The sequence below is a fragment of the Triticum aestivum genome, chromosome 7B, assembly GCF_018294505.1.
Source record: "Triticum aestivum cultivar Chinese Spring chromosome 7B, IWGSC CS RefSeq v2.1, whole genome shotgun sequence".
In the NCBI taxonomy this organism is placed as follows: domain Eukaryota; kingdom Viridiplantae; phylum Streptophyta; class Magnoliopsida; order Poales; family Poaceae; genus Triticum; species Triticum aestivum.
In genome coordinates this window covers 326,735,702-326,807,790 of record NC_057813.1, presented here as the reverse complement: position 1 = coordinate 326,807,790, position 72,089 = coordinate 326,735,702, and the positions used below count along the sequence as shown (strand labels likewise).

The 72,089-nt window shown below is 44.9% G+C and overlaps 2 protein-coding genes and 1 long non-coding RNA gene across 10 annotated transcripts; 2 read left to right on the top strand and 1 right to left on the bottom strand.

The window, feature by feature from the left end:
* The first annotated feature begins 26,735 nt into the window (after positions 1-26,735).
* Positions 26,736-29,529, top strand: LOC543014 (AP2-like ethylene-responsive transcription factor AIL1). The gene is made up of 8 exons (XM_044575340.1): positions 26,736-27,144; positions 27,248-27,330; positions 27,964-27,972; positions 28,057-28,151; positions 28,239-28,312; positions 28,389-28,439; positions 28,627-28,709; positions 28,830-29,529. Exons 1-8 carry the CDS (start codon positions 26,876-26,878, stop codon positions 29,225-29,227), a joined length of 1,062 nt encoding a protein of 353 aa, XP_044431275.1. The 5' UTR covers positions 26,736-26,875; the 3' UTR covers positions 29,228-29,529.
* Positions 29,530-40,184: 10,655 nt separating this feature from the next.
* LOC123157832 (uncharacterized) lies at positions 40,185-57,495 on the top strand. 7 transcript variants are annotated; one of them, XR_006479091.1, is made up of 3 exons: positions 40,185-41,189; positions 42,539-42,621; positions 57,377-57,495. XR_006479091.1 is itself a non-coding variant. In XM_044576021.1 (3 exons), the coding sequence occupies exons 1-3, from the start codon at positions 40,684-40,686 to the stop codon at positions 43,352-43,354; spliced, it is 345 nt and encodes a 114-aa protein (XP_044431956.1). In that variant the 5' UTR covers positions 40,185-40,683; the 3' UTR covers positions 43,355-45,147. The 7 variants fall into 7 exon arrangements, 2 of the variants coding, with proteins under 2 accessions (XP_044431956.1, XP_044431958.1); XR_006479090.1 differs by lacking the exon at positions 57,377-57,495 and adding an exon at positions 43,264-45,155; XR_006479089.1 differs by lacking the exon at positions 57,377-57,495 and having other exon boundaries at positions 40,185-40,854; positions 41,029-41,189; positions 42,539-42,743.
* On the bottom strand, positions 40,826-43,690 carry LOC123157833 (uncharacterized). Of its 2 annotated transcripts, none has more exons than XR_006479093.1 (5): positions 43,470-43,690; positions 43,234-43,338; positions 42,097-42,209; positions 41,688-41,851; positions 40,826-40,960 (listed from the first exon to the last, which is right to left on the bottom strand). It is a non-coding gene; the product is annotated as an uncharacterized lncRNA (long non-coding RNA). The 2 variants fall into 2 exon arrangements; XR_006479092.1 differs by having other exon boundaries at positions 41,688-41,803; positions 43,470-43,628.
* Positions 57,496-72,089: the final 14,594 nt, after the last annotated feature.

Here is a 72,089-nt window from a genome sequence, read left to right as displayed (position 1 = left end):
TGCTTGACTTGATTGCTATGATTGCTTGCTAAGTTGCATCACCCATGCTCCACTCTTACTCGCTTTCTTGGGTTGATGACATAGATGTTGATGCCTCTCACTTGATTTGTCATGATCATTGCCTCTTGTCTCCATTAGTTGGATCTCTCATATCACCTTGTATTGAGTGTCAACTTGCTATGCTTATTGATCTTGGAGACTTGGACACTTTACTTGTGATGCATGCTTGTTTACATGAGCCTATTGTATTTGGTTGTTCTTGCATTATATGCCTCCATACTATGAAATGCTCCCTTGTACTTTCTTATGATGAGCATGATGCATACACTTGTTGGGTATCTTACCACTCGAATGATAGGTTTTGCATTTCCGCTAACCTCATTTGTTTTTCCGAGTGTTTGTCATGTTCTTTCATTTTGAAGGATTCACAAGGCATTACCGTCATGAGACATATTGGTTATGTGAAGGCATACATGATGTGCAACTCCAACATCTTCGAGAACATTCATAAGGTGAACTCCTTCTCTTTGAGCCATCCTCAAATACGCATACTGGATGGGTCACTCTTTCAATGTTGTTTCCTTCTTGTTGTCTACATGATACATCTCGTGGACGGAGGAGCGACATTGGAGATTGGCTACATGGACCTTCACATTGAGGAGCGCTCGCACTTATTGGATGCATCTTCGGAACTCCACTCATGCCTCGCCATCGAGCTTTGGTACACCAACACCTCCATATTTGTTGATTGTGCTCATACATGTCATGCTCGATGGACATATCATACTCACCACAAGTTTGCACCCCATGCATGGATTGACTCACATTATGCTTGTCTTGTTGCATCTATTTCCATGTCATCCATGATATATGAGCTTGTGCACTTCCTTAGCAAATTTGTTGTGATCTACCTTGATGGCATATTCATACATCATGATAATATTGTCCACCATCAATTGCATGATAACATACACATATTGAGCATCCATTGCCATATTCATGCTATTGATAAACCGTCTCACTATGACATCATTTTGCACTTTGGTTGCATTGATCATATTTACAACACATTTGTGTGCACAATTATTGCATTTCCTCCCATGAATGCTTTGCATCTCATTATAGATCATCTTGATAAGCTTCATGCGCTTTGTCACGACCAATCTTGCCGCACGGACTCATTCTTGCATGATGGACACTTTGTGTGCGCTAACCATTTTATTTTTGAGTGTTGCTTGTGTTTGCTCCTTTTGCATGTCTATCACTTCGGCGACACCTTGGACTACTTGGATTGCGCCATGTCTTCAACTTCGTCCAACTACAAGTCCGTCTACGACAACCATTTCCATGGTGATGAGGATCACGATCCGAGGTCGGATCTTTCCCAAGGGGGGGGGAGATGATGCAGAGCATCCCACGTTCATCCCCATGTACACTCGGACTACTCTCCAAACCCCAAGTGGACATATGATGAGACATACACCATTGGACACAAGGTGAACTCGCTCCTTTCCGAACCTTCACTTTCTACATGTGAGACATGGGTACTACCTCCAACGTGTGTCATATGCATGATCGGGTACTTAGAGGAAAGCCACGGAGCCACCACACCAATGGAAGAGCTAGCGAGGACGACAAGTACAAGGATCAAGAGTAGGAGCTGCCCGAAGCTACAGCCACCGGACGACCGACCCAGCCCGGACGTCCGGCCCCTGAAGGTCACGCCAGCCCAAGGAAACCAGGCCAATGCACGCTACAGCCGCCGGACGTCCGACCAGGACTGGACGTCCGACGACTCCCAGGCCCCCGGACGATCGAACCCCTCTGGACGTCAGGTACTTCTCCACCCGAGCCAAATTTACGGAAGTCCGAAGACTCCCAGACGTCCGGACCTTCCCGAGCCTCCATACGACCGGAACCCACCGGACGTCCGACGCTTGTCTGCGCACAGTGTATTGGACCGAGTCCATGTATCCCCCACTTACCCCTTCATGGACCATGACTATATATACTCCTCCACCTCCTCCTAGTTAGGGTTAGCTTTGTGATAGCTCGTTTGAGATAGAGCATAGCTCATCCGTACCGGATCTACTCCACGTGAGGGACCGTGCCTCTTCGGAGAAGATCCATTCGGATTCAAGACCCCTTTACAGGAAGATCCCTCGTGGATTCAAGACCTCCTCTCGGAGATGAGCTACCGCCACTTGTATCGTCCATTGTTGACTTTTTATCTCGTGCTACTCGTGCTTCGATGATCTAGACCTTGTGTGATTGATATCTTATCGGTTGAGTGTTTCTCTTGTTTTCCCCCGTGATTCTCTTCGTTTTCTTCCGCTTGTTCTTCGTGTCTCCCCGTAGGATCCACTCCAAACGTGAAAGATCAGCACCTAGGGTTCCGCCCTACATCATTGGTTTAGTGGGCCTGATGAAAGAACGGTATGAGGTAAATATCACTCCCTCTTGCATAAGTTTTCTTTCCTTATAACTGGCTTAGAATATCAACTCTAGTAGCCCCCAAGTACTGGTTCATAAAAATGATGTGAACCGGGACTTGTAGTAGAATAATATTGAATTTTTGCTTGCATAGCCCCCAAGGGCCGGTTTATACCTTTAGGATGAACTGGTACCGTTCCTGTCATGAAGGTTCGATGTGCATTAGCCCCCAAGTGCCAAGTATATAACTTGTTGTATGCTTGGGACTTAAAATGTCAATTCTTAAAAAGCAATCCGCATTAGCCCCCCAAATGCCAAGTGTATAACTTGTTATGTGCTTGGGACTTCAAAGATGCACTACCAACTCATTAACTATCTCTTGCATGTTGATCTAAACAAGAAGGAATCTCAAATCGCCGACCTTCAAGAAAATATTAAGTCCCAGCAAGCAGAAACCTACAAGACTAAGTAAGAGCTGGCCGGCGCTTTAACAGCCATGGAACAACTGAAGGATGGCTTTAAAGGTGAACATGGAGCCTGGGAAACTGAAAGAGCAACTTTGCTAAAGCAGGCAGAAGATGCTGAAGCAGCCCTTAATCCGGTGAGAGAGGAATTGACTAGCTTAAAGTAGCTAATAAATGCTATGACCTCTGTTGTCTTTGGTAAATAACCTCTTTGTACGCTTTAAACAAATAACAACCATGAAAACGGCCGGTTTAATAATACTTTGACCATTGCAGGTAGCTGTGTAACTCATCTTTGCTCGGACATGCACAAAAAACTGAAGGCTGCCTATACATCGATAGAGAAGTTATATACCGGCGTTCAATGGGTCATCTACACAGCTTCATATAATAAACCGCCCCCAACTTTAATCAAGGAAACATTGGCAAAATTATCCATGACGCCTGCCCAGCTTGAGGAATTGAAGAAATTTGATGCAAGGGCCGGTGCTCTGTCTGCACTGACTCGGGACAAGGCCTGGATATCTGATCTTGATCCGGAAGACATTGGAAACGGCTATCCCAGCCAAAAAGAGGATGGGTCAGTTTTTGACAATGACGACCTCAAGGCTTTGACGAAGGAAATGCGTCCACTTGCAAGTAAACTGGCTAAAGAGACTGATTTGTCTTTCCACCGGTCGATTTATGACGCAGACAACAAACGGGTTAATGCCTCTATATATGATGTGTAAAATCTTATCCCACCAATCCGTAAGCATACCTATGCCCCTGATGTTGAACCATCCGATCTTATCAGCGTTGAAGTTGTCTTCCGAGCTTTAACTGGGATTGACTGGGCAACCATTGACTTCAAGCCATTGGGTGGAGAGGCGGAGGGTGAATCGGCGCAGGATGATCCACAACCTTCAAGTCAGCCTGAGGAAGAATCATAATCTGGAGGCCGGTTTAGCTTCTGCATACCGAGATATCGGTGATAAACAATTATTCTTTTGGGCGTCTGCTACCTTGTAATAGCCTAGTTTAAACACTTGGTCTGCTATGCCATCGTGCATAGTCACTTTGCCTGATACTGTTAATCTGTCATGATATGCATTGTCTGCTTATGATCCTTAGCAGCTTTATGCAATCCTGTTTCTGCATATAATAAATTTAAAAATGTCCTGGCGGTTTACCGCCCGACGGGTCATAACACCCAATTTGTAGCCAGGGTTTATAACCAAGGCTGTATTCATCAAGAGTAATTAAATATGAAATACATCATACCTGTGACATTGAATCACATTGTTGATTTATCAACTTTATTGTAGTAAGGGTGATAACCCAAATCTTGAGTGCGGATAACTCCCACCATGCTGTGCTGGTTTACAATGAAGTCATACCGGGTTATAATAAACACCGGATGATCAAACTGGCGACTTATAGCCAAAGCCAGATCGGGTTAACAAACATCGGTTTAGAATTGATCGTGTACTGACAACTTATAGTTGAAAGCCAAGCGGGTCAATTGACACCGGTCATCATGTATGTTTGTACTTGGCAACTCAAAAGCCAGACCGGGTTAGTAAGTACCGGATTGAATATAAATCTCATCGAAATAAACATCGAAAAGGAAAATTTGCGAAGAAAATATGCAACAAAGGTGAGGCTTTTCATGGGCTGCCAGGCCACCGAGTTAAACCATTTTACAAAGCCTTTTAAGATGGACCTCACATTAACCAATCGTTGTTTTAACTTTGACAAGTTCAAGGTCTTTATAAGATTGACTTGTCAAATGTTCGGCGCGTCATACCAGAATTACCTGGGCGGAGTGACTTACTTGATGAAGGCAGGTTAACCCGGGGTTTTAGGTGAATACACCTAGCTTCCAAGCCTGGCTTTTATAGCCTATTGCAAGGTGTAGATTCTTTGTTCTTGTAGAAGCAAAAATCCCCCAAGCAATATTTTGAGTTGTGCTCACTGGGCGCCTATGTTTGAGTTGTGCTTTGCAATAAACTCTCTTTGGCTCCTTATGATGTTGGGTATTAAGCCCCCAAGCTTATGATTGAGCTATGCTCTCTTTTTTTCCTTTTTTTGTAGCTTTATAAGCCGGATCAATGGACAATCAGAACTCCGCTTTATAAGCAGAAGCCCCCATGTAACCAAGAAATACTTTTAAGAAGAACGGCAGAGGCCCCGCTTTAGCAAGGATGTCGGTTTATTATATTGATCATAATATATACATTGTCAAAAATATGTACATAATAGGAGCCTATGGCTCAGGTATAGTAAGGCCGAAGATGAGCAATATTCCACGGCTGGCGGGTCTCCTCCTCCGACTTGCGTGAGTCTTTGTGCTCTCGAACATTGATAAGGTAGTATGACCCGTTGTTCAGATTCTTGTTGACCACAAAGGGTCCTTCCCAAGGTGGGGATAACTTGTGCATATCTGTCTGATCCTGGATAAGCCGGAGCACTAAGTCGCCTTCTTGAAAAGCTCTGGTTTTAACCCAGCGGCTGTGACAATGCCGCATGTCTTGCTGATAAATCGCCCAACGAGCTGCCGCTATGTCCCATTTCTCATCTAACAGGTCCAATGCATCTTGGCGTGCTCTTTCGTTGTCCACTTCAACATAAGCTGCCACTCGGGGCGAGTCATGGCGAATATCACTTGGGAGAACTGCTTCTGCTCCATAAACCATGAAGAAGGGTGTATAACCCGTAGATCTATTGGGGTGGTATTAATGCTCCATAATACGGAAGGCAATTCTTCCATCCAACAACCCGGCGTCCTCTGCAAAGGGACCATAAGCCTGGGCTTGATGCCCTTCAGGATTTCTTGATTAGCTCTCTCAGCTTGACCATTAGACTAGGGGTGAGCCACCGACGACACATCAAGCCGGATGTGCTCACGTTGACAGAACTCTTCCATGGCGCCCTTGGAGAGATTCGTGCCATTATCTGTTATATCTATTTAGAGAGATGACAGGAATTGGTCAATCACATGGTTAGTCATAAAATCCTACATAAAACTTGTAGATCGCTGAATATGATATGTTTGATTCCTTGCAATAGTTTTGCGATATAGAGATGATAATATGTGGGAGGTACTAGTAGATGGTTGTGTTTAGTAAGGATGTTGGTGTTAAGGTTTGTGATTCCCGAAGCATGCACGTATGGTCTACTAACTATGTAACCAAATTGGCGCGCATTGTATTTTGATTGTTTATCTTTGCGTGAGGGTCGGGGGCACGCCATGGTTAACTCCTACCAACCTCCCCCCTAGGAGCATGCGCGTAGTACTTTGTTTCAAGGGCTAATAAATTTTTGCAATAAGTATGTGAGTTCTTTATGACTAATGTTGAGTTCATGGATTATACGCACTCTCACCCTTCCATCATTGCTAGCCTCTTCGGTACCGTGCATTGCCCTTTCTCACCTCGAGAGTTGGTGCAAACTTCGCCGGTGCATCCAAACCCCGTGATACGATACACTCTATCACACATAAACCTCCTTATATCTTCCTCAAAACAGCCACCATACCTACCTATCTTGGCATTTCCATAGCCATTCTGAGATATATCGCCATGCAACTTCCATCATCATCATATACATGACTTGAGCATTCATTGTCATATTGCCTTGCATGATCGTAAGATAGCTAGCATGATGTTTTTATGGCTTGTCCGTTTTTTGATGTCATTGCTATGCTAGATCATTGCACATCCCGGTACACCGCTGGAGGCATTCATATAGAGTCATATCTTTGTTCTAGTATCAAGTTGTAATATTGGGTTGTAAGTAAACAAAAGTGTGATGATCATCATTATAGAGCATTGCCCCATAAAAAAAGAGGCCAAAGAAGCCTAAATAAAAAAAGGGGGCCAAGAAGCCTACCCAAAAAAAGAAAAAAAGAAAAGAAAAGGGGCAATGTTACTATCCTTTTACCACACTTGTGCTTCAAAGTAGCATCATGTTCTTTATATAGAGAGTCTCCTATGTTGTCACTTTCATATACTAGTGGGAATTTTCATTATAGAACTTGGCTTGTATATTCCAACAATGGGCTTCCTCAAATGCCCTAGGTCTTCATGAGCAAGCAAGTTGGATGCACACCCACTTAGTTTTTAGTTTGAGCTTTCATACACTTATAGCTCTAGTGCATCCGTTGCATGGCAATCCCTACTCTTCACATTGCCATCAATTGATGGGCATCTCCATAGCCCTTTTGATTAGCCGCGTTGATGTGAGACTTTCTCCCTTTTTGTCTTCTCCACATAACCTCCAGCATCATATTCTATTCCACCCATAGTGTTATATCCATGGCTCACGATCATGTATTGCGTGGAAGTTGAAAAAGTTTGAGAATACTAAAGTATGAAACAATTGCTTGGCTGACACCGGGATAGGCATGAGGGGTACCTTGTGTTAAGAAAAGGGAGCATACCAGACTATATGATTTTGTAGGGATAACATTCTGAAGCATTGATATTTTGAAAGACATGATTGTTTGTTGGGATGCCCTAAGTATTATTGTTTTTATGTCAAATGATAGACTATTGCTTTGAATCACTTATGTCTTAATATTCATGCCATGATTAGATACATGATCAAGATTATTCTAGGTAGCATTCCACATCAAAAATTATCTTTTTATCATTTACCTACTCGAGGACGAGCAGGAATTAAGCTTGGGGATGATGATACGTCTCCGTCGTATCTATAATTTTTGATCGTTTCATGCCAATATTATTCAACTTTCATATACTTTTGGCAACTTTTTATACTATTTTTTGCGACTAACATATTGATCCAGTGCCCAGTGCCAGTTCATGTCTGTTGCATGTTTTATGTTTCGCAGAAACCCCATATCAAACGGAGCCCAAACGGGATAAAAACAGACGGTGAATTATTTTGGAATATTTGTGATTTTTGGGAAGTAAAATCAACGTGAGACGGTGCCTGTCGTGGAATTAACACATCAGATGTCCTTAGTGTGAGGACTTAGTCGCGAGGCCAACACATCTATGTGGTAGCTTGAGAGGGGTTGAGCGGAATTGAGAGACACAACACAAGACAAGGGTTTAGACAGCTTCGGGCCCCGAGAAACATCATCCGGTAACAACCCTACATGCTGTTTGAGGCTAGATCTCATTATCATCACGAGGGAGTCGTCGTAAACCGGCTCTCCTCTCTTTGTGTCTAGCCCTAGAGATTGTTTCTTGCCTCTCCCTCTTTGGGGAGCCCTGCCCCTCCTTATATAAGTTAAAGGGGCGGGTTACATGTAGAGTCCAACTCGGACTAAGACTTAAACTATTTTGACTTCCTTTCCTGGGCTTCTTAACGTCTGCCGGTTTAACATTGTCTGTCGGGTTTAACATTGTCTGCCGGTTTAACATTGTCTGCCGGGTTATGATTAACTTAACACCTATCGGTGCTACCATCTGTCTTAACTCTATCGGTTTAACACTCACCGGTTTACCGTCTGTCTTAGCCATCTGTCTTAACTGTCTGCCGGTTTACCATCCGCCGGTTTACCAAGTCTCGGCCGGGTTACGACTCCGGCCGGGTCATACCACGGGGTATATCCCTGACATTAGCCCCCAGTTTAATTTGGATTTATCCATGTTAAACTGATCCTGAGCATCCTTAAGTCTTTGTCATTTCCTTCTTCTAGAAAATCCGGTTTAATAGACCATCTTCACAATCAACTTGTTGATATTGGTTTCTCATAGAAAATATATTGTGAAGAATAACTCCTTTGATTCAGCTCCCAATGCTTAAAAACAATATTGGTCCTTGAAATACTCATCTGATCTTCAACCGGTTTAAGAATGTAAAACTTGGCCGGTTTAAGAATGTAAAACTTGTCGGTTTACAAATATTGATGGCACCGGATCATAACTGTTTGTTGACATCAGCTTTTGAAAATATACCTATTATATACCCATCACTTGTAGCCCTCAAATCTTAAGAAGGTAACGTAGTAACAGCTTAAGATTTGCTTCAATATGAATGTCACAAGCTTGAAGAAATCCAGTTTGTTCATCTTCAATCACTAGTCAGAACTGAGTATTCCGCATATGTAGCCCCCAAGTGTCGGGTTTTCATGCTTGCAACAACCTGGGACTTGTAGTTTCCTCATGCTCATAAAAAATTCAACCAGTGTAGCCCCCAAGGGCCGGGTCATTATGCAATAATGAGCATGGACTTTGTAAATATAATCATGTAAATATTGAACAACAACGGTGTAGCCCCCAAGGGCCGGCTCAGTAAGATAATATTGAGCTGGGACTTGATATATACTTCAATAAAAATAACATCATACGATGTAACCCCCATCATGGGGCTTGAATCCATGTCCACAAGGTTAGGAGCCTTGTGCTTTACCAACTGAGCAGTGGATAATGTAATGGATAAAAACCTTTGCACCTTAAATTGTTGACAGAAGCAATTGGCAGCCCCCAAGGGCCGGCTCATTACGATGTGATGAGTCGGGTCTTCAATAAAGGTGAGCAAAATAATGACTTTGCATTAGCCCCCAAGTGTCATGGTGCATGTTTGCAGCGACATGAGACTTGCATATTTGATGTAATCTCAACTGAAATAATGTAGCCCCCAAGTGACGGGTTGTAAGCCTGCAGCAACTCGGGACTATTCCTTCAATTGTAGAATAAATCATATCTATTGATAATATGATAGCCATTGCGCTAAAGCGACTTTGAAAACCTTAATCATAATATTGGTTATTGATAACCATAATATAAATCCAGCCATGTTGGCTATTTGAATAATATACCCAATGATTATAAGCGCATAATTCCAATGGCGGAATCCAAATATATACTGGCGACTTATAGTCCAAAGCCAGGTCGGGTTAATAAACACCGGATTATAAGTGATTATGGGCTAACAGCTTGATAACTGGAAGCCACACCGGGTTAAGAAACACCGGGTTGATGTAATGACATATAGTCTGGCCGGGTCAGTAAACACCGGGTTAATTTAAAACTTGATCAAAAAACTTTGCAAAAAGCAAAAGCAAATAAAACTTGTAGTCGAGGCTTTTCGAGGGCTGCCAGGCCCAAATTCGAGGCTTTTCGTGGGCTGCCAGGCCGCTGAGTTAAACCATTTGACAAAGCCTTTTAAGATGGGCCTCCAACTAACCAATCGTCATTTTAACTTTGACAAGTTCAGGGTCTCTATGAGAGTAACTTGTCAAACACTCGGCGGGTCATGCCAGGATTACCTGGATAGGAGTGGCTTACTTGATGAAGGCAAGTTAACCCGGGGTTTTAGGTGAATACACCAGGCTTCCAAGTCGTGGGTCAATACCCAATTACAAGGGTCCTTTCTAACTCTTTGTTACTTTACACAAAGAGCCCCCAAGTAACTTTGTGAGCTGTGCTCATTGGGTGCCTATGTTTGAGCTGTGCGTAGCAACAAGACTCTCTTTGGCCCCTTGGGTGTGAAGCTCCCAAGCTTTGTTGTGGCGTGATAGCCGGATTAATGGACAGAACTCCGCTTTGTCAGCTGAAGCCCCCATGTAACCAATAATATGATAAGCCAATAAGGCGGGATACCCATGTTTGAACCGCGCGTTAGGGCAACAGGTCCTCTTCGGCAACCTTTAACTTTTTGCAAAAGATAAATTCTTCTTGAACCGGTATTTTGAACCAGATATCAAAAGCTTCAAAGCTTTGTGGGAGATAGCTTTCCCTTGAGCCGAATTTTAAACCGGAATCCTTCTTCTTAAGCCGGAAATTTTCTGACGGCTTTTAAACTCGAACTTGCGAGAGATTAATCCTTTTTGAACCGAAAATTCTTAAACCGGATTTGAGAGCTTCGGAGCTGTGGGGGAACAGATTTCCCTTTAAACGGAATTTACACCGGCATTCTTCATTTTGAACCGGAAGATTCTTCAGATGACTTTTAAATTTTCGCCAATAAGGCAGTAGCCTCCGGGACCGGGTTATCTTTCCCTCCAACGTCCTAGAGTTCTTGACTTCACTGAAAACTGGCAAGTCTTGCTGAATCATATCATCATAGCCCCTGAGTCTTAAGATGACTCAAGGAGTTTTCTTGAGATTCTCCGTACTTGACCATAGAAGAAGGTATATATATCATCGGTGTTGATAGCATGATGTGAATCTGAAGGTTGAGGTGACTGCAGCGGGTTATAAATGATCCCGTATGAGCTGTGTCAGCAACTCGGCCAATGGTTCCTCCCAACTGGGTATTTGAAGTTAACCAAACTGTAGTGACAACGATTGGTGCACATGTCCATTGAACCATCCAACGCAGACAGCAGCTGATGATAACTTGCCTCCATTTTTTGGAAGAAAATCCGGGCTACCCAAGCAGTGACTGGCTTTTTTACTCAATAAAATAGCTCATGCGGACAGGTGAGTCAATCGTGGACATAGTTCTGGCGAGTCGATGTAGATCGAGCTGCACGGGTGGCAACTTGTGCACACCCAATCAATAGAAAGTAAGTGCGGACGCCAGTGCATGACGACGCTAATGCATGCTCCATAAGCACACCATGGCACCACCCTTATAATTAATCACGGTCCTACACAAAATATATGACAGACCAAAGTAATTGCTTTTCGACAAAAATTATATGTGCCAAAAATATACTTAAATGGATATCACCTGGCTTTTTTTGTCGGATGAACACCGATGTTGGTGCCATATAATACTGAATAGTATATGAACGTTGAATTCCGCTGATGTGATGTAACATAACATCCACGTGACCCTCTGTTTTTTTTGACAGCCCGACACTTTCCTTTGTTTTCTTCTTCTCTTGTTGTTGCCAACAGGGGCGTGGAAACAGCAAGGCGAGGGAGGCCGGCTCGCAGGGCTCGGGCGAACAAGGTAGGTGAGGCTGATTTTCCTCTGAGCGGCGGCTCACGGCATGATCCAGGCGGTTTAAAAGCAGGGGCATGACTCGGGACAGACGGCCGCTCGACGCATGCTGAAGTGACTCAGGCCAACGTGACCCGGTGGCGAGTTGTGGCAAGCAGTACGTGGCTCGGAGGCACGTCTTGGGTGCAGAGATGACCCGACCTCCTCGAGGCGCGTCCTAGGAGGGTCGATGAGGCGCACCCGCTGCCCCGGCGGGTTGAAGTGGCAGCCTACACTGACGGTGACTCGGGGCCGGCTTGTGGTCGGAGCGGCGTGCGCGGGAGATTGCAGCGGCAACTCGCCAGCAATGGCTACAGCCGGGTCGGGCGTACGCACGGGTATACTCTGTACGTTAGTTCAGTGGAAACTAGAAAGTGGAACCAACACGCCACAGCAGGAGAGCACATCACGTGAACTGGCGGTAGACCTCGGACGGTGACGGCTGACGAGGCGAGGCAGACCCGCCGACAGTTTGGACCGTCCATTGGGACGGCGGCTCATAAGTGCAGGGGTAAAAACCCGCGCGAGGTCATAGTTATTCAGCAAGGCCGATTCGAGATGGCTTGGCATGATAGGCGATTCAATCAGTGGTGAAATTCAGCAGCAGTGACGGGTCGACTTGGAGGCGGCCGGCGGACTGAGGCCGTGCATGCGACCACAGCGGCAGAGCTGCTGCTTGGCCGGGTTAGGAGTATGGTGGCAGCCCACGCCGTGGCGAAGTGGAGGGACGAGCCGGTGGCAGCCGGAGCCGGTTCAAGGCGAGGCCAGCTTGGCGTGAGAGCTTGAGATCGATGGCGTCGTGCGCCAGCCGACAAGCTCGTCAGGGATGCGGACGAGTAGAAGGCAGAGGAGGCAGTCGTGGCGCCAATAGGGGGCGTAGGACTCTGGCAGGCGAAGGAAGGCGGTGAAGTGGCAGATCAGGCGAGGTCGGAGAGGCCTGGGGGTCGAGGTCATCGCTGGTGGGGTCACTGGAGTGGCCCGATCCGGCGAGGAGGTGGGAGGAGGCCGAGCGTGAGCAGGGGATCTCGGGCGCGGGGATGAGGTGGATTGAGGAAGGCAAGGGCCCTACTGCGGATGAGCTCCGACTCGAGGATCTGCAGCTCGATATAATCCGGCGGGTTATGGCGGCTCCAGGCCGGAATGGCATGGCCGTGCCAGAGACCCGCGCGAGAGGCTCACTCGAGGCACGCCTGCAGCAGCGGCGGCTCAACGCGAAGTGGAGGGGGTCGCGGTCCAGCAGCTCGGCGACGGCTGCACCAGCCAACCGTAGGGGCAAACGACCGCCGGAGCAACGGCGGCTCGAACAACCGCCAGATTGTAGGGTTGCGGCGGTTGGCCATGTAGTAAGCCGGTGGAGGAGACCCAACGGGGCGAGCCACAGCGACCTGTTGATCCGTGGGTGAAGACGGCGGCTCTCGGCCAGGTCGCCAGAAGCGGCAAGCACGACGGAGCTAACGGGTTGGAGGCGAGAAAAGACCCGGCGGCGGTTTGAGCAAGCGTGGCGGCCGAGTACGAAACAAGCGGAGGCTCCGGGTCAGTACTTGACGCGCCGGTGGGCCCGCTGCAGCAAGACGACCCCGTGAGCTACAACCCGGCGGGGAAGTAGAGGCTTGACCTGACTACGACTTGGCAAACTTGATGGTTGTAATCCACAGCGCAGCTGGAGACATGGCAGAGGCGGCGATTTCAGATGACGGTGGTTCAACGTGTCGCAAATTGGTAGCCGCTTGGGGACCCGGCGAGGCGAGCTGGCAGGCCGGAGCTGGTAAACCGGAGCGGCAGAGGAGTCAAGTCCGTGACCTTCCCGTCGTTGACTCCTCCTGTGATCCAGATCTGGTCATTGGATAACCCCCGTCCGGTTAGTGGTGATTGGATAACCAGCAGGCGATCTGGCAGCGGCGATTCATGGTAACAAAGCTGGTTCGAACCGGCGGCAGAGATCAGCAGATGCGGCCACGACCGAGATGGCCGTGAAGCAGGGTCGGTCTAAAACGGCCCGAAACAGGATCGAGCAGAAGGCGGTCTGCAGGCGACTCCCAACTCCCGGCGGCTCATAGCGGGGCTCGGCGGTGGCGGGTCGACACCGGTCGGGGCGTATGTAGCTGCATGTGCACAGGCGTGGGTGGCTCGGAGCAAGGTGCTGGTGGAGGCGAGCAGATCGCGGCTACTGAAGCACATGGGCACACAAGCGAGCTACTGAAGCGGGTCGTTGCTCCCACGAGTTACGTCACTTTCCTCCAGATCGCGGCTGACTTTGACTAATCCATGGCCGAGTCGGATCTTCTTTGTTTAATCAATCGCGAGCTTCTCGATCCGTAGAAAAGATCCCTCCAAGATCTCCTCACCACCGTGTGCAGGCCCCATGGTGGGCGCCAACTGTCGTGGAATTAACACATCAGATGTCCTTAGTGTGAGGACTTAGTCGCGAGGCCAACACATCTGTGTGGTAGCTTGAGAGGGGTTGAGCGAAATCGAGAGACGCAACACAAGACAAGGGTTTAGACAGCTTCGGGCCCTGGGAAACATCATCCGGTAACAACCCTACATGTTGTTTGAGGCTAGATCTCATTATCATCATGAGGGAGTCATCGTAAACCGGCTCTCCTCTCTTTGTATCTAGCCCTAGAGATTGTTTCTTGCCTCTCCCTCTTTGGGGAGCCCTACCCCTCCTTATATAAGTTAAAGGGGTGGGTTACATGTAGAGTCCATCTCGGACTAAGACTTAAACTATTTTGACTTCCTTTCCTGGGCTTCTTAACGTCTGCCGGTTTAACATTGTCTATCGGTTTAACATTGTCTGTCGGGTTTAACTTTGTCTGCCGGTTTAACATTGTCTGCCGGGTTATGATTAACTTAACACCTGCCTGTGCTACCATCTGTCTTAACTCTGCCGGTTTAACACTCGCCGGTTTACCATCTGTCTTAGCCATCTGTCTTAACTGTCTGCCGGTTTACCATCCGCCAGTTTACCAAGTCCCGGCCGGGTTACGACTCCGACCGGGTCATACCGCGAGGTATATCCCCAACAGTGCCCGAGGTGGCCACGAGATAGGGGCCCACGCCCACTCCAGGTGGGCATGCCCCCCACCCTCGTGGGCCCCTCCTAAGGTGGTTGATGCCCTTCTTTGGCCGCAAGAAAGCTAATTTTTGGAAAAAGATTTGGGAGAAGGTTTCAATCCAATCGGAGTTACGGATCTCCGGATATAAAAGAAACGGTGCCAGGGCAGAATCCCAGAACGCAGAAACAGAGAGAGACAGAGAGATAGATCCAATCTCGGAGGGGCTCTCGCCCCTCCCGCGCCATGGGATCCAAGGACCAGAGGGGAAACCCTTCTCCCATCTAGGGAGGAGGTCAAGGAAAAAAAGAAGAAGGGGGGCTCTCTCCCTGTTGCTTCCGGTGGCGCCAGAGCGCTGCCGGGGGCCATCATCATCACTGTGATCTTCACCAACACCTCCATCATCTTCACCAACATCTCCATCACCTTCCCCCTTCTATCTACAGCGGTCCACTCTCCCGCAACCCGCTGTACCCTCTACTTGAACATGGTGCTTTATGCTTCATATTATTATCCAATGATGTGTTGCCATCCTATGATGTCTGAGTAGATTTTCGTTGTCCTATCGGTGATTCATGAATTGCTATGATTGGTTTGAGTTGCATGTTTTATTATTGGTATTGTCCTATGGTGCTCTCCGTGTCGCGCAAGCATGAGGGATCCCGCTGTAGGGTTTGCAATATGTTCATGATTTGCTTATGGTGGGTGGCATGAGTGACAGAAGCACATACACGAGTAAGTAGGTTGTTTGCGTATGGGATAAAGGGGACTTGATACTTTAATGCTATGGTTGGGTTTTACCTTAATGATCTTTAGTAGTTGCGGATGCTTGCTAGAGTTCCAATCATAAGTGCATATGATCCAAGAAGAGAAAGTATGTTAGCTTATGCCTCTCCCTCAAATAAAATTGCAATAGTGATTACCGGTCTAGTAAAGTAGTCAGTTGCCTAGGGACAATTCCGCAACTCCTACCACCACTTTTCCACACTCGTTATATTTACTTTATTGCTTCTTTATCTAAACAGCCCCTACTTTTTATTTACGTGTTCTTTATTATCTTGCAAACCTATCCTTCAACACCTACAAAGTACTTCTAGTTTCATACTTGTTCTAGGTAAAGCGAACACTAAGCATGCATAAAGTCGTATCAGTGGCAGATAGGACTTTAAAGGGTATTTGTTCTACCTTTAGCTCCTCGTCGGGTTCAACACTCTTACTTATCGAAAGAGGCTACAATTATCCCCTACACTTGTGGGTTATCACTTTGTTGACATTTTTTGTTGTACATGTTATGCTCTATCATTTCATGCCTTTTGATGCCCTATATATGTCCTATAGCATATGTTTTAATTGCCATGAACATGCCTATATGTTGTTCCAGTTTTCTGTTAACTTCATGATGCCTTGTTGTGAGCTTGTTATTGATTGATCCATGCCTCTTTTGGAGATGCTCCAATTACATGTTTTGAAGCATGTTATGAGCACTTTGTTCACATGCCATGGTTTTTAATTTTGGTTATAATATGCTTTTGTTCCATGCTTGCAAACATGCTATCATAATATTGTTGTTTTCCACTTGCTGAAATTGTTTCAACATTCAATATTGTCTTGTTGGTTCCTACTAATCCATGAGCCATATGTATATGATGCCATCATGTTATTTTCTCTTTGTTATGTGTAATTTGATGCCATGCCCTTGGTTGCTATGTATAGTTGTTGTAGCATCTTTGTTTCATGCCTACAATATGCCATCATATTAACTCTGCTCATGTATATGCTCATGTGTTAAAAAGTTGCTTTTTTGCATTGGTCATATTTGTTTAATCTTGATGCCTATGAACCTGAACCTTAATGATATTTGAAGTTTGTTATCTGTACATGAAGTGCATGTCAAGTTTGTGCTCTCATGATTCCTGTAGCATGTTGTTTTGATGATTGCAAAGTGCCTAATTGCTGTTTTGGGCAGATTGTTGTTATATTTTGTTTAGAGTGTATGTGTTGCACTGTTACTCCGTTTTGAGCATGCTCGATATGAAACTTGCTTAGAATTGCATGTAGTTTAATATTATAATGTTGCATCCATGCTTTGAGTGTGTTTGCTTGATGTTTGTATGTATTTTGCATCAATGCCATGTATAACTTGTTTTGCTCATATCTTCTAGGTTGTAGCTCCAAATTAAATGAACTTTATATGTAACTTGACTAGAATCTCGTGTAGAGCATCTTGGTGCACCTTAACTTTCTGTTTAACAACTTGAACATAAGGTTTATTCATATCTGGATCAATTTCGAAATTAGCATATGGGGACTTAACGGAATTGTTATATGTTGTTTCCAACCTCATTTAAACTTGCTTTGATGTGTTGTTCTTGTATGCATTATATCTTGCCATGAGTAGCATCATGTAGCCTTGTCGTGCATCATACTTGGTTGAGCATCATGTGATGTTTATGTGTTGTGTGTTTACCATATTGTTTGCTTCTTTCCGGTTGTGCTTCTTCTCGATAGTTCCTGTTTCATTGCGATCGTGACGATTCGTTCGACTACGCTTGGTTCATCTTAGTCCGTTTGTCTTCTTTATGGACTCGTTCTTCTTCCTAGCGGGATTTCAGGCAAGATGACCGTTACCCTGGATCTCACTACTATCATTGCTATGCTAGTCGTCTTGATGCTATTGCTATGTCGCGCTTCCTACCACTTGTTTATCAAGCCTCCCAAATTGCCATGTCAGCCTCTAACCTTTTTCACCCTTCCTAGCAAACCGTTGTTTGGCGATGTTATCGCTTTGCTCAGCCCCTCTTATAGTGTCTCTAGTTGCAGGTGAAGTTGAAGATTGCTCCATGTTGGAACATGTTTATGTTGGGATATCACAATATCTCTTATTTAATTAACGCATCTACATACTTGGGAAAGGGTGGAAGGCTCGGCCTTATGCCTGGTGTTTTGTTCCACTCTTGCCGCCCTAGTTTCTGTCATACCGCTATTATGTTCCTTGATTTTGCGTCCCTAACACGATGAGGGTATGGGACCCTCTTGACAGTTCGCTTTGAATAAAACTCTTCCAGCAAGGCCCAACATTGGTTTTACCATTTGCCTAATAACAACTAAGACTTAAATAGGGTATTTTCTCCGAACCCCTAGTATTTTTAATCAACCCCCGGGCCAGTGCTCCTCTGAGTGTTGGTCCAACCTGTCAATTGCCGGTGGCCGCCAGGGGCAACTCTGTGATTGGCCTACCGGAAGTTTGGACAACCCGGTGTGCCCTGAGAACGAGATACGTGCGGCTCCTATCAGGATTTGTCGGCACATTCGGACGGTCTTGCTGGTTTTGTTTTACCATTGTCGAAATGTCTTGTGCACTGGGATCCCGAGTCTGATCGGATGTCCCGCGATGGAGGATTGTCTCCGCGGATCGTGAGCTTATAATGGGCTAAGTTGGGACACCCCTGCAGGGTTTAAACTTTTGAGAGCCATGTCCACGATTATGTGGCAGATGGGAATTTGTTAATATCCGGTTGTAGAGAACTTGACACCAGACTCGAATTAAAATACCCAACCGCATGTGTAATCATGATGGGCTCTTTTCGAGTGGGTTGAGAAGAGAACACAGTGGTGTTATGTTTGAATGTAAGTAGTTCAGGATGACTTCTTGATCATTACTAGTTTGCGACCATTTGCGTAGCTTCTCATCTTATTATTGTACTCGTAAGTTAGCCACCATACATTGCTTAATCGCCGCTGCAACCTCACCACTTATCCTTTCCATGCTCATTAAGCTTTGCTAATCCTGATACCCATGGTAATGGGATTGCTGAGTCCTCGTGGCTCACGGATTACTACAACAACAATTGCAGGTACCGGTAATGCGATGATCATGACGCGAGAGCGATGTTTACTTGTTTTGGAGTTCTTCTTCTGCTTCTTCATTCAGGGGATAGGTTCCTGGTCGGCAGCCTGGGCTAGCAGGGTGGATGTCGTTTGAGCTTCTGTTTGTGTTTCATCCGTAGTCGGATGTTGCTCTTGTGTATGATGTTGTTGTATTCATGCGGCATTGTATGCCTTTTGTATGTATCCCCAACTATTATGTAATGGTATGATGTAATGATATCCACCTTGCAAAAGCGTCTCCAATATGCGCTTCTATCCTTGGTGGGACCATCGAGTTCCTTTAGGATAGGGTCGCATATTGGGCGTGACAGTGTTGTCATCCAAGATTTATTATTATTGCTCGCTAGCTGATTATGCCATTGATATGAGTAAAGTGAGACATGAATGTTATTATGGATATGGTTAGTTCATAATCTTTGCTGAAAACTTGAATGCTGGCTTTACATATTTGCAACAACAAGATCAAACAGATTTTGTAAAGTTTTTTCTTTATCACTTTAAGTTTGTCAACTGAATTGCTTGAGGACAAGCAATGGGTTAAGCTTGGGGGAGTTGATATGTCTCCATCATATCTACTTTTCCAAACTCTTTTGCCCTTGTTTTGGACTATAATTTGCATGATTTGAATGGAACTAACCTGGACTGATGCTGTTTTCACCAGAATTGCCATGGTGTTATTTTTTGTAGAAATAAAAGTTCTCGGAATGACCTGAAACTTCACGAAGATTATTTTTGGAAAAAATAAAAAATATTGGTGAAAGAATCAACCAGAGGTGACCCACACCCTGTCCACAAGGGTGAAGGGCACGCTCACCCCCCTAGGGCGCGCCCTCTAGTCTTGTGGGTACCACGAAGCTCCACCAACCTCAACTCCAACTCCATATATTCATGTTCGGGGAGAAAAATATCAGAGAGAAGGATTCATCGCGTTTTATGATACGAAGCCGCCACCACCTCCTGCTCTTCCTCGGGAGGGCAGATCTGGAGTCCGTTCGGGCTCCAAAGAGGGGAAATCGTCGCCATCGTCATCATCAACCATCCTCCATCACCAATTTCATGATGCTCACCGCCGTGCGTGAGTAATCCCATCGTAGGCTTGCTGGACGATGATGGGTTGGATGAGATTTACCATGTAATCGAGTTAGTTTTGTTAGGGTTTGATCCCTAGTACCCATTATGTTCTAAGATTGATTTGCTATGACTTTGCTATGCTTAATTCTTGTCATAGGGCTCGAGTGCCATGATTTCAGATCTAAACCCTTTATGTTCTCATGAATATATTTCTGTTCTTGATACGATCTTGCAAGTTATAGTCACCTACTATGTGTTATGATCCGGCAACCCCAGAGTGACAATAATAAGGACACTTCCTGGTGATGACCGTAGTTTGAGGAGTTCATGTATTTACTAAGTATTAATGCTTTGGTCCGGTACTCTATTAAAAGGAGGCCTTAATATCCCTTAGTTTCCAATAGGACCCCGCTGCCATGGGAGGGTAGGACAAAAGATGTCATGCAAGTTCTTTTCCATAAGCACGTATGACTATATTCGGAATACATGCCTACATTATATTGATGAATTGGAGCTAGTTCTGTGTCACCCTAGGTTATAACTGTTTCATGATGAATGACATCCGACATAATTATCCATCATTGATCCATTGCCTACGAGCTTTTCACTTATTAATCTTTGCTAAGTTACTTTTTCGTTGCCACTGTTACGATTGCTACAAAACTGCTACTGTTACTTTTGCCACTGTTACTGTTAGTTCCATACTACTTTGCTACTAAATATTTTGCTGCAGATATTAAGTCTTTCAAGTGTGGTTGAATTGACAACTTAGCTGCTAATACTTGAGAATATTCTTTGGCTCCCCTTGTGTCGAATCAATAAATTTGGGTTGAATACTCTACCCTCGAAAACTATTGCGATCCCCTATACTTGTGGATTATCATGGCTCGGAGGTGCAGCGAAAACAGCGGATACGGCGGCTTGCAGAGGCAGTGCGAGCCGGGGTGGATCGGCAGCGGCGGTTCGACGCCGGCCGTGGTGGAAACAGCTCAACACATGGCAGAGCGATTCGACGCGGCTACAGTGCAGAGGCAACGATGACTTGAAGGTGAAACCGAAGCACGTCCATGGCAGGAGCGAGACACGGCGGCTCTATGGTAGCCGTTCGAGGCGGAGGTGGCGGCTCAGCAAGCGGCTCGCGGTGGGTCGAGGCCACGACGGCAGCTTAATAGCTTGGGGGCGAGGCAACCGCGGTGACAGAGGAGGTAGAGAGGCAGACCCTGGCGGAGGCGCAACGAGGCAGGGGTGGCTCAGAGGGGAAAACGCGGCGGAGACCAGTGACTCAGCGGAGACGACGACTCGAGGCCCACTCCAGCGGTGGCGACTTGGAGACGATATGAGTCCGGCGAGGTCGACGAGGTCTGAGATGAAGCGGCTGAGGCGGCCGGTGGATTGAGTCGAAATGAGGCCGGAGACATGTAGCTAGTATCTGCTTTCGGGTCGTCGTTGACTTTGGCGAAAACAACTTAAGCCGTCGTCATGATCTTATTTCTTCCTCTTCTGTTTGACTGTTGGACCCACATGTATCTTATCCGTAAATGGCTGTAGACCAGACGTGGAGAAAGCAACGATATTTTGATCCCATTGAATGGATCTAGAGCAGGTAACCTGACCACTTAGCAGGCGGCTTCTGAACGGAGTACTAATTGGAGTAGCACTTGTTGACAGCAATGGATCGACTTGTAGCAGACTTTGGTCTTCACACCCGAAAGTAACAACGATAGACTTCTGCTTCACCCTGCGATTTGATCCTCTCATGAAAAAGAGCTGGCATGGATGTGAAGTATAGCAGGAATTGGATCTGGTTGTTAAATCCCAACATCTGACATATCCTGCAGTACGTTTGCTGCATTAAAAAACTTATATCGATCTCGGTGATTTATGGTGGCGCACGAACACAACCCTAATTTCTCTTGAACCTTAAATCTTACAGACCTTAAATCTGGACCGATGACCTTGAAGCTGATGTAAACCCTTCCAAGTCGGCTCTTCTTCATTCAGAAAATTGTGTACTTCTCGATCCTTGGGAGAGATCCCTCCAAGAACTCAAGACCACCATGCGTAGGCCCCACGGTGGGTGCCAACTGTCGTGGTTTTGTCACGGCAGATGTTCTAGTGTGAGGACTTAGTCATGAGGCCAATGCAACTAGGTAGTAGCTTGAATGGGGTTGATCGGAATCGAGAGACGCGAGTTTACCCAGGTTCGTGCCCTCTCTATGGAGGTAAAAGCCTACATCCTGCTTGATTGATATTGATGATGATAACAATCTCGATTACAAGGGCGGAATTTCGCTACCTCTCTTGAGAGAGCGTCTACTTTGATCTTGTCTAAGACTTGTCTGTCTAAGCCCTAACTAACCTTGTAAAACCTGACCTCTTGGGGTGCCCTGTCCCTACTTAAATAAGTTGAAGGGGGCGGGTTACATGTAGAGTCCTTGTAGGATTAGGACTTAGCCTATTTCGGGCTTCTTATCGCGGGCTTCTACGAAAAAGGGTTCCCCCCGCTTTGTATTACAAAGCAACCACCGATACATCTAATGATAGGTGAGGGGTCGCAGCACAAACAAGCCCAAAGAAAAACAGAGAAGAAAGAAAGAGAAACTAATGCCAACAACGGCAGATCAACGAACGAAGACGACCGGCGACCGCTGCACCCTCGAGAGAAGTACCACCACGCTCCCAGCACTCCGAAGCGCCGCGTACCAAGCAACACCTTCAAGAAGGAGACGACGACGACGCGGTTGCCCGGACTAGTCCTAGGGTTTCCCCCAGTACGCGGGGGGCAGTGGGGGGAGCGTGTACCTGACGCCCTTCAGGAGGGTCCGACGGCACCCACAGGCGTCGCCGTGTCGGGGCCGGACAAGCCGCCAAAGATTTCTCCCAACCCAAACCCCCACCACCATCCCAAACGAATCATAGTGCACCGCCCATCACGCCGCCCACCAACATGTGCCACCACAGTCACCAAATCAACTTCGCCGTCTCCCTGAGGTCACCAACACAAGACCTGGAGGACGGGAGAAGAGCTAGAGGCCTCGGGGGCATCCGCAACATCGCTGACGTGAGGGGACAACCACCACCGCCGTCGCGGAGCCGACCGGACGCACGGACAAGGGGCCTGCCAAGCGCCAAGGCCCGGCCGGACCCAAAAGATCCGGACAGCCCCTGTCGTCACGCTGCAGCTCGCCGGCCGATGAAGCCGCCACCGCCCGCAGACCACCACCTCCTCGCCACCAACCAGGGAGCAGCGTCGCCGCGCACCGAGCCACCGGCCCGCCCAAGCCCAAATGGAGCCCGAAAGGGCCCAGATCTGGGCCGCTCAGGCGTCGCCGACCACCAGCACCGCCACGCCGTCCCGCGACCAACGGTTGCGCCGCTGCACCGAGAACCCCGAGGCCCGCCACCGAGCCGCACCGCTGCTGGCCGAGATACACCGCCGCCCTCAGGAGGCCCCCACGCCTCCCCAAGCGCGCGGGGGGAAAGAACGGCCCGCCGGCGCCGGCGCTGCGCGGGCAGGGCCCGGCGGACCTCGCCGGTGGCGGCAGGGAAGAAGGACGGGGAGTGGGGCCGGAGGAGAGGCGGATCCCAGGGTCCGCCCGACGCCCCCGGGGGGGCGCGCGAGCGGGCAGGGAGGCGGAAGAGGATGGGAGGAGGGGGAGGGGGAAGGAGAGGCGCGATGCGCGCGGCGGGAGGGGAAGGTGGTCGGCGGCGGCGGGAGGGAGCGGGAGGAGGAACCCTAGTCGCCACTAGCGGGAGGGACTCAACAGCCCTCTTTTCGCAGTTCGAGTTGCCATTCTAACATAATTTGTTTCAAGGGAAGGATTGGGGTGGGGCATCGCGGGCTTCTTAACACTTGGGTTTCTTCCCATGGGTTTCTTAACGCATGGGTTTCTTATCTCCAGGCGGATTATCTTCATGGCTAAGTAGATGTCGGGTTAGGATCTGTCTGCTGGGTTACAACTGTCTGCCGTGTTAGGATCTGGCTGCCGGATTACAATTGTCTGCCGCGTTAGGATCTGGCTATCGGGTTACAACTGTCTGTCAGGTTAGATATTGTCTGCCGGATTATAACTGTCTGTCGGGTTACACACTGTCTGACGGGTTAAGTCCAGAGATGACTTAACAGGGCTGCTTAAGTCCAGAGATGGCTTAACGTCATGAGTCGGGTTTAACCGCGGGTAACTCCCCCAATAGTAGGTGACGACGAGTTGGCTCCAGCGACCGATAGGACCAGGGTAACCGCCTGGTTACGGGGGTTCGTGCAAGTTCGGGCTTTATGCAAGCCTGCCCGAACACTTTTGTTCGGTACGTGCTGCTTCCCGCTCCGAACGACTAGTTTGGACCGGAGTCCACAGGTCATGAATGTTCGCGCGTTATCGACGTCCAAAAAAAAATTCTCCCGATGCAACGCACGGGCATTTTTGCTATTATACCAAAGTCTCAACTAAATCCAAATGTCTTCATCTATCAATACTTAATATAAAAAACTAAAATATTGATGAATGTAAGACATATGTCGGGCAATATTAATATTTTTATCTTCGGGAGTATATATCTTTCCCTAATAATAATAAAGCACAGATTGACTCCATGGATTCACCGTCATAATACGCTTCCTTTTGTGCTTTTATGCTTTCAGTTTAAATTTAAAACATATTCGAGGTAGTACTAAAATTTGGTACTATTCATGTGGCCCGCCACGCACGACGCGATGAAAATCGAACGAAGCCTGCCTGACAGAAAGCCGCACGCAGCTTGGGCTGTGGCCCAACTAATCTAGCCAACATAAAGGGCCTGGCAAAAATATTAGATGCTACTTGGAATTGAACTCACGACCTCATCTTCGCCTAGCTATTGTCGGCACCAACTGAGTTGGCTCGGTGCTTTGCTAAGAAGAAAAGTTTGTTTCATGTATTATTAATCCCATCTCGCGTCCTTAAATTCAATCCTATTAATTTATATAGGCCTTTCAATGTCCTGGTTATCAAGGAGTTGTCTCGGAATCAATAAGCAAAGGCTGATAAAAGGAACCAAAGGAAGCAAGTCATACATGCATGCACGTTGGGCCTTGAAGGAGATTAACAGAAACAAGAAAGTGTAAATCCAGTCTCCGGCAGGCTAGCTTGCAGATGTGCAAATGGGGGTGGGGGGGGGGGGATAGCGGCTTCTGCCCGATCCTGTCGAGCTGCTCGACCAGGACGGCAAGGAGTCAGCAGACGGGGAAGCGGAGGCGCTAGGCGTCGGGGCGGCGTGCTCGATCTTGTAGAGGACGCGACGACGACAGGGGTGAAAGAAGAAAAGAAGAACGGGGGAGAGGGAAATAGGAAGGAGGAGAAGGCGGGGGTGACGCGTCGATCCGTAGCGCACCGATCTAAACGGAAGGGGGCGTGAGGGTCGGACGGGAGGTGCTTGGGCGCTGGTTGCGCTGCTCGGCTGTAGAGAAGCAGAGCAAGGAAGAAGCTCATAGGTTGTTACTATGTTCATTTTCTTCCTAGAGAATAGGGTAGAGCTTTGAAACGTGGCCTCACTACAATGATGAGGCGTACACGCGGCCGGCCGGCCATGGCTACAACGAGGCGTATGGGATCTCTCGCCAGGCGGCGGTTTACTCGAGATAATAGAGAAAATAGTACTTTTTCTGTTCAAAGTGGAAGGAGAGAGAAAACATAGAAAATAAATCTGTCACAGGAAGCTTGAAATTGATGAACAGATGAGATGTGTGCGCGTCGTTCTGGTCCCTCGACGTCTGCGTCTCTTTTAAAGAAAGAGTCTATCTGATGTCTACCTGAAATGCTTGTTGGATCAAGTTCAAATTATGTAAAAAACAAGAAAGAGCATGAAATATAACCTTGCAAACCAAACAACCAATCTTGTCTAAAAAATAACATAGCAAAAAACGGCTTGCATTCGAATATTTAAAAACCCTCCCAAAAAAGAATATTTTAAAAAAATCTATATAAGAAATTCCCATTCAATGCACCACTACTCTTTCATCTGATGATAGTGCGAAGCTCAAGGAGGCGTCGTCGAAGTACATGAATGCGGCTTCATAATAAAAATTTAATTGTGAATGCCAAAAACCTTACCATCATCGACGAGAGGTCGATGTTGCAAACATTAAAAGTGCCAAAATGAATAAATGACTCACTAGAAAAGTGCGATGATTTTTTTCATAAATAAAAGAAAATCTATATTTAAAAGTCCCCCTTTATTTGTACACCATTAGCCACCACGGACGATATGCATTTTTTTATACCTCAACATGCGATGGGTATTTGGTGGACACCTCAGTTTTCTTCCCGGTTGCAATGCACGGGCATATGTGCTATCATGAATAAAAGAAAATCTATATTTAAAAGAGACCGTAAAATTGGTGTTGATCCCTGATGGCTAATGGTGTACAAATAAAGGGGACTTGAATTGGGTTGAAGTTGGATTAAATCCGTCATGCAGCGATGGTGGGCTAGCAAAAGCAAAATTCATAACAATGTAGAGGAGGTGATGCTTCTAAATTCATAACACTGCAGTTCCTAAACTTATTTTAGCAGTTTTTGATCATTAGTGGTATCCGGACCACGTGAATGTTTGGGCTACACCTTCCAGGTTGCTATCATAGAATTGTGGCGATCTCATCATGGTTAAATTCTTACTCCAAATAAGGAGTTGTCAACCATTATCCGAAAACATAGGTGTATATACTGTAAACCGATGAGGCATTGTAGGAGACGAGGAGCGGCTCATAATTTCCACAATCCACATGCCCGAAAAGAAAAATATTGATTAATTTCGGTGATAAACATTATGTTTTTTTTCCGTTGTAACGTACGAGCATTTTTGCTAATCTACTAAATGTGTATGCCGCGCAACGCACTGGCTTCGTAAACATGGACCGATGAGAAGCCGGATGATTATTTAGCCTAGACTAGAGGCAGCGAAGCGAATCGGGCGGAAACACAACGACGCAGTCACGCACCGGCTCTTTCCTCCACCCCTCGTAGGGCTAGCTAGCTAGGGTTTCTCCGCCCAAATCGTGTAATAATAACCCACTTGAAGATTCGCGCGAACGCTGCGGCGATGGCCACCACCGTCCAACCCCACTCCCCGGACCCAACAGCCATCACCACCACCCCTGCCCCTCCCCCTCCTCCTTCTCCACCTCGCCAGGAGAACCCGACCGCCGCGGGGGAAGGCGTAGAGATCGCGGCGCTCGATGAGCAGCCTGCCGCCGTCGCCGTCGCCGTCGCCGACAAGGGGAAGACGGCCCCCGGCGGCGGGAAGCTGGTGGCAGAGGCCATGCGCAAGTGTGCGGCGCCCCGGTCGTCGTGCTACCACGGCGTGACGAGGTGGGCAAGATAGGCAGGACGTTGTTACTGTTCATTGGTAGGGCTGGCTGTCCCTGTGTGTTGTTGACTCGATTGTTTGTGTTCGTGTGTATGCTGGGGACAGGCTCAAGTGGAGCGGCAAGTACGAGGCACACCTCTGGGACAACACCAGCCAGGTTGAGGGGCGCAAGCGCAAGGGCAAGCATGGTGCGTAGTTTTGCTGTCCACACTCTAGCCTGCTCATTCAATGATTTTCAGAGCCCAACGAAACTATCTATGGTTTAACTTGGAAATGCTGAGAGGGCACTGATCAGTTATCACTTGCACTCGAATGGAAACACTGGGATGGTTGCAGGATGCACATACTGTGTCTTCTAATTTACAAATCATAATATGTGGCACCATAGTTCGAGTTACTAAAAGCGGACTAGGTCGTAATGCTAATATAGGATGATTGCTGCTCTGGATTAATGAATGTTTGTATGGGAATGCAGGAACAACATCTCTGTTGGATCAGTAAATTGTTTATTGATATTCCTTCTTACTATGACACCTTGAAACCCTTGGTTGATGTAGGATGATAAATTTTGTGCAAGCGTAACAGAGTACACCTTTTTTCTTTCATAATAATAAGAGGAGAAGGGTATTATCAAATGTCTCTATTAAGCTTTTCTCTTCTTTCTGTAGGGATTAGGCATTTGAGAATTCTAGTGCTTTTTGTTATAAAATGAAACATTCAATTGTGCACTTAGTATCTTCACTCTCCCTAACTGATTATTTTTCTTTGGATGTTCTGCATGGGATCGGTTTCTACCTTTGGCTGTCATTGTGGTTCTTCAGTGTACTTGGGTAACTTATACTGCCTGCCATCATAGAGTGAGTTTTGATTGAACATAAAAACAGATCAATTTAATCTTCATTTTGGCATTACAGGAAGCTATGTTACTGAAGAGAATGCTGCAAGGGCACATGACCTTGCAGCCCTGAAATATTGGGGCATAACTCAACCCACCAAACTAAACTTCAATGTATGAAGTGTTTGTTATTTTGTGTATTTTGAGGAACTGGCATCTTGTTATACAGGAAAATGGAATTAACTTCTAATTGTTCTCCAGATTTCTGATTATGCAAAAGAAATTGAGATCATGAAGAGCATGAATCAAGATGAATTTGTGGCCTACATAAGGAGGTCTGTTATGTAGTTGAATATTGCAGGTTTAAAACCTATGTTCTAGTTTTTCAAACTGTTCTTATGATTATTTCAGGCAGAGTAGTTGTTTCTCAAGAGGAACATCGTCATACAGGGGTGTAACAAGGTGCTATTCTGTACTTTCAGGAATATATATAAAGAATTATCTAGTCTGGTGAAATAAATTTGTAGGATTTTGATCCATCTTGTTTCCTTTTGCAACTGAAAATTTTCTGCTGTATTAATGCTTAAGAATTCTTCATGTTCGGTTCTACAGCAAATTTTAACTTTATCCATTCACTTGGACTAAACAGACGAAAGGATGGTAAATGGCAAGCACGTATTGGTAGGATTGGTGAGAGTAGGGACACTAAAGACATCTATCTTGGGACCTTTGGTGAGTACAGATTTTAGTAACTGATGGCATTAACCTTGTGTTGAAAACTATTTTGAGTGAGAGAATCACTGTGAGTTGAAACTTATTGCGAATGAATAAGGAATTGTGCTTGTTTGGCAGAAACTGAAGTGGAGGCAGCTGAAGCGTATGACCTAGCAGCAATTCAGCTCCGTGGTGTGCATGCTGTGACCAACTTTGATATCAGCAACTACTCCGAAGAAGGTTTGAAGAAACTAGAAGGCTCATCCGAGGTAGTGAACCTGGAGGACCAATCAGAAGTCACTAAGTTAGCTGTGACCAACTTGGATATTAGCAAACACTGCGAAGATGGTTTAAAGAAACTAGATGGCGCCTCCCAGGTAGTGAACCTGGAGAGCCAATCAGAAGTCACCAAGTTATCTGTGACTAACTTTGATATTAGCAACTGCTGTGAAGATGGTTTGAAGAAACTAGAAGGCTCATCCGAGGTAGCGAACCTGGAGGACCAATCAGAAGTCACAAAGTTAGCCGGACAATAGATATTAGAATAGCAACATGTAAATTATTTATTTCTTCCTTTTTATCTATTCTCTGATTGTCAATCTATCCACCTTTTTCCTTTCTTGATTGATGATGAGAGTGTCTTTTCTTCGTCCACCTTTCCTGAAACTTTTTTTTCCCAAGGAATTTCCCTTCGCTGGTTGCCAACTCTATTATTTACCAGCTCCAGAGTAGGATCGTGTGATGCTGTACTCTGTATTCTCATGTACACTGATTACAAACCATTGATATTATTTGTAGACATTACATCACAAAGGAAGTTCATTCTTCTATTTTTGTATATTTGTTTTCATCCTCCTAACTCCAGTTTTGAATGCTGGTTTGTTCCACTGTCATCATTAACAGAATACTCCGATATAGTGCATGATAGAAAAATTCACTCTTTGCGCTTCAAATGGGACAACAGATATTACATCCTGACGGTGGTTCTGAATAACAGGACAGGTTTGATGTTGCTCCCAGATTTACCAATATTCGATTACATCGCCAAGAATCTGTCCTAGAAACAATTCACCATTTACAACAATCTATTTCATACAGGAGCATTAGATGCTACACATAGTTGTTAAGAATTCGTTTAATCTTCAGAGAACGAAGTTGACACTCTTCAGAGAACGAAATTGACACGGGTTGCATCGGTACAGACTCTAAGCTCTCAGAATTACTGGGCTATGGTGGTTCATCGAGGCTTTGGATGACGTTGGTGGGCCCAGTTGTAAGTTCTCGATTGGCATCGATGGCCCGCTATAGTCGGTTCATCGAGGCTTTGGATGAACCGACTATGGTGGTTCATTGAGGCTTTGGATGAACCGGCTATGGTGGTTCATCGAGGCTTTGGATGCCGCTGGTTCATCAAGGCTTTGGATGACGCTGGGCTCTCCATGAAGGGGTCGGAGAGGCTGGCGAAGCAGCGGCGGCGACGTAATCCACGACGAACGACGGCAACAGGAGTTGAGGAAGGAGGACGATGGCGACGGCTTCGGGGCGAATCTGGCCGATTCGTTGCATGAGGAAGTAGATCTCATGGTTGTAGAGCTCCTGGACATGGTGGTTACTCTCGAGGAGGCTGGTGGCTGCGTCGGCGAGAGGTTGTGCACTGGACGCCGACGGCGGCTACACAGGTGCGTGCGTGCGTTGTTTGTTTTTTTAGCAAAAGGTCGCCTACAAATTTAGGTCGCTCATGTCTTGCTCCATGGCTAGCCTTGCTAGTTGTGCCTGCTTCTGGCCGTGCAAGTATGTGATCGTGGTTAGCCGTGTGTCAGGATCCAGAGCCTGATCGGTGCAATTTAACTCTCAAACAACGAATTTAGAGACAGAACAGAGAGCTTCGAGCTAGGGTTCTTGAGGAGAATTGGGGAAATTTAGGTACAGCACGCCACTGGCGGCTAGGGTTTACACCCAATTCACAAAGTCATGCCCTCTCACACGCAGGGTGGCTGGCTTTATAGCCATTACAAGTTGGAAAAAGATGAAAGAAAAGGAAAACAGAGCACATGCTTTTGTCGGAGCCGCTACAGCTAAGCACTATCATTATCAGCCCTTGGATGGAAGATCGACGAAGGAGAGCTGCCCACTTGATTGAACCGTTATCTTTGCTCCAGAGCCACACGATGAAAGATCTACGGCTGCGGTGACTTCCGGCACGCGAGAACAGGGGAATGATAAGAACAGAGCTTGACAATACCCCCCAACTGAGACTGAGCTTGTCCTCAAGCTCTGAAAGATGGAAAAACCTTCTGGATGAACGCAGAGTCTTCCCAAGTAGCTTCCTCCACGGGCATATTGGTCCACTTGACTAACCACCTGACGACAGGAATACTGATGTTTCCTTGTTTTCTTGGAACAAGTGTTCTTTCCAGCATTGCTTCAGGATCCACTTTGATAATGCCATCAGGGCCAACCAGTGGTAGCATAGGGGAAGGGATGACTGCTGGCCCAATGTGTTTCTTCAGTTGGCTGACATGAAATGTGTCATGCAGCTGGCAGCCCTCTGGTAACAGTAATTTGTAGGCATGGTTTCCAACTTTCTCCATTACTCTGAATGGGCCATAAAATTTAGAATGCAGCTTCATGTGCCTATGCAAACTGAGAGAAGTGTGCCTGTAGGGTTGCAACTTCAAATAGACCCATGTCCCCCACTACAAATTCTCTTTCCTCCCTCTTCTTATCAGCAAAGAATTTCATTCTAGACTGTGCTTTAAGCAGATTTTGCTTGATTACTTCCAGTGCCAATTCTCTGTTATGTAACAGATCCCCATTATCAACACAAATGGCATCTGGCAGAGCTGATTCAACAATCATAGGGGGAGGAAAACCATATAGAGCTTGAAAGTGTGTCATTTTTAATGATGTGTGGAAGGAAGTGTTGTACCACCACTCAGCAAGTGCCAACCACCCATGCCACTTCCTTGGTTGCTGGAAACACATACATCTCAAGTACTTCTCCAAACACTGATTAACTCTCTCTGTTTGACCATCAGTTTGAGGGTGGTAACTGGTGCTCAAGTGTAACTTGATCTTTAATGACTTGAACAGTTGCTGCCACAGATGACTAGTAAAAATTCTGTCTCTGTCAGTGACAATCACTAATGGCATCCCAAGTAACCCGAACACATTATCAGAAAATGCTCTTGCAACAAATTGCACTGTAATGGGATGTTTCATAGCAACAAAATGAGAATATTTGGTGAATCTGTCAACCACTACCAAAATTAAGTTCTTGTGTTCAGATGTAGGTAACCCCTCCACAAAATCCGTGCTTACATGTGCCCAAGCAAAATCAGGCACAGGAAGTGGCTCCAGCAATCCAGGGTAAGGAGTGTGCTCAGCTTTGTTCAACTGGCAAACAGGACACTGCTTGACAAACTGCACTTCATCTTGCTTTAAACCCTGCCAGTGAAATATTAATTTCACTCTCTGATAAGTAGCTCTTTCCCCAGAATGGCCACCCAACTCTGAACTATGGAATGTTTGGAGGATTTCCTGTCTTAGGTTAGTAGCAGATCCCACCACAATCTTGTTATGAAATCTCAAAATGCCATTCTTGAATGAATAAGCAGTGCTATTAGATTTATCCACAATACACTCAACTATGAGCTCTTTGATCTTACTATCCTGATGATAGCTTCCTATGACTTCCTTGACCCAAACAGGATAAGCAGCGGTTGCAGTTAATGCATGCACCATGTGTTTTACTCTGGATAATGCATCAGCCACCTTGTTCTCCTTCCCCTTTTTTGTACTCAATTGTAAAGTTATATCCCAGTAACTTCAATAGCAGTTTATGCTGAATGCCCTCTATAATTTTCTGTTCCTGAATATACTTCAGACTTTCTTGATCAGTTCTGATCACTAAAGAAGTAGCTAAGAAATAATGCTTCCACTTTTTAACAGCTTCAATTATGGCCAAGGCTTCCTTGTCATAAGTGCTCATTGCAGCTGCTTTGGGGCCAATGCTCTTACTGAAATAAGATATAGGTTTTCCCTCTTGCATCAGCACAGCTCCCAATCCATACCCACATGCATCAGTTTCCAAAATGAAAGGTTTGGAGAAATCAGGCAATGCTAGCACAGGGGTGTTGGTAAGCTTGTTTCTCAATGTCACAAATGCTTCTTGTTGTTCCTCTTTCCAGGAAAAACCCTCCTTCTTTAAGCAATCAAATAGTGGTCTACAAATTACTCCATATCCTTGGGTAAATCTTCTGTAATATCCACTTAGCCCCAAAAAGCTTCTTAGTTCAGTTACAGTAGTAGGAGCTGGTCAATATCTAATGGATTGTATCTTAGATGGGTCAGTAGAGACTCCCTCTGCATTAATAACATGACCCAAATATTCAATCTCCTGCTGTCCAAAAGAGCACTTTTCCATTTTTGCATATAGTTTGTTTGTTTGCAATATATCAAACACCTGCTTTAAGTGGTCCTTGTGCTCTTCCAGAGAGAAATTGAACACCAAGATATCATGAAAGAAAACCACAACAAACTTGAGATGGCCAAACAACAAGTTCATCAATGCCTGGAATGATGGAGGGCCATTAGTTAGTCCAAAGGACATAACTAGAAATTCAAACAGTCCCATGTGGGTAGTGAATGCAGTTTTTGGTATATCCTCTTCTACCATCCTGATTTGGTGATATCCATTTCTGAGATCAATTTTGGAGAAAATTTTTGCTCCTTTGAGTTGATCCAAGAGGTCCTCAATCACAGGAATGGGATATTTATTTTTTATAGTTATAGCATCCAATTTTCTGTAATTAGTGCATAACCTCTAAGAACCATCTTTTTTCTTGACCAGTAGCACAGGAGAAGAGAAAGGGCTTGTGCTAGGTCTGATGATCCCATTTTCAGCAGCTCCTTAATGATTTTCTCCAAAATTTCCTTCTGATGGTGAGGAATTCTGTAAGGTCTTTGGTTAACCACCTTTGCTCCTTCAACTAAGGGAATTATGTGATCACAAGGCCTACTTGTGGCAGTTCAGTTGGCTCTTGAAACAGCTGTTCATACTGGTCCAACAGTGGCTGCAATTCTGTAGGAATTCCTGGACTAGTTGCTATGAATTTAGTACCAGAAGTTGTGAACAAGAAAAATCCACAGACAGCTTGTTCCAACAGTTTTTCAGTATTGTCCTTGTCCTTAGGTACAGGAGCCAGGGGAACAGTCTCATCCACAAATGTGATAAACTGGCCAGAGCTATCAGAAATTTTCATTTCCATTTTAATAAAGTCCATTTGTATTGGACTATATTTCCTGAGCCAATCAACTCCCAAAATCATGTCATACCCCTTCAGTTTCAATACTTTGAAGTTGTCAGTAAAATGATGGCCTTGTATTTCATAAGGGCAATTTGTTACTTGAAATTCAGTCCATAGTACTCCCCCACTAGCAACCACCACCTTTATTTTGGATGTAGGGCTTGCAGTGACAGGTAACTTGCTTGCCATTTCAGGAGAAATGAAAGTAGAAGTGCTACCACTATCTACCAGTGCTGTGGCAACAGTGTTTCCTACTTTTATAGTCAATATAAAAGTATTTTTGGTTGATCCTATGCCCATAGCAGCATGCATAGATACTCTCAACACTGTTTCATTAGATAATTGCTCCTGTGTTTCCAAATCAGGGTCATCAAAGTCTGTGACAAAGATTATTTCAGGGTTTTCAACTTCCTGGGCTTGTAATGCCTGGATCTGAGCTCTCTGGCTCATTTTGCAGACCTGCCTGTGACCTGGCACCCATGGCTCTCTACACTTGTAGCACACTTGGTTTTTCTTTGCCTGCTGAATAACAGTGTTTTTGTTTGGTGCGGTAGTAGGTACATGGGTTTTGGACTGGTCAAATATTACTTGTCTTCTAGGTTGAGGAATATATGGTTTGGTTTGCACTGCTGTAGTTGGTATTTGAGCCTTTTCTATCCTCCTAGCATACCACACTGTAGTTTGCATATCCTTAGGACTTAAGCACTCCACATGGCTCTTAATATACGGGTTAAGCCCAGCCACAAAACTAGCAACATAATAATCATCAGGGATCCCAGGGTTTTCCCTTCTCATGATATTCATTAGTTGCTCAAACTGCTCCACATATGCAGTAATTGTAGTAGATTGTTGTGCTGTATGGAAGGAACTGACTATATCACAAACAGAATCCACAGAAAATCCACAGAAATGTAAGAGCAAAATTTGTGCCATGGAACATTGCTAGGAGCATATCCTGTTCCTCTCCACCACTGCACAGCAGGCCCTTTGAGGTAAGAAACGGCCATTTCAGTTCTGTGTTCAATAGGTGTTCTTGCTGCTGCAAAATACTGCTCTAAATTTTGAATCCAAGATTCTGGGTCTTGTCCTTCAAACTCAGAGATATTTAATTTTGCTGGCTTCACTGTTAGCACATTCCTTCTTCCATCAACATGGGTATTGGGTCCTCTTCTATATTGTGGATCCATGACCTCTTCTTCCTGTCTTTCCTCTAGTTGAACCCCCATGTGTGATGCTATTTCTTTACCTTGACCAAAATTTGGATGTCTGTAAGGTACTTTCAGAGTCCCATCCAAATTGAGTTCTTTTCCTGTGCTATCTCGCAGAGTAGCACTTCCAACTGGCAAAGGGGCTCCTTTCTATGGCATTGTTACTGACGGAGGAGTTGGAGCTTGCAGCTGTTTGGGTCTTCCAGGAGCTATTTGGGGAGAGTGATTGTGGTTGTACCTCACTTGGACACTGCCCTGGCCTTCCTCTCTTTCATCTGCAGGAACTGCTTCCTGATCCAACAGTAACCGCCTGAAATTTTCCTGGATTTTGTCAAAATTCTTTTGCATCGTGGCAAAATTTCCGTTCACTGTCGCCTGGAACTGCTGAAACTCTTTGCGATCTTCTTCTCTGCCGTGCTGCAGCGTCTTGATGTCCAACTCCAGTGACTCAAGCTGCAACTCAGCAGTTGAGCCCGACTCGTCCGGACATGTCATCTTGTCTGCTTCAGCAAGTCTCACCAGTGGTTGGGAGGGAGGGAATTCCTCGTCGCCGCCGCCTACGCCGCCGCCTGCGCCCGCCTCCGATGGTACACGGTAAGATCGCAGGAGCTGGAGTTTTACCACCAGAGAATTACTCTCCGTCAACCAGGCTGCAATTCCGACTGCACCCGAACTCTGCCACTCCGGCCGCCTCCTGAATACACCGCCGCCTGACTCGAATGCGAAGAGGGATTTTACGGTCGACGACCAACCCCAACACTGCTCAAATCAAAATCGCCTCCGAGGAAAGACTGGCTCTCATACCAATTGTCAGGATCCAGAGCCTGATCGGTGCAATTTAACTCTGAAACAACGAATTTAGAGACAGAACAGAGAGCTTCGAGCTAGGGTTGTTGTGGAGAATTGGGGAAATTTAGGTACAGCACGCCACTGGCGGCTAGGGTTTACACCCAATTCACAAAGTCATGCCCTCTCACACGCAGGCTGGTTGGCTTTATAGCCATTACAAGTTGGAAAAAGGTGAAAGAAAAGGAAAACAGAGCACATGCTCTTGTCGAAGCCGCTACAGCAAAGCACTATCATTATCAGCCCTTGGATGGCAGATCGACGAAGGAGAGCTTCCCACTTGATTGAACCGTTATCTTTGCTCCAGAGCCACACGATGAAAGATCTACGATTGCGGTGACTTCTGGCACGCTGGAATAGGGGAATGATAAGAACAGAGCCTGACGCCATACGCTGCTACTGCCGGCCGTGCACGGTGCACTGCAACTGCTTGTTCGAGAGATGGAACAGCAGGACATCGTGCTCTGCCTCCTGATGCTCTCGCGCGACACCACCGATGACCCAGGCTGAGGCGCAGCTCGATGCACTGGAAGGGGTGGAAAGGAGAGCTCAGGTGAGTGGCTGGTGGAGTAGTGGCGACGGTGGGCAGCGCTCGCCGCTAGGATGGGAGAGGGAGACGTCACGGTCATCGCTGGGAGCCTCGGTTAAAAACAAGACCGGACCTTACGTGTTACCGGGCCAAAATTCAGAGCTCCGACCGCCCATTTTTTCTACCGGGCCTGGACCATATGGTCCTGGTCCTTAACGGACCATGAGGGGGCAAGAAAGCCCGCTCGGCACGTCCAGCCCGACCCATCACATCGCCATCTCTGCCTCCTTGATTTTGAAACTCGTAGAATTCGAATGGAGAGACAGCGGAATGGATTTGGCCAACCTCCTCACGTTGGGGAGTTCAACAAATGGTTCTAATGGTGGGCTGGAATAAATTTTCAAACCTTGCATCTCTCTTGGCCAATTAATTTCTTCTGTTGGCGAACTGATTGGGATTCATGGGAAATTACCAAAGCTTGCATTATTCAGAGTGCTTTTCATTTGTTGCTTTAGGAGGATGTATTCAGTTGTTTCATATTGTCTTGGATACTCAAAATGGAACTAAAATTTTATTGATTTGACTCAGATAGCTCGGAAGGTGGATTAGCTGGTGGAGGAACCAAGAAGAAGCTATAGGCCGCAAGAACTTCATGCGGACCATGATCTCCTTCATGTTGGCAAGGTCAGCTGTGGCGCCTTCGATAGGCCGTGGAACCACAAGCCATATCAGGTTATTTTCACTACTTTCTGTTACTCAAAATTTGTGTTACCTAATGCAAAACTGATCGAAGAGGCGTTGGAGTACTAGGTTTGTATTGGTTCTTCCACACCTCATGTTTGACGACTGGTGCACACATATAAAAGATGAATAATAGGAAATTGTTGTTTGATATTTATCAAACAAGGCTGTCACTAGCTACAACTATTTTTATTGATTTCGTCATATTGCGTTCTAATATACTTTTTGTTAATTGTGTGAAGATGGATCACACACTCAGTTGTTAGGATAGGGTGTTGTGAATGATTCCTAAAAAGAGGTGCAGATGATTGAATTTTGGTCGCTCCTTCTTAGGCTTTGAAGGCCCATCTCCTCCTATTGGAGTTCATGTGCAATAGTTTATATACTAGTGGATCCGTTGTGCCAAATGGCGCAGAGACCCGTTGAATCCATGTACATATTGAAAAGAAACCCATAATTCAGATAATTTAGTTATGTGCAAGCCCATATGATAACAAAATGAACACCCTTTAATTAAAAAAAAAGAATGAGAGTTCTCAGGTGCTCCCGCTGGCAAGGGTCGGGTTCCACCGCGCCTCCATGATCCAAGGACCATAGGAGACGAGGCGGACCGACGGCGGCACCGGCGAGAGGCAGAGAAACCCTAGATGAGAGTTCTCAGGTGCTCCATAAATTTTAACGTTTACAGACCACAAGATGACCTGCATGATTATGAAACATAAATATGTTTGATTTTTTTTGATAATTTTTTTTTATATTTGTGTATAAACTTTTAAAATAATCAAATGATCATGACGGTAACAAAGTCCTGCTGATAAAAAGATCGCACCCACGCAGGTGAATGGGAGACGCCCGATAAAAGATAATGGGTTTTTTATAGAAGAAAAAAGAGTGGATTCTTTTAAATTTAAAATGATAAAAAAAAGGTTTGGGTCCAGCCGTCCAAGTCCAGGTAGGAATCCATTCCAACCACCTCGACAAACTTTAAAGGAAAAAAGAATCGGACACTAAGAAAAGTCAGTCATCCTCCTCACATCTCCCCTGTTCGAGTTAATTGCACGTTGGTACTACACTTGCTCACCTACTCATGAATCAGTGCCACCTACTCGTGCATGTCGCAGTTCAGTACCAATTCAAGTCCTAAGTGATGCAAAACGGTCTAAGCTGCGTATAAAGACGTATTGACGACGTATCTGACCGCTGGGACCCGCGTGCCAGGAGCCAACTTGGCATATTTTTTTGCAGAAAACACCTTTGTTTTTAATTAAATCACTCCCAGCCGCCTCACCTGTGCCCCACCGCCTCTACCTTGCCGGGCTTGCTCGCCGGAGCCCCGTTGCCGGGCGCCGGAGCCCAGTCGCTGGCTCGTCGGAGCAGCGGCTGGCTCGCCAGAGCACGGTGCCCCTCTCCCATCCCCTTCATTTCCTCTCCTGTTCGCTGGCTCGCCGGGGCGGTGGTGGTCGGCGACGCTGGTAGGTTTGCACAGATGGGTGATGGTGGCGGTGTGGGCGACGAGGGCTGAGGGCGGCGTGGCCGCCGGTGGCCAAACGGGAACAGCCGCTGGAGTCAAACCCCGCTGCCCGTGTGGTTCGTCCACGAATCCCAGATCCGATATTCCGATCGAGCTAGAAGATGCAGCTTCGCATGGGCTGCAGGACGGCCCAACCGCGGCCCAGGACCGCACACATATATTCCTAAAAAAGGATAATTCTTATCAGCTTTTTTTGTAATTATATGTTAGTACTATTTAGTGACAAGCACCACACTAGAACCCACGCACGGCAATATTTTATGTGGGTTAGTATTATTTAGTGCCAAGCATGAACTTTTTTCTAAAATTTATGTGGATTAAAAAAAGAATGTAAGAATATGTGTCTTCACTCAGGACCACATGCATGCACAATTATTATGCATCCTCATTGTAATTTTCAAATACACAGTTAAAAAAATTATATGCCCAACTCGGAGTTACTGCATATATTTGTTGTATTTTTTAATGCACAGTTACTCGAAAAAATGATAACATGTACTAAAATTTATTGTGTTATCGTAATAAATTTTATAATGCATGATGAACATTTTAGAAAATACATTTACAACTTTTAAATACGCGTTCAACTTTTTCCAAAAATGTTCTGAACTTTTTTTTCAAATGCACAAACACTTTATTACCTTTCAGATTAATTATAAATTTTTTGAACATCAACCCAAAAACAAAGCGGAGACCAGCAGGTCTATTATTCAGACCTTGTGTATTCTTCAGACCGAACACAGTGTACGCAACGTATATTGAAAAAAATTATACACACATATATATAGATATCGTATATTATAAAATGTTCAACATATAAACAATAAAATTTCTGTAATACGAAATCATATATTTAAATAAGATCATTGTAAATTAACAAATGTTTAATATATATATTAAAAGATGTGGTGAACATTTTCTAATATACGATACGCTTTTATACGATGAACTTTTAATATATGATGCAATGAACATATTTTTAATTATACGACGTGATGAACATTTTTTTAATGTCAGATAATATTTTTTATATTGTATAAAAATCGGAACTGCTCGGAGTTTAAAGACGTATACGAAAGAGTTGACGCATAGGCAAGCGAGCGAGCGCTGCGAACGACTCGGCGCGGATCGATTTCCGGCGGACGGGCGCGCAAATTTTTGTACTTCGTAAAAAAATCGAACGTTGCAAGGTATAAAAGGATTAGGCGTCCCTGTTAAAGCAGTAGTAGCAGGAGCAGCTCAGCGGCAGCCAGCTAACGCTTCCAACCGCACGGCGTGGGTTCGGAACGCGGCGGCAAGCGCGTATCGTCACTGTCGAGAAAAATATTTTTTGCGGCAAGACCTTTTTTTGACAAACAGAGGATATGTGCGTAATTAAATACAAGGTAAGGGTTCTATTTGTAAAAGAGCATGCCACATCAACCCTGACAGCGGGTCCCGGCGGTCAGATACACCGTCAATACGCATTTATACACAGTTCAGATTGTTTTGCATCACTTAGGCCCTGAGTTGGTACTGAACTGCGACATGCACAAGTAGTGATACTAATTCGTGAGTAGGTGAGCAAGTGTGGTACCAACGTGCAATTAACTCCCCCTGTTCCCCATTCTCCCATCGCTAGCTCCCTCCATAGTCGGCTGTCCGGCTGTCCCAGGTGAGGCCGCCCCTCCCCTTTGTCACCACAGCCTGCGCGAGCTTCGCAGGCACTGATCTTCCTCCCCTTCTTGTCGAATCCGGCCACGGATGTGGCCGAGGAGGCCCTCAAGCTCGGCATGCTCGCGCCAGCTCTAGGTGTCGTCGGAGGCGGACGTGGAGGCGCGGGACTAGCATGCCCCTCCTCTTTCCCGCTCCTTCTTCGAATCTGGTCGCCGAAGTGCTCGAGGAGGCGCTCGACTCGGCATGCTCGCCGGCGACGCCGGGGCCCCTCCCTCCTCCTGGTGCCCTCACTGTTGCTGCCATGAGCCTCTCCACCCTCTCCCGCGCGATGGTCCGGGTCCAGGTAAGTATCTCTCTGGCCCCGCCGCCTGCTCCTCCCCGTAAATTCGGTTTGTCACCAAGTGCATCGCCTCACTGAGAAATCATCACGAATGTCTCCTTTCAAGACTCTGCATAATTTGTTCTGTTATAGGGCTTTGTTAGATAAGCTGATTTAACTGAGTTTATTCTGCTCTAGATTGCTGCACCTTCTGGTTGTGAGTGGATCCAAGAGTTAACATGGTACAATATTCAGTCTCATGTGTTACTCAAGTACTAAAATGGAAGCAGAGAGAAACAAGCCCAGTGAGAGAGTGGATAACGGAAGAAACACTTCAACCAAATCCAGAGATATAGAAAGTATGTTCAGTAACTTCTCACTAAAGTAACTATGTTGTGACATCTCATATTCATAGCAGGTGGTTGCATGAAGTTCATGTAAAATATATGTAAATCGTGCTAGGCTCCCTACTTTCTAGCAAAAAATGGAAGAAAAAATACGCATTTAGCAAGCATGTGGATCAGAAATGCAACTTTCTAATATGCATAAAACTTCCGAGTTCACTCATAAAAATTAATGGATCACCAGAAATCACTGGAAAGTAGCATTCATAGTGATTATCTCTTTTCTCAAGGATTTCTGCACACCTCTCCCAGGTTACACTTCCTTACTGATGGTTTGTTCTTGACTAAAGTTGGATGTTAAATCCATTTTAGATATAGAAAAGAGACACTCCTACTCAATCCCCCTCAAACAAACCTATAGCTAGGCTAGAGTTTGAACAATTGTACAGCCAACACAGACATAATGCCTAGAATAAAGATATAGATCAAGAAATCAATGAAGGGTGGTCTCACTGTCCATGGCTAAGCAAGCCAGTTAGAGAAAGGTGATGTCGACGCTGAAACTCGAAGCCACGACACGGTGTACGCGGTTAGTTTTCCATCGGGCTTGCAGGTCTGCCTCGAGCAAGCTACCGCGAGCGAAAGAGAATCATCCATTAACCAAAGGACACTTGTAACTGAAAAAAGGTAGAGAAACTATTTGCAAGAAGGAATGAGACTAGTGATGAATTAGCACATTCATCATTTCAACAAGCAATTTTACACTCAAACATAATAACCAAAGCCAAGCATACTGCCACAGTCACCAAGGACAAAAGTAAAACAAGACACATATTACTAAAATGTACTTATATAAGGCACCATATGAAAAGAACATACATATGTGTCGCGTGTTTATAGAAGGCACCTAAAGAACAATTACCTCAACAACTCAGCTTTGCTTATAGAAGGCATAATCGGGTCGCGTGTTCCCTTGAATCTCGCTGACCATATGATGATCATCTGAAAATGATCGAACATTTCTCCTGAAAACAGCTGAACACAGATGTATTTTAAGACGAGGAAGCTATTTGTTAGTTGGGCCTAGTCCCAGAGTTCTTAAACCACGGAAAGGAACATATCACCATTTTTTAGTCTCTTTGTGGGCTGTTCAAAATAGAGAAGAATACAAACTTTCTTAAAAGCACACATGTTCAGAACCAAGTGTCGGTGAAATAAAGCTCAACATTCAGTATGCATATGCAGGAGCTCATCAATCAGGCGACCTAAATTTCTCCCCAACTTATCTCTTCTTGTTCAGTACAGAATTTCAGGTTTCCCGTGGTTCTGTTGCCAAGGCTTGATCTTTATTTTGTGTTTTGCAGATGATTGGAGCTGATGCCGATCCTATCGAGATCCGAGTGCCGAGAACGAGAGCCTCCTCCATCTTCCCCTCCTCACCAAGGAGGTCAGATCGATCTAGGATCTTTTCCCCTAATTTTGAGGCTTGCAAATTCAAAGATGATTAATATTTACTTTTCCAAAACTTATGGTATTCAAGTTCACAGAAGAAACCAAATTACCCGTGCAGTAACTTATTCATATGCCTATGCAGCTCCACAACTAACTTTAACTTTAAACTTTAAACTTCTCGATCTCTTTTGTTCTATCCAACAGAAGACGAAATGATACATTTGTGCATCTTTCGCAACATTAAAGAATTATATGAGTTATGCTTTTTGAGCCATAGCTAAATCAGAGCGAACCTGAACATACCCAGCAAATGTTTTAGAAGACTTTAATTGCTGGGACATCAGAGGATAGAAACACACACGCATGCTTACATTCATGAACATAACTATTTGTAGCAATTCCCATCAAAACTGCAAATGAGAAGATAAATTCAGAAAACTCTTACATTTGTGAATATAACTATTCACGGGTCAACCATATAGAAAGAAAAAGGGACTTTCTTTTCATCTAAATGTACAATCTGGACGTGCCAGCCAGAGGAAGATGCAAAGGTTGCATGAACCAACCGGACATGCCAAAATAGTAACCCCTCTTCCGGTGAACATACCTGAAACATGACATCTTCCATTTCCTCCAGAACTGCTACTTCCCTGTTCGAGGAGCTCTCTATATCAGCCACTGACCTCCTCATCTTCATGGTGCTCACCTCAGCCTGCAATTTCAGCTGACAGATAGGTGCAGGAAGAAGAAACAAATGCAAGAACATAAATAGGGAAAAATAAAACCAAGGTGTCTTGATGCCTTAACGAGCATGCGACCTCGGCAGGAGAAGAGAGGAGGGACCTGGGCAGCAGCGGCGGCGGCAGCAGAGGACGGTTGATGCAGCGCGATACCTTATCCAGGAGGCGGCCATCCAGCATGGTAGATGGGGGAGGCATGGCCGCGTGGTCTAGCAGAGATGCCTCGTGTAGATGAAGACGATAAAGCGGCGCTGGCAGAGCATGGGGCAGCCGCGTCTCGGCCACCGTGCGGCACGGCGAGGCATGCCGCCTAGCGCGGCTGCTGTTGCCATCCTCCCATCAACGAAGAACATGAGACGTCCCCCGGTATCTAAGCACCAGCGGTGTGGTTATCTTCGTCGGAGCGGCATCAGAAACCGAGAGGAGGCGACGGAAGCAGTAGTAGGCAAGGGAGATTGGAGAGAGCCAGAGAGAGAAAGAGAAACTGGAAGCTTCCAGGGCTCGCGAGATATTTTGCCGGAACTACTATGCAGCCGATGCTCATTGCACGATCAGTGAACGATGCTTGGATCCAGCGGATGTGCTCCATCTTGTCCCATGCATGCACGGTTGGATCAATAGGATCGTCCAAAGTTCGGCTGCACCCTGTCGTGTGTATAGCAGCGCCGATCTTTGTCTTTGTAAACAAACCAACGCACGCACGATCCTCTCCAACTGACCGCCCCGGTTGCCGTGACCCCCTTCCTCCGCCCTCTCTCCCCCACCCCCAGCCCCACCCATGACACATCCGGAGGAGATGGTGAAGAAAGAGAGGGAGGAAGAGTGATGCGGAGCATCCTACGGTCATCACCATGTCAAGAGTCCGTTTGGAAAGTGACACGTGCGACCTCTACTTCTCATACAAAAAGGTGAATCTTCTCCTTTACACGTGCTCACTTGACCCCTTCGAGGATGGTATACTACTTGACACTTCTCCCGTGTGCATGCATAGGTATTGTCGGAGCTTCACGGATATCGAGAAGGAGTGCAAGCGCCAAGGAACAACTACACCATCCGCGAGGGAAGCCTGGAAGCGACGATGGAAGAAGACGGAGCTGCTGAAGCTACAGCGGCCGGACATCCGGGCCAGAGGCCGGACATCCGGCGCCTGTGCAGCCTCCGAGGAGCTGCACCAACAAGACGGCCGAAGCATCAGCGGCCGGACATCCGGCCCGTGTGCCCGGACATCTGGCGCCTCAGCAACCCCCGAAAATCCGACACTCTCCACCGGAAATCCGGCGCCCCTATCCAGAGAGCACCATGACCAACCTCGCCAGCCCGGACATCCGGCACCCCGCGAACGGCCGGACATCCGGCACCCAGCCGGACATCCGGCGCCTGCCTGCGCGTATGGACAGGGCCTAAGGCCCATGTATCCCTTTCCCACTTACCCCTTCGTGGCTAAGACCATATATACTCCATCTCCTTCCTCTAGTTAGGGTTAGCAAATATGATAGCTCATTCTTAGGTGAGCTTTGCTCCTACCTTTACTCTTGAGAGAGAGAGACTACCACTCCCATGGAGTTCAAGACCTCCATGTGAGAAGATCCCGCGGGATTCAAGCCTCCCTTCGTGGGAAGATCCTTCTAGGATTCAAGCCCTCATCTTCATAGGATTTGGGATGAACTCTACCTTGTATCTTTCTCTTTGTTGTTCATGTACCTTGTGGATTTTGTGTGTTTGATTGTCTAGTGGATGTGTGATTGGACTTGTTCTTGAGTGTTTCCCCTTGTGATTTCTCCCTGTTCTTCCCCGTGTTCATCGTGTTCTTCGAGGGATCCCACTCCAAACGTGAAAGATCGGCCTGCATCGGGTTTGCCCCCGTATCATATGGTATCATGAGCTACGTTGATCACGTTTTTGGAGCCCCTACCCCTCTTTTTCTAGCTTGATTTTGTGTGTTCTTGCCTAAATCCGAAAATCCCCACCAAAAATAGCCCCCAATTTTTTTTGTGATTTGTTGGTTTGATGATGTTTTGTTGATTTTGATCCATGGATTTGCTTGGTTTCGAGTGGATCTAGCATTTCCCCAAGTTTCGCCACCTTCCATCCACGAAATCCATCAAATTTTGCCCCTGAAATCATTAATTTTCGCCCCCAATTCGAAAATTTCCGCCCCAAACGAGATCTGGAATCGTCGGGCCGGACATCCGGGCCCTGGAGCACCAGATTTGCACGATTCGGGACATCAGCCACCGGATATCCGGCCAACCCCCCCCCCCCCCCCGACATCCGGTCCCTGGCATTTCAGCCTTCCGTGTTTCACCGTTTTGACCATAACTAATTCATCCGGAGTCCAATTTTGACGTTCTTTAGCTCGTTTTGAAGCTCTTGACATCCCCCTTCCCACAAAAATACCACCAACATCATTTGACTCCATCAAATTTTCCAAAATTTGGCAAGTTTACCTAGTCCCTCCACCATATCATCCGCATTACCACCATAGCCTTCCGCAACCTAACCATTTGTGATCCATATAGCATTAGTGATTGTTTGAGTAGTGATTTGAGTCTCCTAAGGTGTTTCGGCTACTTAGGGACGATTGCTTCTTCATCAACCACCACCTCCACTTCCGCGTAACCTTGCCCACCATACATTTTCACCCCAACTTAACCCAATTTTGTTTGAGTTGTGGCTTGTGTCTCCTAAGGTGTTTAGGCTACTTACGGACGGCAACTTCAACTCCGACACGTGTATAGCCCATCACTCCACTTCCGCATTGCCAAGTGCAAACCACCACTGCTTTCCGCTACCACCAATTGACATTTGCCTTTGGAGATTTTGAGTTTGCGGTTTTTCCGTTTCCTAGGGTGTTTCGGCTAACTAGGAATGGGTCGACATCGGCAACACCGCCTCTCATCATCACCAAGGACGGTAACCTCGACGACGCCATTGTGTATTACCCTTGCAATTGCATTGATAACCCCCCTAGCCCATTTTGCGTCACTTGCCTATCGAGACTAGCTATTTGAGTATTGCCGGCAACGTTACTTGTGCACATTAGTGATCATTGATCTACACCTTCCATTGCTTACATACCATATCATTTGATATCATCATATCATATCTTGTGTCACAAGTTTGTTCTCGCATATACATAATTGCTATCTTGGTTTATGCATTTGTGCAAAAGTGACCATATCAAAAAAAAGAAGAAGAAGAGAGAATAAGCTTTTAAGAAAAAGAGAGAGCAAAGAAGCTTGTAAGCAATAGCCATAGCATCACAATATATCATACTTGATCATCTTGGATCATCTTGTGCGAAACACCGGGAACCATACATACATAGCATACTTGGGATAGAAAGTTTATCCATTTTGCATCTTATAGGTTGTGCACAAGTGTCGTATCCGCCTATTGAGCAATCGTGCTAGCGTCTCTCTTGAATTGTGCAACACGAGCGTTTTACGTGGATTCCACATTTTGTGCTTATTCCTTGGTTGCTCGACCCCATTTATCTATCCGTGTGTGTGTTTCCGTGTGCCACATATTGCTATTGGTCTACTTGTTTCACTTGCAAATTTGCGAATCTCTTTCAATATTATTGACTCTTGCTAACATTTTGCATTAAATTTTGTGTCACTATTCTCACCGAGCTCTACCATAAGCTTTATTTGATAGGTGTGAGTGAACAAGTCCAATACCAATTCCACTATTCTTTCATCTCACATTGAGTGAAACGGGATACATCCTCAACTTTGGGAAAATGTAACTTGGTATTGTTTATCTCATTTCCTACTCACCTCTACTCGAGTCTTGTGATGGATAGGCAAGGCATTTCACCCTCGGTCTACAACAACAAGGACGAGTTCGATGCCACGAACAACAACTCTGACGCCAAGATGCAAGCTAAAATGGAGGAGATCAAAGCCCTCATCAAGTCCTACAAGCAATCTTCCTCATCTTCGAGAAGACACTCAAGAGCACATTCTTCCGAGTTACCATCTACGGAAAGATCACATCGGCATTGACACCATCACCAACAAGAACGTGAAGGTCAAGAGCTCTGCATCAACAACCGCTCAACGACTTCACCATCTCCCTTGGCATCTTTGCCAAGCGACTTCAAGGCATCTTCGCCTTCGGATATTCGGCATCTTCGCCAACAAGCACCTCAAGACTATGCTCAAGAGAAGCTCCCCAAGCTCAAGTCCGCGACTTCCACGAGCTACTACGACCTCGACATCGACCACGCGATTCCTTTCTATGGAACTCCAGAACCCGAGGAGTATCTCGAGTGGGAGCGTTTGATGGACGACTACCTCAAGCTACATCAAGTCCCTTCCGAAGATCAAGTGAAGTGCGCCACAAGAAACTTCCACGACTACGCATTGGCATGGTGGCTTCACACACCTTCGGAGAGCTACGAGATGAGTTGGCCCAAGACGAAGAGAGCTTTGCAGCAAGAGTTTGTGCCTACAACCTACACGGAACAACTTCAACGCCAAATGGAGAACACCATTCAAGGATCCAAGTCCATCGACGCGTACTTCAAGGAGATGAAGAATGCCTTGCGATGAGCCGGCGTGGATGACCCCATTTGGATGAAGTTCCACTTCATTATGAGATTGAACAACGACATCTCCAAGACAATCTTCCTCGAGAACTATGAGTCCCTCGATGACAACTACATTGGTGCTCTCAAGGCAGAACAAGAACTCATGAAGGCCAAGGCTTCTCCACCCAAGCAAACTTCGCGGCGACCAAGCTCCATGAGAACGAGCATGAGTATAGTACCACCAACATGTCCAAGCCCAACGAGCTCCAAGACGATGCTCCCAAGTTCGACTTCACCGCCATCCCTCTTTGTGGCATTGATGATGCCGAGTCTACCTTGACTCTTTTTCAAGATGGTGCGACGATGAGTACGACTACGGAGACCTTCAAGGACCAAGCTGTGGAGGCGAGCGACAAGGTGGCTAGCAAGGATGATGCTTCCATCTTAGGAGGCGAGAGTGATGATGTGCCATCTTCGGCCTTCATCCACGGCGACGGCTACGAGATGATCGAGCATGGAATTTCCCCTTCGCTCATGGAGGAGAGTGATGATGTGCCATCTTTGGCCTTCATCCACGGCGACGACGACGAGATGGTTGAGTATTTCACCTCGACCATGGCGATGTATGATGACTTGAGTGACTTGTGCCACCATACTGAGAGTGAGAGTGACTTCACCACTAGCCCCATATATGACGAGTTTCCCCAATTCCCATGTGAGGAGAGCCACAACCCCCATCACTTGGGTGAGATGAGTGACTCCACCATATGCGACTTTGAGTGCACCTATTTTGAGGGAGTGAGTGAACCACCACATAGAGAGAGTGAGTGTTGGGTTTCGTAGTAATTTCAAAAAATTTCCTACGCGCACACAGGATCATGTGATGCATAGCAACGAGAGGAGAGTGTTGTCTACGTACCCAACGCAGACCGACTGCGGAAGCGATGACACAACGTAGAGGAAGTAGTCGTACGTCTTCACGATCCAACCGATCAAGCACCGAAACTACGGCACCTCCGAGTTCGAGCACACGTTCAGCTCGATGACGATCCCCGGACTCCGATCCAGCAAAGTGTCGGGGAAGAGTTTCGTCAGCACGACGGCGTGGTGACGATCTTGATGAACTACAGCAGCAGGGCTTCGCCTAAACTCCGCTACAGTATTATCGAGGAATATGGTGGCAGGGGGCACCGCACACGGCTAAGGAATCGATCATGTGGATCAACTTGTGTCAACTTGTGTGTTTAGAGGTGCCCCTGCCTCCGTATATAAAGGGGGAGAGGAGGGGAGGCTGGCCGGCCAAGGGGGGGAGGCGCAGGAGAGTCCTACTCCCTCTGGGAGTAGGATTCCCCCTCCAATCCTAGTCCAACTAGGATTCCTCGGAGGGGAAAAGAGGAGGAGGGGGCCGGCCACCTCTCCTAGTCCTAATAGGACTAGGGGAAGGGGGGGCGCGCAGCCCAACTAGGGCAGCCCCTTCTCTTTTCCACTAAGGCCCACTATGGCCCAAATAGCTCCCGGGGGGTTCCGGTAACCCTCCCGGTATTCCGGTAAAATCCCGATTTCACCCGGAACACTTCCGATATCCAAATATAGGCTTCCAATATATCAATCTTTACGTCTCGACCATTTCGAGACTCCTCGTCATGTCCGTGATCACATCCGGGACTCCGAACAACCTTCGGTACATCAAAATGCATAAACTCATAATATAACTGTCATCGTAACCTTAAGCGTGCGGACCCTACGGGTTCGAGAACAATGTAGACATGACCGAGACACGTCTCCGGTCAATAACCAATAGCGGGACCTGGATGCCCATATTGGCTCCTACATATTCTACGAAGATCTTTATCGGTCAGACCGCATAACAACATACGTTGTTCCCTTTGTCATCGGTATGTTACTTGCCCGAGATTCGATCGTCGGTATCCAATACCTAGTTCAATCTCGTTACTGGCAAGTCTCTTTACTCGTTCCGTAATACATCATCTCACAACTAACATATTAGTTGTAATGCTTGCAAGGCTTATGTGATGTGTATTACCGAGAGGGCCCAGAGATACCTCTCCGACAATCGGAGTGACAAATCCTAATCTCGAAATACGCCAACCCAACATCGACCATTGGAGACACCTGTAGTACTCCTTTATAATCACCCAGTTACGTTGTGACGTTTGGTAGTACCCAAAGTGTTCCTCCGGTAAACGGGAGTTGCATAATCTCATAGTCATAGGAACATGTATAAGTCATGAAGAAAGCAATAGCAACATACTAAACGATCGGGTGCTAAGCTAATGGAATGGGTCATGTCAATCAGATCATTCTACTAATGATGTGACCTCGTTAATCAAATAACAACTCATTGTTCATGGTTAGGAAACATAACCATCTTTGATTAACGAGCTAGTCAAGTAGAGGCATACTAGTGACACTCTGTTTGTCTATGTATTCACACATGTATTATGTTTCCGGTAAATACAATTCTAGCATGAATAATAAACATTTATCATGATTATAAGGAAATAAATAATAACTTTATTATTGCCTCTAGGGCATATTTCCTTCAGTCTCCCACTTGCACTAGAGTCAATAATCTAGTTCACATCGCTATGTGATTTAACAGCAATAGTTCACATCACCATGTGATTAACACCCATAGTTCACATCGCTATGTGACCAACACCCAAAGGGTTTACTAGATTCAGTAATCTAGTTCACATCGCTATGTGATTAACACCCAAGGAGTACTAAGGTGTGATCATGTTTTGCTTGTGAGAGAATCTCAGTCAACGGGTCTGCCACATTCAGATCCTCATGTATTTTGCAAATTTCTATGTCAACAATGCTCTGCATGGAGCTACTCTAGCTAATTGCTCCCACTTTCAATATGTATCTAGATCGAGACTTAGAGTCATCTAGATTAGTGTCAAACTTGCATCGGCGTAACCCTTTACGACGAACCTTTTTCCATAATCGAGAAACATATCCTTATTCCACTAAGGACAATTTTGACCGCTCTCTAGTGATCTACTCCTAGATCACTATTGTACTCCCTTGCCAAACTCAGTGGTATGGCATACAATAGATCTGGTATACAATATGACATACTTTATAGAACCTATGACTGAGGCATAGGGAATGACTTTCATTCTCTTTCTATTTTCTGCCGTGGTCGGGCTTTGAGTCTTACTCAACTTCACACCTTAAAACACAGGCAAGAACTCCTTCTTTGACTGTTCCATTTTGAACTATTTCAAAAATTTATCAAGGTATGTATTCATTGAAAAATCTTATCAAGCGTCTTCATCTATCTATATAGATCTTGATGCTCAATGTGTAAGCAGCTTCACCAAGGTCTTTCTTTAAAAAACTTTTATTCAAGTATCCTTTCATGCTTTGCAGAATAATTCTACATTATTTCCGATCAACAATATGTCATTCACATATACTTATCAGAAATGTTGTAGTGCTCCCACTCACTTTCTTGTAAATACAGGCTTCACCATAAGTCTGTACAAAAACTATATGCTTTGATCAACTTATCAAAGCGTATATTCCAACTCCGAGATTCTTGCACCAGTCCATAAATGGATCGCTGGAGCTTGCACACTTTGTTATCTCCCTTTGGATCGACAAAACCTTCCGGTTGCATCATATACAACTCTTCTTCCAGAAATCCATTCAGGAATGCAGTTTTGACATCCATCTGCCAAATTTCATAATCATAAAATGCGGCAATTGCTAACATGATTCGGACAGACTTTTAAGCATCGATACGAGTAAGAAAATCTCATCGTATTCAACACCTTGAACTTTGTCAAAAACCTTTTTTGACAAGTCTAGCTTTGTAGATAGTAACACTACTATCAACGTCCGTCTTCCTCTTGAAGATCCATTTATTCTTAATGACTCACCGATCATCGGGCAAGTCAATCAAAGTCTACACTTTGTTCTCATACATGGATCATATCTCAGATTTCATGGCCTCAAGCCATTTCGTGGAATCTGGGCTCATCATTGCTTCCTCATAGTTTGTAGGTTCATCATGGTCTAGTAACATGACTTCCAGAACATGATTACCGTACCACTCTGGTGCGGATCTTACTCTGGAAGACCTACGAGGTTTGGTAGTAACTTGATCTGAAGTTTGATGATCATCATCATTAACTTCCTCACTTATTGGTGTAGGAATCACTGGAACTGATTTCTGTGATGAACTACTTTCCAATAAGGGAGAAGGTATAATTACCTCATCAAGTTCTACTCTCCTCCCACTCACTTCTTTCGAGAGAAACTCCTTCTCTGGAAAGGATCCATTTTAGCAACGAATGTCTTGCCTTCGGATCTGTGATAGAAGGTGTACCCAACAATTTCCTTTGGGTATTCTATGAAGACGCACTTCTCCGATTTGGGTTCGAGCTTATCAGGATGAAACTTTTTCACATAAGCATCGCAGCCCCAAACTTTAAGAAACAACAGCTTAGGTTTACTGCTAAACCATAGTTCATATAGTGTCGTCTCAACGGATTTAGATGGTGCCCTATTTTAAAACGTGAATGCAGCTGTCTCTAATGCATAACCCCAAAACGATAGTGGTAAAGAGATATCATAGATCGCACCATATCAAATAAAGTGCGGTTACGACGTTCGGACACACCATAATGATGTGGTGTTCCAGGTGGCGTGAGCTGTGAAACTATTCCACATTGTTTTAATTGAAGACCAAACTCGTAACTCAAATATTTGTCTCCGCGATCAGATCGCAGAAACTTTATTTTCTTGTTACGATGATTTTTCCACTTCACTCTGAAATTCTTTGAACCTTTCAACTATTTCAGACTTATGTTTCATCAAGTAGATATACCCATATCTGCTTAAATCATCTGTGAAGGTGAGAAAATAACGATATCCGCCACGAGCCTCAATATTCATCGGGCCACATACATCGGTATGTATGATTTCCAACAAATCTGTTGCTCTCTCCATAGTACCGGAGAACGGTGTTTTAGTCATCTTGCCCATAAGGCACGGTTCGCAAGTCCCAAGTGATTCATAATCAAGTGGTTCCAAAAGTCCATCAGTATGGAGTTTCTTCATGCGCTTTACACCAATATGACCTAAACGGCAGTGCTACAAACAAGTTGCACTTATCATTATTAACTTTGCATCTTTTGGTTTCAATATTATGATTATGTGTATCACTACGATCGAGATTCAACAAACTATTTTCATTGGGTGTGTAACCATATAAGGTTCTATTCATGTAAACAGAACAACAATTTATTCTCTTACTTAAATGAATAATCGTATTACAATAAACATGATCAAATCATATTCATGCTCAACGCCAACACCAAATAACACTTATTTAGTTTCAACACTAATCCCGAAAGTATAGGGAGTGTGCGATGATGATCATATTAATCTTGGAACTACTTCCAACACTCATCGTCACTTCCCCTTCAACTAGTCTTTGTTTATTCTGCAATTCCCGTTTCGAGTTACTAATCTTAGCAACTGAACTAGTATCAAATACTGAGGGTTTGCGATAAACACTAGTAAAGTACACATCAATAACATGTATATCAAATATACTTATGTTCACTTTGCCATTCTTCTTATCCGCCAATCACTTGGGGTAGATCCGCTTCCAGTGACCAGTCCCTTTGCAGTAGAAACACTTAGTCTCAGGCTTAGGATCAGACTTGGGCTTCTTCACTTGAGCAGCAACTTGCTTGCTGTTCTTCTTGAAGTTCCCCTTCTTCCTTCTGCCCCTTTTCTTGAAACTAGTGGTCTTGTCTACCATCAACACTTGATGTTTTTCTCGATTTCTACCTTCGTCAATTTCCGCATTACGAAGAGCTTGGGAATCGTTTCCGTTATCCCTTGCATGTCATAGTTCATCACGAAGTTCTACTAACTTGGTGATGGTGACTAGAGAATTCTGTCAATCACTATCTTATCTGGAAGATTAACTCCCACTTGATTCAAGCGATTGTAGTACTCAGACAATCTGAGCACATGCTCACTAGTTGAGCGATTCTCCTCCATCTTTTAGCTATAGAACTTGTTGGAGACTTCATATCTCTCAACTCGGGTATTTGCTTGAAATATTAGCTTCAACTCCTGGAACATCTCATATGGTCCATGACATTCAAAACGTCTTTGAAGTCCCGATTCTAAGCCGTTAAGCATGGTGCACTTAAACTATCAAGTAGTCATCATATTGAGCTAGCCAAACGTTCATAACGTCTGCATTTGCTCCTGCAATAGGTCCGTCACCTAGCGGTGCATTAAGGACATAATTCTTCTGTGCAGCAATGAGGATTTAACCTCAGATCACGGATCAAATCCGCAATATTGCTACTAACATTTTTCAACACAATTTTCTCTAGGAACATATCAAAATAAACACAGGGAAGCAACAACGCGAGCTATTGATCTACAACATGATTTGCAAAATACTACCAGGACTAAGTTCATGATAAATTTAAGTTCAATTTAATCATATTACTTAAGAACTCCCACTTAGATAGACATCCCTCTAATCCTCTAAGTGATCACGTGATCCAAATCAACTAAACCATGTCCGATCATCACGTGAGATGGAGTAGTTTCATCGGTGAACATCATTATGTTGATCATATCTACTATATGATTCACGCTCGACCTTTCGGTCTCCGTGTTCCGAGGCCATATCTGCATATGCTAGGCTCGTCAAGTTTAACCTGAGTATTCTGCGTGTGCAAAACTGGCTTGCACCCGTTGTAGATGGATGTAGAGCTTATCACACCCGATCATCACGTGGTGTCTGGGCACGACGAACTTTGGCAACGGTGCATACTCAGGGAGAACACTTCTTGATAATTTAGTGAGAGATCATCTTATAATGCTACCGTCAATCAAAGCAAGATAAGATGCATAAAAAGATAAACATCACATGCAATCAATATAAGTGATATGATATGGCCATCATCATCTTGTGCTTGTGATCTCCATCTCCAGAAGCACCGTCATGATCACCATCGTCACCGGCGCGACACCTTGATCTCCATCGTAGCATCGTTGTCGTCTCGCCAATCTTATGCTTTCACGACTATCACTACCGTTTAGTAATAAAGTTAAGCATTACATCGCGATTGCATTGCATACAATAAAGCGACAACCATATGGCTCCTGCCAGTTGCCGATAACTTGGTTACAAAACATGATCATCTCATACAATAAAATTCAGCATCATGCCTTGACCATATCACATCACAACATGCCCTGCAAAAACAAGTTAGACGTCCTCTACTTTGTTGTTGCATGTTTTACGTGGCTGCTATGGGCTTAAGTAAGAACCAATCTCACATACGCATCAAAATCACAACGATAGTTTGTCAAATAGACTCCGTTTTAACCTTCGCAAGGACCGGGCGTAGCCATACTTGGTTCAACTAAAGTTGGAGAGACAGTCGCCCGCAAGCCATCTCTGTGCAAAGCACGTCGAGGGAACCGGTCTCGCGTAAGCGTACGCGTAAGGTTGGTCTGGGTCGTCTCGTCCAACAATACCGCCGAACCAAAGTATGACAAGCTGGTAGGCAGTATGACTTGTATCGTCCACAACTCACTTGTGTTCTACTCGTGCATATAACATCAACATCAATAACCTAGGCTCGGATGCCACTGTTGGGTTTCGTAGTAATTTCAAAAATTTTCCTACGCGCACACAGGATCATGTGATGCATAGCAACGAGAGGAGAGTGTTGTCTACGTACCCAACGCAGACCGACTGCGGAAGCGATGACACAACGTAGAGGAAGTAGTCGTACGTCTTCACGATCCAACCGATCAAGCACCGAAACTACGGCACCTCCGAGTTCGAGCACACGTTCAGCTCGATGACGATCCCCGGACTCCGATCCAGCAAAGTGTCGGGGAAGAGTTTCGTCAGCACGACGGCGTGGTGACGATCTTGATGAACTACAGCAGCAGGGCTTCGCCTAAACTCCGCTACAGTATTATCGAGGAATATGGTGGCAGGGGGCACCGCACACGGCTAAGGAATCGATCATGTGGATCAACTTGTGTCAACTTGTGTGTTTAGAGGTGCCCCTACCTCCGTATATAAAGGGGGAGAGGAGGGGAGGCTGGCCGGCCAAGGGGGGGAGGCGCAGGAGAGTCCTACTCCCTCTGGGAGTAGGATTCCCCCTCCAATCCTAGTCCAACTAGGATTCCTCGGAGGGGAAAAGAGGAGGAGGGGGCCGGCCACCTCTCCTAGTCCTAATAGGACTAGGGGAAGGGGGGGCGCGCAGCCCAACTAGGGCAGCCCCTTCTCTTTTCCACTAAGGCCCACTATGGCCCAAATAGCTCCCGGGGGGTTTCGGTAACCCTCCCGGTATTCCGGTAAAATCCCGATTTCACCCGGAACACTTCCGATATCCAAATATAGGCTTCCAATATATCAATCTTTACGTCTCGACCATTTCGAGACTCCTCGTCATGTCCGTGATCACATACGGGACTCCGAACAACCTTCGGTACATCAAAATGCATAAACTCATAATATAACTGTCATCGTAACCTTAAGCGTGCGGACCCTACGGGTTCGAGAACAATGTAGACATGACCGAGACACGTCTCCGGTCAATAACCAATAGCGGGACCTGGATGCCCATATTGGCTCCTACATATTCTACGAAGATCTTTATCGGTCAGACCGCATAACAACATACGTTGTTCCCTTTGTCATCGGTATGTTACTTGCCCGAGATTCGATCGTCGGTATCCAATACCTAGTTCAATCTCGTTACTGGCAAGTCTCTTTACTCGTTCCGTAATACATCATCTCACAACTAACATATTAGTTGTAATGCTTGCAAGGCTTATGTGATGTGTATTACCGAGAGGGCCCAGAGATACCTCTCCGACAATCGGAGTGACAAATCCTAATCTCGAAATACGCCAACCCAACATCGACCATTGGAGACACCTGTAGTACTCCTTTATAATCACCCAGTTACGTTGTGACGTTTGGTAGTACCCAAAGTGTTCCTCCGGTAAACGGGAGTTGCATAATCTCATAGTCATAGGAACATGTATAAGTCATGAAGAAAGCAATAGCAACATACTAAACGATCGGGTGCTAAGCTAATGGAATGGGTCATGTCAATCAGATCATTCTACTAATGATGTGACCTCGTTAATCAAATAACAACTCATTGTTCATGGTTAGGAAACATAACCATCTTTGATTAACGAGCTAGTCAAGTAGAGGCATACTAGTGACACTCTGTTTGTCTATGTATTCACACATGTATTATGTTTCCGGTAAATACAATTCTAGCATGAATAATAAACATTTATCATGATTATAAGGAAATAAATAATAACTTTATTATTGCCTCTAGGGCATATTTCCTTCAGTGAGGCCATTTGCATTTCTAACAACTTGACCTCTACATCTATTGTGTCTTTTCATTTGGTGCTAGGTCCCATTTATGATGACGCGCCGATCCTCGACGACTTCGTCCTTCCATTGGACAAGACGATGGCCATGGTGGAATATGATACACCCCCCCACATGGTTCCATCAAGATGAAGATGATCACCATTTGGTCTTTCCCACCTCACCTACACCACTTGAGTGGAATGACAAAGGTAACATAGGTGAAGGTGATGCTCTAGTCCCAATAGTGAACATTCTTGACATTGATTGCTTGCATGATGTTGATCCACCTAGTACCTTGCTTCATGCTAGTATGATTTCCTCATATGATGATTTGCCCATTTATGATGAGTATGATGATTCTCATGTGGAGTCTATTAGTAGTGATGCCATGTTACATAGGATTTCTTGTGACAATTTTTTAGGTCACATCATGTTTGCTAATCCGCTTGACTTGTCATATGCTATGCATGAAATCAATCATATGTCATATTTGCAATCTCTTCATACTGACTATACATATGCCATTAAAATAAACCCAATTTGCACTTATGGCATAGATGACAAGCCCATGGTTATTGGCATTTGTTTTTCTTGTGATGATATTAATATGCTCTCTTTGCATCATTTATCTCATATGCCATGCCATTCCCACCTAGCTTCGGATATGCATTGTTTTGGATGTTGTCCATTTTCTCCATGTGATGTTTTCGATATTGATCATGAGGAGACCCCCATAGTTTCCTCATACATGTTAGGAGATTTTGATCCATCCCATTCATTGCATAATCCCAATACTTGTGTGCACCATATGCTCCCCATGAATGAAAATGCTATTGATGTTCCATATAATTGTATGCTCAATTTGCATCCCCCTCGTGTCATACATAATAACTATTCTTTCATGATGGATGACATGTTCCTATACCATGCATCAAATTTCTTCGAGCATTGCTTATCTTGTGCTAACTCACACGTGCACATACACATCATGATGGATGATGTGTACATTTACCATGCGCACAATTTCTTTGGTTTTTGTCTCTTTTGTGTAGGTACCCATGAATACTTGTCAACCTCGCAATCCCACGAGTTGACAAAACGAGCTCTAGAGAGCAATGAAGACTTGGGATCTCATGGATTGTTTTTCCCACCGCTCTCTTCGCGCAAAGACTTCGCGCATTTTTTTACATGGCCCTCACTTGGCTATGGGTTATTGTCCATTACATATCATATGCCCATCTTGCCATGTTCACTTTGCATGATATGCTCATTCCTATGCCTTTGACATGCATTTGTGACCCATGCTTTGCATTGCACATGATGATTGATTCTAGTACTTGTATGTGCATTTGCATGCTTGGAGAAGATATTGCTTGTTCTTGGCATGTTCCTTTTGTGCACCATTACTATGATGATACTATGATCTTGCTTTATGTTCGTGCTTGTGATATGTCAGGTGCATTGTCTATGCCTATTATTTGCTCATATGACATGATTGCCATGATTTCTCCTAGTGTGTTGCATCTTCGCTCCACTAGTTTGCACGACTTGATTACTATGCTTGCTTATGTTGCATCACCAATGATTCATACTTGCTTATTTCATGCGGTTGATGACAACCATCTACATGCTTTGCACATGATTGTTATTGCTTCTTGTCACATATCTCCATATGTTGCCTCTCTCATGCTAGATGACTTGACATGTATTGAGTGCAACAATGCTTATAGTCTTGCTCATGAGATTGCCCCCATAGCATTCTCACATATGTTTGGAGATTTTGACATATTCCTTGTGAAGCATGCTTGTCTTACTTCTTTTCACCATATACCTAGTGCCATGAATATAGACATTGTCGCATCATATTATTCATGCACTTGTGCTTCTAATGACTATGTGCAAAAGATGAGAACCATCATGATGGACGATGTGTTTGTCTATCATGCGCATACTTTCTTTGTTTTGTTTTGTGCATGTGTAGGATACTTGGACTTTGTGTCGACTTCCACTTCACGTGAGTTGACCATTCGAGCTCTTGAGAGTGAGCCTCATATATTCTACCATGACTCGCTTCTACACCACATTTCCTACAACTTCGGCATTGTGAAGAATGCACAAGGACACGCCTTCAAGGTGACATCTTTCTTGAGCTTGGATATTGTGGATCATACTTCATGTGTTGCTTGCACCATTTGCACGCATGTTCGAGATATTGCTTACATCCATGATTGCCACATTCCCATGCTTCATGGTATATATACCTTGTGTTGCATCCAATTCTTAGTCTACTTGCTACTATCATATGATTGGTTGCAACAATGTCACTTATTCACATATGCCATGTTCCATTGCGTGTCACATGCTTGACTTGATTGCCTCACACATGATGAACAATTGCTATTTCTATTGTGTTGAGTGCCACACTATATTCACTACACCCTATGCATGTTATGCTTGGATTGTCTTGCACTTGTCTCATGTGTTTAGACACTTCATTTTATTTGGTGTTGTGAATACTTCTTATGCCTACCATAGACCTTTCATTGAGTGCTTGATGCTTGCTTGCTATGACCTCAAGGTAGATGCTTATTATCTTGTCACACATATTTGCATCTCTACCTCACATTTGCATACTTGTCCACATGATATTTTTGCTTGTGCTCGATTGATATGCTTATATGCCATGTCACAATCCTTTGTCACACCCGATGTTATGCTTGATGCCGACACTTGTTTGGTGAATCACCTCTTGAGTGCTTGGTTTTGCACTAACCACATTTGTTTTTCCAAGTGTTTGTTGTCTTTGCTCTTTTGAAGGAATCACAAGACGGTGCGACATTGGAGAGTGCCAATTTCAAGCTTCTAGATGACGAGTGCTTAGTGATCGACAACTTCGACAAGGCACCACCATCTCTTTCCCATGGTGATTTGGTTTTCGATCCGAGGTCGGATCTTTTCCAAGGGGAAGGGGATGATGCGGAGCATCCTACGGTCATCACCATGTCAAGAGTCCGTTTGGCAAGTGACATGTGCGACCTCTACTTCTCATACATAAAGGTGAATCTTCTCCTTTACACGTGCTCACTTGACCCCTTCGAGGATGGTATACTACTTGACACTTCTCCCGTGTGCATGCATAGGTATTGTCGGAGCTTCACGGATATCGAGAAGGAGTGCAAGCGCCAAGGAACAACTACACCATTCGCGAGGGAAGCCTGGAAGCGACGACGGAAGAAGACGGAGCTGCTGAAGCTACAACGGCCGGACATCCGGGCCAGAGGCCGGACATCCGGCGCCTGTGCAACCTCCGAGGAGCTGCACCAACAAGACGGCCGAAGCATCAGCGGCCGGACATCCGGCACCTCGGCAACCCCCGGACATCCGGCACTCTCCACTGGAAATTCGGCGCCCCTATCCAGAGAGCACCATGACCAACCTCGCCAGCCAGGACATCCGGCCCGCCAGCCCGGACATCCGGCACCCCGCGAACGGCCGGACATCCGGCACCCAGTTGGACATCCGGCGCCTGCCTGCGCGCATGGACAGGGCCCGAGGCCCATGTATCCCTTCCCCACTTACCCCTTCGTGGCTAAGACTATATATACTCCATCCCCTTCCTCTAGTTAGGGTTAGAAAATATGATAGCTCATTCTTAGGTGAGCTTTTCTCCTACCTCTACTCTTGAGAGAGAGAGACTACCACTCCCATGGAGTTCAAGACCTCCATGTGAGAAGATCCTGCGGGATTCAAGCCCCCATTTGTGGGAAGATCCTTCTAGTTTTCAAGCCCTCATCTCCTTCATAGGATTTGAGATGAACTCTACCTTGTATCTTTCTCTTTGTTGTTCATGTACCTTGTGGATCTTGTGTGTTTGATTGTCTAGTGGATGTGTGATGGGACTTGTTCTTGAGTGTTTCCCCTTGTGATTTCTCCCCGTTCTTCCCTGTGTTCATTGTGTTCTTCGAGGGATCCCACTCCAAACGTGAAAGATCGACCTACACCGGGTTTGCCCCTGTATCAAAGAGTAGGTACATGGCGGTGGCGGCGGGAATCCGACCTTCTCAAGAGCGGGCGCCCACGAGCGCCTTAACACGCTCCAATCCGTTTAGGTCGCCAACGTCGAGCACCGCATGGCGCCCTAGGGCGTGAGCAAGCATGATCCCGATCTCTGCACGACACTGGTCGTCTTTGGGCATCACCGACATCACGCCAATGACGCTGCCGCCGAGGAAGACACCGCCTATGAAGACAGGCCGTAGGTGTTACCGGACCTAGCTTCTCATATGAATTCATCTCTTTTCTTTTTGTTCCCAGCTTGTATGTATCCGTGGAAGTTTTAGGTTGATTTATGACCTTGATGGTGGTGCCTGTTTCAGATCCTTGACATCCTAAAAGCAGCATCTACCTGGATGGGATGCACATCTCTCTAATTTATGAGGTATGCAAAATTGGCATCTCGACGGTTCCCCGATATAACTTCTGAGCTTGCTTGTCCAGAATTAGATTATATAAGTGTGCTAGGGAGATAATATTCTTTCTGAAAGGGACATACTCATCATGAAAGCAACAAATTTATAGGCGTAGGTGCCTGGTAAATATTATTCTCTATGTGCGCCTTCTTTCTATATAGAGGTAGTTGAGATGTTGTAGTCAGACTAATGCATTACATGTTTTGTGGGTTTTAACCAGAGGCAAAGGCACTTTACTGAAACTAACATACTTGTAAATAATGTTTGCTTCTCTCCTTTGAATACTTACCCTTCCTTCTTGGCTATTTTTTTTGTTGTTCTGCAACCAACTTTGGAGTGAAATGGCATAATACAGAGTATGTGCTCTATCGATTCATGTAACTTTTGTTCTTTATCTGTCGCCTAATTTCTAGTCTCTTATTCTTCTAATATGATTTTCAGTTTGTGGTTAGTTCACAGATTCCATTTTTGTTACCCTGTTAGTGGAGATACATCTCCAGATCTCCTAGATCATTTTTGTGTTGTCAGCACATTGCTTTTTGACAAATTATAAGAGAACGTGAAGATAAAATTGTTAGCTTAAGTTCTAGAACCAAAGAAACAAATGGACTTTACATACGTCACAATTTCTAATGTCAAGTCAAAAGATTCTTACAGAGAGGGTGGGCTGCTGCGTCAAGTTCTTATGTTTCTTGTAGCATATAATTAAGGAAGTGAGAAAACTCTTGGCTTTCATAGTACTGTTGTAGGAGCTGATTACCATATCCATCTAACTAGATTAATCTCTATGGCCTTTTGAAATTAGAAACAATTTGGAGAAAAATGTATGGTTTCTCTCTGTTAGATTTTTTATATACTCAAAACTAAGCATGGTTCCGCTAGACATGAATTTTGCAATGTAATATTTTTAGTTCCTCCTCTCCAACCTTTATGTGTTCATATTTAAGCCTAACTAAATCATGTTGCCTCATAGTTGTGTAGATATTAACTACACCGTCTGTTCCTGAAAAGACAGGGTGAAATTGGTTTTGCTAAGACCAAGAAGGGTTTGGGAGAAGCAGTATTGGACTTTTTTTACCCTTCATTAGTCACATGGTTGAGTAGTTACTACACTCCACATATTGTGGTATATTATTTTATATTCTATCCTCATGGCGTCATAGGTTAAACTACTGTTGATGCATAAGTACACAGTGCACTTGTTTCGCTACGGTGATTGATGGTGATTGTGATATTTCTGTGATTCTATACTTTGATCTTTTCTTCAAATGAAAGGACAAAGCTTTAAGTACAAGTCCCTGTTTATATTGTGGTTACTTTTTTTTGCGAGAAAATTTCCGATCTATTCATCTTCAATCATGGCAGTACAACGAATACCAGAAATAGTAAAAATTACATCCAGATCCATAGACCACCTAGCGACGACTACCAGCACTGAAGCGAGCCGAAGGCGCGCCGCCGTCATCGCCCCTCCATCGCCGGAGTCGGGCACAACTTGTTGTAGTAGACAGTCAGAAAGTCGTCGTGCTAAGGCCCCATAGGACTAGCGCACCAGAATAGCAACCGCCGCAGATGAATAATAACTTAGAGTCTATGTGTTTGCATGTACATCAGGATTTATAAGAAAACCTAATCAGGAGCATTGCTGGATGGGCTTATTTTTGTTGGACATGCTAGATGCAAAAAACTGATTGTCAAGGGCGACTGCATGGAGGTGATTGAGATCATGTAGGATGGAAGAAACTCTATTGGCCCAGGGGAGGCGGTTAATGAAGAGGCAATTTTTTCTTTGTAGCGGTTTTATTCAAGTACTCTCCAAGTTTAGTCATAGAGATACTTTAGTGTCTTCTGTGGAGGAACATCATTATGTTGTCTGAGGATTCACTTTATTGTTGGTATGTTAGCTGATGGTGTAAGTGTTTTTATCAATCAATAAGTAAAGTTGTCATGATGGATTTCCCTACAAAATGGGTGGTGATAGAAGATACCAATGTAGCTTTTGATACTTCCAAAAATTGCTGGCGCTCAATGTGCATCAAGAGGAAAGCAATGACAGACCCTATGGCTGGAGCACAATGTCATGTTGTATTATTAGTTCCACTATGTCTGTTCGTTCTTCCGTGGCAACGCACGGGCAGCCAACTAGTAGGTTTAAATTATGTCCAAAACGTGTGTGAATGAGGATTCACTTTTCTGCATTTTACTGGTTTGGATTTAACCATCATATGATTGGGATATGCTCCCTGTCACATGTCTGATACGGGGAAAATGTCAGACTGATCGTTGGCCGTTCATTCGTGTTCCATCCCACGATCATTACCTCCTCAGAGAAATCTCATGCAAAAGACCCCTCTCCCACTATTTCTTCCAAATCTTTTGCCCATCCTCTCCCCTAAATTAGGGCCCTAATTAATCGCTTTGGTCCCAACCAACTCACAGTCACCGTGGACCTCACGATTCCACCGTGCCGCCCCTGATCTATCACCCATCACCACCCAGATCAGATCCACTCCACCGCCCGATTCCTCGACGTGGCCTCCGTTCCACCTCAGCTGGCTGCCATAGGATCACTCGGCGGCCGGAGTACCAGCAGCCAGCAGTTGCAGCAGACCCCGAGGTGGATGTACTTGCGGCAGCTCGACCGCATCATGCACAAGCACACCTCGGCACCGGTGGCACTATTGGCATGCGACATCAATCTGCATGCCCTAGGTTCAGTTCTTTTGCAATATGCATGTACAAACCTGCATACATTGCTTGCTGCTAGAGCGTGCTTTTTTATTCAAATCATGGTTTAGTTGATGTAGGGTCACAAAATTCCCATTTATGTTGGATCATACTTATCACAAATTTCAGCGCGTACATCTTTGCAGCAAGGGATGCTAAATTTCGTTTTCAGGTTTCTATGCTTCCACTAGGTCTCGCATGTGTTGTGATTTCAAGATTTTTTCTACAGAGATTTGGTGCTTCTTATATATATCAAATATGTGTAGATGGATTGGCAATACAACCATGCTTCTCAAGCTTGACATCTTTTTCCTGTTGTAACCACTACTCCTTCTATTTTGTTGAATTTGATGAATCTAATGCATCCAAATATCAATGATTCCTATTTTTCAAACATGTGAGTCTTTGCTGCGTAGAATTTGTGGCATTTCAACCATACTTCACCGTGTAGAGTCAGAGCGACGAATCCCACGCCGGAGGACGACATGCTGCCCCATCGATGACTGTCCACGGTACCCTTCACCTGCGGCGAAGAGCACTCCACGGCAAGCCCCTACTGCACGTTCATCCTCGGTGTCCTCTTCACTGCTCATGGCTGTCGTTTCCACGTCGCCGCCACCGCCTACCCGACAACCCCTATGTTTAATCATGGGTCATGCTAATGGGTGCATCCATGGTCCAGTTGCGTGTCCCTAGCGCATTGACAACGCCATTGAGGTGAACCATGGTGGCATTGTGCCGAGACGAAGCTAACCCCGTGACAATTCTTGTATACAGAAGCAAATGCTGATATCACAGGAAGCAAATACTATTTCTGTTAGTAGCTTAGTTTCATTGGAACAAACAATCAACAATGTTTCTTTGATATCAATTTATATTCACTTTTGGAGGCAATGTAGATCTGAGCAAATATTGATGGAAGCATAGTATATTATTTTCTCTCTTTGGAAGCAATGTTGATGGAAGCATAGTATATTGTTTCTATGTTAGAAACAAGCTTCATATGTTGTGGAAGCAATCTCCTTAGACAAGGGAAACAAAATATTCTAGGTAGGAAGCAAAGTTAAATTGCACTAAGTTCACAACAAATGAAAATCTTTTTTCTCATATGGAAGCAAACTGCATGGCCCATATTAGATGTAGCGCTAAAAAATAGTTAGAATAGCTGAGATTATTGGAAGCAATTATTAGGGATTGTTTCCTAAAAAATGATGCTTCCATCTGTAAAACAAACTATTCTTCTATCCATTGGAGCAGGGATATTTTCCTTTTTCATGGAAGCAATATCGTGATGCTTTTGAAACAATGTATTATTAGACACAAAATCTTCTTATTCCACGGAAGCAAACATCATTAACCATGGAAGCTAATTCACCGATTGATGGCGACACAAATTATTGTATTCAAAGATATAAAAATCCATATCAAAGCAACAGTTCCATCGGAAGCAAAACTGAATAATATCGGAAACAAATTTTGCTTTTAAGGTAGCAACATATATCTGGTAGAATGCCAGTTATTACTCTCCTTACCATCTGAAATTAGTTTGCTAAATATATGGAAAGCGTCACATTAGTTTCCTAAATCTTCAAAGTAATTATTAGCAAATCCCACCTAATTAGCTTCATCGGGTTTCAATTCTGGAAACTGCCCACGAAAGATGTGCACCGGCCAGCCTGCTGATCTAACGGCCATAGGGGATTTGATCCAACGGCTTGCTACTAGTCCGATAGGAAGTTAGGATCAGTAGTCTGATTCCTAGTGATTCTCCATATGATTGCATAGCCAGGAGATTAGCTGGTACTATTTAGTGATAGGTTACCTTTTTTGTTGTTCCATATTATTGGTACAGACAATGGACTCACTAGAGTAGCCTTAACTGGCTGTACTTTTGAGAGAGGGTGTGTTGTTTATGAGCTACCAGATGTACTACATGGCGTTCTGACTTGCACTATTTTCCGAGGCCTACTGTTCTGGTTGGGAATGAGGGGATGTTGTACATTCAATTTGATAATCATGATTGTTGTTTTGTGATGTATTATGCAATAATCCAATACCTGCATCCTAACCTATTCTCGACCTCACACTGGAGCAGCGCAACGTGCTCTCTGGTAGTCTATCTTCGTTGACGAGATGATAGAGGCAAAGGTGTCCCGTCTTTCGATGAGATGATGGATATCGCTTTGGTGGCAGTCGACTTTGACGATCCGACTACGAACATGCGTGGACGTCGCACCTTAGCAATCGCTAAACCAACTCCGAGAGGTTATTGACCACGCCGGAGCACGATCAACCTGACCACGAGGGTCTGTTTCCTGCGAGCAAACGAAGAACAAGCAAGAAACTAAGATTGCAATCTGGATATTGCGAATATAAGATGAAAGCTTTATTGATCAAGGTGGGGTTCTGTGACGCCTTTGTCTGGTCGTTGAACACAAACGAAGTACGCGAAGTTGCAGCTATGGCGAACTTTTAATCTAAACAAAACCCAAAGTCTAAACGATGCCCTAAGGGCTGTATATATGGAGGAAGAGGGGGGAATTTCGTGGCCCTTGGTGGAGGGGTCCGAAATCAACCCTATCTCTTGTTTCCCCACACATACGGACTCTAAAAATAGCCTATACTTATGTATTTCGAAATTACATGGGCCTGGCCCAATAATAAGGTGACGCAGCACCTAAAATAGCCTCGGGACGAAATTTATGAAGTGGCATCTTGTATATTTCGTCCAAGGCTTCATGCACCCATTATGGTGGCTTCAAAGTCTTGAAACCATCACTTGTAACTCCATTCTTGTTCTTGCTCCAATGTTCATCCTTCTCCAAGCTAGGCCCTTCATTTGTAAGCAAAACAAATGTATCCAATTTAGGCAGCATCATATTCTCATGAACATTAGAATCATTACCAAGAAACGAAAGTACCTGGTAATTTAGTTGGCGTGCACGAGCTCTAGTAATTGGTCCAGTATGTATAGCAGCAGGGGCTGTGGGTGTAACAATTGTATTGATGTCCTCATCATCCTCCCCTTCTTGAAATGAAGTCGTCCTCGACGGAAGTTCATCTTCCTCACCCAAATAAGGCTTCAAATCTGCAATGTTAAAAGTGGGACTAACCCCAAATCTGCAGGCAGCTCAAGTTTATATGCATTATCATTTATTTTCTCTAACACCTTAAAGGGACCATCAGCACGTGGCATTAACTTTGATTTGCGCAAATCAGGAAATCTATCCTTACGCAAATGTAACCAAACAAGATCTCCAGGTGCAAACACAACATGTTTTCTACCCTTATCTCCAGCAAGTTTATATTTAGCATTCATGCGCTCAATGTTTTCCTTAGTTAACTCATGCATTTTTAAAATCAATTCAGCACGTTGTTTAGCATCAAAATTAACCTTCTCCGAAGATGGAATAGGCAACAAATCAATAGGTGCACGAGGTAGGAAACCATACACAACTTCAAAAGGGCACATCTTAGTAGTAGAATGCAATGAACGATTATAAGCAAATTCAATATGAGGCAAGCATTCCTCCCACATTTTCTTATTATTCTTCAAAACAGCCCTAAGCATAGTAGACAACGTTCTATTGACTACTTCAGTTTGTCCATCAGTTTGGGGGTGACAAGTAGTACTAAAAAGCAGTTTAGTCCCCAACTTAGCCCATAAACATCTCCAAAAGTGGCTAAGAAATTTAGTATCACGATCTGAAACAATAGTATTTGGCACACCATGCAAGCGAATAATTTCACGAAAGAACAAATCAGCAACATTAACAGCATCATCGCTTTTATGACATGGTATAAAGTGTGCCATTTTCGAGAATCTATCCACGACAACAAATATGCTATCCCTCCCCTTCTTTGTTAGAGGTAAACCTAAAACAAAGTCCATAGATATATCCTCCCAAGGAACACTAGGTACAGGCAAAGGCATATATAAACCATGAGGATTGAGTCGTGACTTAGCTTTTTGACATGTAGTGCAGCGAGCAATAAAACGCTCAACATCCCGTCTCATCTTTGGCCAAAAGAAATGTGTAGCAAGTACGTCCTCCGTCTTCTTCACGCCAAAGTGTCCCATTAATCCTCCTCCATGCGCCTCCTGCAACAACAAAAGACGAACAGAGCTAGCTGGAATGCATAGCTTGTTAGCACGAAACACAAATCCATCGTTAACAACAAACTTGTTCCACATTCTTCCTTCTTTACAATTCTGCATTACATCTTTAAAATCAGCATCATGCACATATTGATCTTTGATGGTCTCCAAACCAAATATTTTGAAGTCAAGTTGTGAAAGCATAGTATAGCGACGAGACAATGCATCAGCAATAACATTTTCTTTTCCCTTCTTGTGTTTAATGACATAAGGGAAAGTCTCAATGAATTCAACCCATTTAGCATGTCTACGATTCAGTTTAGCTTGACTTTTAATATGTTTCAAAGATTCATGATCAGAATGTATAACAAATTCTTTGGGCCATAAATAATGTTGCCATGTTTCTAAAGTCCGAACAAGAGCATATAATTCTTTATCATAAGTAGAATAATTCAGACTAGGCCCACTCAATTTTTCAGAAAAGTATGCAACAGGTTTGCCATCTTGTAATAACACACCTCCTAATCCAATTTCACTAGCGTCACATTCAAGCTCAAAAGTCTTATTAAAATCAGGAAGTTGGAGTAAAGGAGCATGTGTCAACTTATCTTTCAATACCGTGAAGGCTTCTTCCTGTGCGGTACCCCAAAGAAAAGGCACATCTTTCTTTGTAAGCTCATTGAGAGGTGCAGCAATGGTGCTGAAATCTCTCACGAAACGCCTATAGAATCCAGCGAGGCCAAGAAAACTCCTCACTTGTGTGACCGTTTTGGGCTGCGGCCAACTCTCAATAGCTTCAATCTTGGCTTTATCAACTTCAATTCCCTGTGGAGTAACAACATAGCCAAGAAAAGATACTCGGTCGGTGCAAAAGGTGCACTTCCCAAGGTTACCAAACAAACGTGCATCACGTAGTGCAATAAAAACAGCACGTAAATGTTCCAAATGTTCCTCCAAAGATCTGCTATAAATCAATATGTCATCAAAGTAAACCACCACAAATCGTCCAATGAAAGCACGTAAAACTTCGTTCATTAATCTCATGAAAGTACTAGGTGCATTAGTTAACCCAAAAGGCATGACTAACCACTCATATAATCCAAACTTAGTTTTAAATGTTGTTTTCCATTCATCTCCCAATTTCATACGAATTTGATGGTAGCCACTACGCAAATCAACTTTGGAGAATATTGTAGAGCCACTCAATTCATCAAGCATATCATCTAGCCTAGGAATAGGATGACGATAACGAATAGTAATATTATTAATGCCTCTACAATCAACACACATACGTGATGTACCATCCTTTTTCGGCACTAGAATAATAGGAACAGCACAAGGACTAAGGGATTCGCGTATATAACCTTTGTCGAGAAGCTCTTGTACTTGACGCATAATCTCCTTCGTCTCCTCTGGATTGGTACGGTATGGTGCACGGTTTGGCAGTGAAGCACCGGGAATTAAGTCAATCTGATGCTCAATCCCTCGAATAGGCGGTAATCCCGGTGGCACGTCTTGTGGAAAAACGTCAGCGAACTCCTGCAAAATGTTAGTGACAGCAGGAGGCAAAGAGGAAGGCACGTCCTCGAATGAAAATAATGCCTCTTTGCACACAAAAGCATAGCAAACAGATTTGCTGAAATCTAGCTCATCAATATCAGATTTGGTGGCAAATAAACATGCACTTTTCAATTTAATTTCAGAAGCAACACTAGATGGTTTATTATTAGGCTTCATTTGTTGCTCAAATTCGTTTGCCACAATCTGATTTTCACTCTTATTCTTCTCCTGTTGTGCTTTATTAGCTCTATTAATATCATCTTTCAAAATGGAATCAGGAGTCATAGGAAGCAAAGTAATATTTTTATCCTTATGAACAAGAGTATAGTGATTGTTTCTACCATGGTGTACAGAATTTTTATCAAATTGCCATGGTCTACCAAGTAATAAGGAACATGCTTGCATAGGTACCACATCACAATCAACATAATCAGCATATGTAGAGATACTAAAATGCACACGAACAGTACGTGTTACCTTAACCTTGCCGCTGTTGTTGAACCATTGGATGTAGTAAGGATGTGCATGTGGTCTTGTGGTGAGAGAAAGCTTCTCCACCATCTCCATGCTAGCCAAGTTGTTGCAGCTCCCTCCGTCTATTATGACGCGCACAGAACGTTCCTTCACAACTCCCTTGGTATGGAACAAATTGTGCCTCTGATTTTGCTCAGCTTGTGTGACCTGCACACTCAAAACACGTTGAGCAACTAAACATTCATACCTGTCAGCGTCTTCAGGAGCCATGTATTGCGTCTCATGATCAGAATCATCTCCACCATGTTCTTCACGTGTAATAAGAGCCAAAGTCTCCTCATCATAGTCACTAGCGGACTCATATCCACCATCCGCGGTAGCAATCATCACACGCGGAGATTTGCATTCTCTCGCATAATGACCTCCTCCCTTACAACGACGACAAATAATATCACTTGTGTGCCCTGTTGATGCCATGGAAGAAGAAGAACGCTGTGCAGGCCCCGCAGGTGCGCTCTTGGCAGATAATGGCGGTTGTGCCTGTTTTCTTGTATCACGGCTGGAGGTGGCACCGGATGGAGGTGCTGGTGCAGTTGAAGTAGAAGATGCACGTGGTGTCCATGATGAAGGTCGGCCTGCAGAAAAGTTAGTTCGCCCCAATGCTTGTCGATCCTGCACTTCACGTTCAGCTTTACAAGCAAGATGGAATAAACGAGTGATATTAGTATACTCCTTATAGTCTAGAATGGTCTGAATCTCTCTATTTAATCCACCCAGAAAACATGCAAGCATAGCTTCATTCTCCTCAACAATACCACATCTAATCATGCCAGTTTGTAATTCCTGATAATATTCTTCTACAGAATTTTTCCCTTGTCTTAAACACTGCAATTTTTGAAGCAATTCACGTTGATAATATGGTGGAACCCAACGCGTACGCATAGCAGTTTTCAAAGCAGCCCAAGTAGTTGGAATAGGATATAATCTACAATGTTCAGACCACCATACACATGCAAAACTAGTGAAAGCACAAACGGCAGCAGCAACTCGTCTCTCCTCAGGATATTGTAAACATGTAAATCGTTGTTCAGTTTCTAACTCCCAAGTAAGATATATATCAGGAACATATCTACCCTCAAATGGTGGAATATTCAATTTCAGTTTAGGAATATGGACATCATCTCGTACCTGAGGTGGTGGTGCAGGCCTACCATTACGAATATATACCTGAGGTCGACCTGCTGGTGATGGTGCTGGTGGCTGCTCGTAGATCTGATTTTGATCAACCTCATCCTCATAATCGCCCGCATACTCATCATCCTCCTGGGTACCAGCAGGAGCAGTAGCAGGAGCCAAAGAAACACCACCAGCAGTAACAGCGGCACCAGAATTTTGTCCTGGCACAATAGGAACACGCTGTGCTC

Bases quoted from the DNA above. Each gene is read 5' to 3' on its own strand.
- LOC123157832 (XM_044576021.1), top strand. From the start codon at position 40,684: ATGCCCCTCCTCTTTCCCGCTCCTTCTTCGAATCTGGTCGCCGAAGTG. The intron at 40,855-42,538 runs GTAAGTATCTCT...TGTGTTTTGCAG, and splicing joins GCGCGATGGTCCGGGTCCAG to ATGATTGGAGCTGATGCCGA. The intron at 42,622-43,263 runs GTCAGATCGATC...CATTTCCTCCAG, and splicing joins TTCCCCTCCTCACCAAGGAG to AACTGCTACTTCCCTGTTCG.
- LOC543014 (XM_044575340.1), top strand. From the start codon at position 26,876: ATGGCCACCACCGTCCAACCCCACTCCCCGGACCCAACAGCCATCACC. The intron at 28,440-28,626 runs GTGCTATTCTGT...TGGACTAAACAG, and splicing joins TCATACAGGGGTGTAACAAG to ACGAAAGGATGGTAAATGGC. The intron at 28,710-28,829 runs GTGAGTACAGAT...CTTGTTTGGCAG, and splicing joins CATCTATCTTGGGACCTTTG to AAACTGAAGTGGAGGCAGCT.